Source organism: Abramis brama, assembly GCF_963993115.1.
Source record: "Abramis brama genome assembly, chromosome: 9".
Lineage (NCBI taxonomy): Eukaryota > Metazoa > Chordata > Actinopteri > Cypriniformes > Leuciscidae > Abramis > Abramis brama.
The window spans coordinates 7,760,928-7,833,016 of record NC_139971.1 but is presented as its reverse complement, the minus strand read 5'-3'; the positions used below and the strand labels follow the sequence as shown (position 1 = coordinate 7,833,016).

The window sequence follows — 72,089 nt, the reverse complement described above, 5'->3', positions numbered from 1 at the left end:
CCAACACCTTCCCCTTAATAAAGTTTTACTTGCATGTTGTTAAGTGTACTTGGTTACCAAGAAGGCAACATTGTTTTTAAATACATTATTCCAAAAATATTTAACATTTTATTTCCACCACAGAATGAATGGTGATTTGAAATGTGGTACAAATGTAAATTTACTTGTATCATGACCAGTATTTAGGTGGAATGGTATTTTCCATTTGTTTTTTTTATCACCCATGCATGCCATCTACAATATCATGTCACTATGTGGGTTAATTAACCAGAATGGGACAGTTTAGGCTTATGCAAATAATTGTCTTTGAAATTATTCAAAGCAAATTGCATCGTAATTAGCAAAGTGTGTCATCATCAAACTGTAACAAACTCTAAAAGTATGAAGTTATTCAGCTTCAGACTGAACTTGCGAAAATCATAATATCACTCTGACTGCATTTTTATCTCTGTTATTGTTATAGCCATATATAGATTGTACAGATACCCCACTGTCCATCACATCCAGACCGACTTGAGGTGAGTCCAGGATCAATGCAGGCGATGAGGATAAGGAGCCCTTAACAGCCTTAATATGATTGAATCCATACTGCAGCACTTTCCATACAGCACCAATAGTGAATTTAGCTGTTCTTGCTCTGCAAACTGATTGTTGTATTGATTGTGAATATCTAAATGTCCCATCTGTGTTGATCCTCTGCCTCTTGAGATGGATATTAATGAGGAGACACTCCAGATATCTCATGCATCATCACAATCCAGGTTGCCACTGACTGGTGTAAGTGAAGGTAGATATTTTGCACTTCATAAATGCTGATACTTGCAGAGGATTCTTGCTGCATCTGCCATTATTATTCATTATCCCAGCTAACAAACATTTGTTTTAACAATGTTCTGCTAACATTCCCATTAAGTTATGAAAATGTAATTTCTGAATGACCTCTGATCTCTTTTTAAATGTTTTAAAAGCATTTTTTCTTGTTTATTCAGACATTAATTGAACAATCTATTTTATGTTGCAAACATTAGGGAAACATTACTTTTGAGTGTTCTCTGAACATTTTGAAACAAATAGTAACATAAAAAAAAAAGAATAAAAAAAGATAGACAAACGTCCAACAAAAAATTTTCAGAAAAAAACATTCCATGAACAATGTATAAATAATGTGTTTATGTTAACGTTTTGAGAACATTCACCAGATAACTTCTATTAACCTTACTGGAGGTAGTATAATTTGAGATTGGCCGAGCGATGTCTAAAAAAAATTTTTTTTGGAGTGTTAGGCCTTCTTGATTCAGCATAGAAATATGATTTTCAAGGATAAGTGAACATTAGAGAAGAAATAGCCCACTTTACACTATATTCATAAAATCAAACACTGTTTTGTTGTGTATGAATGATATTGAGATGTGATGTAAGATATGTGGAGGAGGTTTGATTTTTCCACATTTAGACATACAATGCCAAACAACACCTCAGATTCGGGCAATGATCAGCTCACAGCATGGAGGTGTGTGACTACACCATTAAGAGCTAATGCGTGGGATGACCTGGCACCACGCATGACTGTTATTTAACGCATGCTCCTCATTAAGAAAACATTGTTTTATATTTGTATAAAATGATTTTAGGGGAAAAATCCATTGGTTTTCACACATCAAAAAGCATCTTCCTGAAGAAGCTGCATTTTTGTGTTCCCTGGAAAAATGCTTATGACAAGCAAAAATAAATTACAATGTCATTTGAATTTATTGTGTGCTGCCATATATATATATATATATATATATATATATATATATATATATATATATATATATATATATATAAAAAAAACAAAAAAAAACACCAACCCTGTGAGGATTTTCATCAACAACTGAATTTGCATATACAGTACAACCCAATTAAAACATGTTTCCTGGAATCTGGATGAAACCAGGAAAACATGCTTAGAAAATTGTGATATTTCCCCATCCTGCAACTGCATCCACATTGTGATACCAATGAAAATATTGTCCTTTTTCAGATTATAAGGAAGTACATTGGTTTCTAAAAACAGGTCGTTGGGAAAGGTGAATACAATCTCTTCCAGGTGTGGCTCAGACCACTTTAAATTAAGGTAACCTCTGGTCTCGCTCTCCTGCCTTTAACTATTGGTATACACAGGGTTTTTTCACCTCTCCATGGCCTAATCAGAATGAAAGAAATTGCATCTTGGAAGCACAGAACAATATGGACCAAGTTCACAAAACTACTACAAAACTACAGCCATTTTTAAGTATTTGAAGTTAAATGTAGCTTGAAATTGAAGTACTTTTTCAGTGGGAACAAGTGTTTGTCCACAGGCAACCATAAAAAGAGCCATTCCAACACATTTGGTTGCTTTAACCCAAAATGTTATATGGATTTTAACATAGCTGTGAGATCATAGCAAATAAACTAGATCAAAAAAGTTTATAGACAAACTTTAAGTTGGTTTAAAAAATCCTAGCCCAAAAGTTTGAAGTTGTTTTAAAAGCTTGAAGTTTGAAGGTTTTCAGTTTGAAATTGTCAACATTTTAATTTGAAGTTTTAGAAGCTATCTACGGTAGCTAAGCATAGATAGATAGATCAGATCTTTACTCCATTTTAAACTGGTTAGATTTATGGGTTTTACTTTATTTTGATGGTCCCTTTAACTCATTCTGTGACTAAGTAACGCTGCACCTACATGTCAACTAGCTCTCATTAGAGTGTTACTGGAGTGTTAATTTACTGGTAGGGTTAGAATAAGTGGACATGTAGTTGCAAAGTTACTTATAGTCAGTAGAATGTCTGTTGGAGGATCATCACAATAAAGAGTTAGCAGATATTAAGTAGACAGTCTACTAATACTCAAATGAGAGTTAGTTGATAAGTAGTTGCAAAATTACTTATAGTCAACTGAATGTTCAAAAGGGACCATCAAAATAAAGTGTTACCGATTTATGCCTATGCCTATACCGATTTATAAGTTTTGTGGATTTTATATGTTGGCCTCATGACCTGTTTACACCAAGGATGATAACTATAACGATAATGATAAAGTTATAAAAATTGCTCTAAATTTAAAAGAATAGCAGAGTCCAAACCAGAACTATAACGATAACAGTACAGAGAAACGATTTCGTTGGAATCACTTTCATAACAATTTTTTTTTTTTTTTTTGCAGCTGATGAATGATAAAAACACTGACAGCCAATCAGAATTCATCCTGTTTTTAGAGCTTGTGTAGTCAAAGTGGCAAACAACAAAACTGCAGAGAACGATATTGTCCGATGGTGTGGACGCTAAGATAGTTATAGTTATAGTTATAGTTATAGTTGTCTTTATACAGTAGTTCTTGATGTGAACATGCCTTTAATATTATTGAGGGCTAAGGTGTCAGTTTTATCCCTTTTTGTACATAATCTCACAGGTTATTACTTTGCTATGGGACTTTCAGATGAAGCATTAAAAAAGGCCGCTGGAGAGTTATGGTACTCCACATGGACAGGAAGTCAATAGGAAGCCATTAGCACTCTGAGGGAAGCTACTGTATAAGGACATTATGGTGATGGCATTTCACATCCTTTCCTGTCACTTCCTGATTATTTGTACACAGCCATCTACCTCTAAAAGCAAAGGTCACTTACAGTAAAAAGCTTTTTACACTATTCCTTTCTATTTAAAGCTGAATTTCTGATGCAGTAATCCGTTTCATTTCTATACTTACATTTACATTTATGCATTTGGCAGACACTTTTATCCAAAGCGACTTACATTGCATAGGTACACATTTACATTCTTATCAATTCTTGCTTTCTGAACCCATGACCTTAACGTTGCAAGCGCCAACGCTCTACTGTTTGAGCTACAGGAAAAAGACTTAATTTTTTTGCCATTATTAAAGTCTGTGGAGTGTAATTTCAAGATACATCTTTTAATATTTCATACACGCATCTTATTAGTATTCAACCAATACAGTGTTTCCAGAACACTAGACAGTGTTCTAGTACACATACTGTACATTTTTTTTACATTCAGACACACAATAAAGCATTAATCTAAAAAAATATATATATATATTAATGTTTCATTTGTTATCATTATAACTAACATTAGTTAACATGAACTAACAATGAAAAATACTTCTAAAGCAGTCATTTAATTAACATTTAGTAATACATTATTAAAATTAAAAAGATGCATCTGTTAATATTAATTAATGGACCTGAGCTAAAATTAACAGTTGTATTTTTATTAACTAATGTTAACAATGATTAATAAATACTGTTGGTTAATACATTAACTAACAATAACTAATAGAACCTTATTGTAAAGTTAGAAATGCAAATTTAGAAATGGGTTCAATAGGTTGATATGTTATGTATTAATGTCCATTCAAACACCTTCTGTACAATTTCATTAAATTAGTACTATATGCAGTGTGTATTGCATTTAAAAAAAGTAGTAAATAGATTTTTAGGTTTTACAAAACCACTTTTTTCATCTATTGCAGTAAAAAAAAAAAAAAAAAAGTTGTGATGTTTCGCTTAAACATACATGGCAATAGCAACATCAAAGCCATAAAAGAATAATCGTTTATTTTGTGCACATTTGAAACAGAGACCAGACTCCAGCAAAACACAAGAGACTATCATGACAGCATGCAAATTATATTTCAAACCACTGTTTCTTTTCCATCTGACAGGGAAGAAATCTGAGTTAGAAACAGGCAATAATTCATCCATCCCAAAGGACTGGAATCGCATTGGCCGTGCATCGGAAATGTTGAAGTAATCCATACAAATATAATTTATAGAGATAAGGTATGCACATGAAAGGCTTTTGGGGCCACAGAGGAGACGAAGGGAAATGATATGCCCTCTAAGATATCTTATTTTTATACAGACAGCACAGTAACTTACTGTGTGCTGTGATTAACCAAGCTAGTGAAAATCTGTTAAAGATTATACCTTATTAACAAAGCCCATATAGGGGATTTAAGGTATTTGCAATTCATTGTTAGTTTTTACATTTGTACTGGTAAGATGGGCCTCTTTTGTGGGCGATGCATGTGCTTATATGTCATGTATATGTATACAAAGAATCTACACAAGAGAAACAGTTAGTGCAAAAAAAGAAAAAAAGCCTAAGGAGATTAGAAGCCAGTGCTTAGATTCAAGAGTCGAGGTTTCAGACATTCAAGGTCTTTATTTTGTGGAAGAGATGTGAATTGCAGCACATTTGAAAGAACAAAGTGTGAACATTGTCTAGTCTTAAACATGACACAACATGATGCTAAGAGTGAGTTTAGGTATATAATTTGAACACAATTATTTATAAAGCATATAAAGCATCACGCTACAGTAAACACTGTTACAGCCTCATGTGGCTTGTTTTTATGATAGATAGATAGATACATAGATAGATAGATAGATAGATAGATAGATAGATAGATAGATAGATAGATAGATAGATAGATAACGTCCTCCAAAAATGTACACACCTTATCAATATAAAATAAATAAATAAATAAAACATACTGAAGCTGTTGCCATTTAAAGTTTGCATGAAGCCAGTCAAGTAAAATAAGTTAAAACTTTCATAAAATTACAATTTAACTGTATTCGACATATTACAGCACATTGTTAGCTAACACCTTAGCTTGAACTGCAGATTAATAATAAGCTGTTTTTTTTTTTAAAAATAGCAGTATTTTCTATAGTGTAAATAGTGTTAGATGCTATTTATACTTAATGCAATTAGTGGCAGATACTATTTGCACCTCTATTTATTGTGAAACAGTATGCAATGACATATTCATTGTATATCATTATATTTATTAAAATTATAAATGGATTCTGCCTTATTGGGACATTACTACTGTCCTTATCCTTAAGCCCTCCCCTACAACGACGCCTAACCCTACCATATTGAACCTGCTGATCAGTAAAGGTGTTCTTGAAGGTCCATGAAGGGAGCCATGGGGTGCGTCTCAATCAGATCCCTAGCTCCAGAGCTCATGAATCCACTTTACTCCACTTTACTCCTGAACTTCCTGTTTCGAATGCGCATGCGTCGCGTCTGAACGCGTTGTTGTCTTTGGAGCTCCATCGATTGATTTATAATTCTTGATTTCTCTTTAAACTCACTTACAACGAACATTTTCTATTTTTCCTCACCTCATAGTTACAACGCGGACTGTTGAGCAGACGTGTCTCAAGCCTAGTGATCCAACGCTGGATACTCTTACAGGTTACGTCCGTGGATCACGGCTGAACGCGTCTTCTCCGCACTCATTTATAAACAAACATTTTTTTTCGCCTATCGTGCGTCTACTCCACACCCGTACCACTAAAAAGACGGATTATATCCAAGACTTAAGCCATAAATTAGTATTAATATTGATAGCATCACTGGTAGCGTCGTTGCTAACTTAACTTACTGTCCATCTGTTAAAATGGCGAATATATCAGATGTAAGTAATCTACCTTTTGGTGCAGGTGAGGACACATTTGAGCAACACACGGTACAGTCTGAGCTGGAAGCTGTTGAGAAACAGATCCACGACCTTTTAGTGAGACAGGCCGAGCTGATAGATCGGCGGTTAGCTCTTGAAACATCACGCGCCGATGCACACAAATCAGTGATTAACGTTACTAACCCGCTGACTCCGACCTCGTCTACTCCGTGCGTTACTCAGCATCGGTCACGAGCGTCGAGGCCGCGATCAGCTATGGTCTCGTTTACGCCGGCTCCAACATGCCACCACGAAGCCTGGATATTTCCGCAGCGGAAGACGCGAGTCAGGTCTAGACCAAGAAAACTCTCTCCGACCCTCCCGGTTTTCGAGATATCCACACAAAACCGCTTCTCCCCTCTTCGCGAAACAGAACGCGATGCTGTGATCATCGGTGATTCCATCGTTCGACACGTACACGCTACGTTAAATAAAAGTAAGGTGCATAGTCACTGCTTTCCTGGTGCTCGTGTTTCTGAAATCGCTGCTCACGTTCCCGAGATTCTGAACGAGCGCGTCGGAACTGTGGTCCTGCACGCGGGAGGGGCCGACATCAGGCTGCGACAGACAGAGGTTCTGAAGAAAGACTTCAGGAATCTGATCGATACGGTACGCAGCACATCGCCTGATATAACGATCATTGTGTCAGGACCGCTTCCCACGTACCGACTAGGTCATGAAAAGTTTAGTAGATTATTTGCGCTAAATGAATGGTTAATATCATGGTGCAATGAGCAGAAACTGCTCTTTGTAAATAATTGGAATCTGTTTTGGGAGCGTCCTAGGCTTTACCGTGCTGATGGCTTACACCCAAGCAGATTCGGATCGGATCTTCTGTCAGATAACATCTCCAAAATGTTAAATACCTTTTGACTAGTAACCAAAAGTCCAAATCATAGTCTCTGCTGCACCAAATTAACTGATATAAATAGTGTAGAACATTGCATAGAAACTGTGTCTATTCCTCGTTTAGTGAGATCAAATAATAAATCTACTGCAGGATCTAGAAAAAATCTAATTGTTATTAAACCAGAAAATGTTGCTATTAGTAATCAAAAACAATTTCTAAAGCTAGGTCTTCTAAACATTAGATCACTCACACCTAAGGCAGTTATTGTAAATGAAATAGTCACAGATAATAGCTTCGATGTACTTTGCCTTACTGAAACTTGGCTTAAACCTAATGATTATTTCGGTCTAAATGAGTCTACTCCATCAGGATACTCCTATAAGCACGAACCCCGTCTGATTGGTCGTGGCGGCGGTGTTGCAGCGGTCTATAGAGATATTCTCAATGTTACTCAGAAAACGGGTTATAAGTTTATTTCGTTTGAAATACTTGTACTAAATGTTACGCTCTTAGATGTTAGAAAAAAATCCATATTATCTCTAGCCTTGGCTACCGTATATAGACCGCCTGGGCCTTACGCTGATTTCCTAAAAGAGTTTGCAGATTTTCTCTCAGATCTATTGGTCAATGTAGATAAAGCATTAATTGTTGGAGATTTTAACATACACGTAGATAATTCAAATGATGCGTTAGGGGCTGCGTTTATAGATTTATTAAATTCATTTGGGGTCAAGCAAAACGTCACCGGACCAACTCATCGTCTTAATCACACACTCGATTTAATTATATCATATGGAACCGATCCAACCGATATAGATATCATTCCACAAAGTGATGATGTCACTGACCATTACTTGGTAACTTGCATATTACGTACTGCTGTAATTTGTCATGCGGCGCCGCGTTATCGACCAGGCAGAACAATCCTTCCATCCACCATAGATAATTTCTCAAATTGCTTATCTAATCTGTCTCAGCTGCTGCCTGAACCCAAACAAACAGATGAACTAGAAGAACTAACTAGCACTATGAGCACCATTCTCTCTAGAACATTGGATGTTGTTGCACCCATTAGATTAAAAAAGGTCAGAGAGAAAATTAAAGCACCATGGTACAATAATACTACGCATGTTCTAAAGAGAGAAACCCGTAATTTAGAGCGTAAATGGAAACAAACTAATTTAGAGGTCTTTAGAATCGCGTGGAAAGACAGTATGTCACGTTATAAAAAGGCCCTAAAAGCGGCCAGGGCTGAGCACCTCCGCAAACTAATAGAAAACAACCAAAACAATCCTAGGTTTTTATTTAACACCGTGGCTAGACTAACAAATAAACAGACGTCACCCGAACAAAATATCCCGTTACAGTTTAGTAGTAATGATTTCATGAACTTCTTCACTGAGAAAATAGAAAACATCAGAACCACAATTGTAAACGTTCAATCCTCAATCGCACCTTATAATTCAGCCTCAATTATCCCCCCGCAAGAACAATTACAGTGCTTTACAACTATAGAACAAAAAGAGTTAAATAAACTTATCACTTCATCTAAAACAACAACATGTTTATTAGATCCTATACCAACTAAACTACTGAAGGAAGTGTTACCTGTAGTGGAAGAGCCTCTCCTCAATATTATTAACTCGTCTTTATCTTTAGGTCATGTTCCAAGAACATTTAAACTGGCAGTTATAAAACCTCTCATTAAGAAACCACAATTAGATCATAATAATCTAGCAAATTATAGACCCATTTCAAATCTACCTTTTATGTCTAAAATACTAGAAAAAGTTGTGTCCACTCAACTGGGCTCTTTCTTGCAAGAAAATGATATCTATGAAAAGTTTCAGTCAGGATTCAGACCGCATCATAGCACTGAAACTGCGCTCGTTAAAATCACAAATGATTTACTCTTAGCTTCTGATCAAGGCTGCATCTCAATACTAGTTTTACTTGATCTAAGTGCTGCGTTCGATACTATAGATCATACAATACTCTTAGATCGACTACAAAATTATACTGGTGTTCAAGGACAAGCATTAAGCTGGTTTAGATCATACTTATCAGACCGCTACCATTTTGTCTATTTAAATGGAGAAAAATCTATCATAATTCCAGTAAACTATGGAGTGCCGCAGGGATCTGTGTTGGGCCCTCTGTTATTCTCAATATATATGATGCCACTTGGAAATATTATAAGGAAACATGGAATTAGTTTCCATTGTTATGCTGATGACACTGAAATATATATTTCATCACGGCCGGATGAAAACGCTAAATTATCCAAATTGACAGAGTGTGTTAAAGATATAAAAGATTGGATGACGCGTAATTTTCTTTTATTAAATCCAGACAAGACAGAGGTAATACTTATCGGTTCAAAAAACTGCCCACAGAACCTCTCACAATACAACTTTGACATCGTAGGATGTCCTGTTACTTTATCCTCTACAGTAAAAGACCTGGGTGTTATACTCGATTGTAACCTGTCTTTTGAAAATCATATTTCGTATGTTACAAAAACAGCCTTTTTCCACCTTAGAAACATTGCTAAGCTACGTAATATGCTATCAGTTTCTGATGCAGAAAAGTTAGTTGCATTCATGACCTCGAGACTAGATTACTGTAATGCTTTATTAGCTGGTTGTCCTGCATCCTCAATAAACAAGCTACAGTTAGTCCAAAATGCCGCTGCTAGAGTTCTTACTAGATCAAGAAAATATGATCATATAACACCGATTTTATCATCACTACATTGGCTACCTATAAAGTTCCGTATTAATTATAAGGTATTGCTACTGACTTATAAAGCCCTAAACGGCTTAGCTCCAGTCTATTTAACGGATCTTCTATCACCCTATAATCCATCGCGCTCTTTAAGATCAATAAATTCAAGGCTTTTGGTCATACCTAGGATATCCTGAACATCTGCGAGAACCCCAGTCTGTGGACTCTTTCAAAAAAGAGCTTAAAACTTTCTTGTTCAGGCAGGCGTTTTTAAGCTGTCCTTAGGCTTTACTAATTTTGCCCTGCTATATTTTAGTAGTTTTCAGCCTTTATATTTTAGCACTAGTTATTTTATTTTGTTTTTGATTTTAATTAGTTTAATATGGTCTCTGTAGCACTTTGAGATTCTTTTATGAAAAGTGCTTTATAAATAAAATTTATTATTATTATTATTATTATCCAGATCAACCAAAGGAGGGAGAGCATTTTCACATTTGGCTCCAAAACTCTGGAATAGCCTTCCTGATACTGTTCGTTGCTCGGACTCACTCTCCCAGTTTAAAACTAGATTAAAGACGCATCTTTTCAGACAGGCATTCACATAATATTGTTAATCTCACAGTTTCAAACTACAATCCGGCCTCTAGTTCATAAATGCCAGAGGAGAACTGGCCCCCGACTGAGCCTGGGTTCTCCCAAGGTTTTTTTTTCTCCATTAGGTCACCTGATGGAGTTTTAGGACACCATTAGGTCACTTGATGGAGTTTTTCGGTTCCTTGCCACTGTTGCCTTTGGCTTGCTCAGTTGGGGATATTTTGGGGATATTTAATTTTATTCTATCAATCAATAAATTCCACTAGAAACAAATTTTGTTGTATTATTTTATTTTAATACTGTGAAGCTGCTTTGATACAATCTGTATTGTGAAAAGCGCTATACAAATATACTTGATTTGATTTTGATTTGATGAATCAATATATCGAGTACATGAATCCGGGCACTGGTAAAGACCATTGTTCCCTACACATCGAGACAGTGATTACTCAATTTCCAGTGACATGATACATACAATGTAAATGTACAACATTGTTGAATGTCACCACTGGTATTAATCAACAACAGGCAGGACCTATATCTTTCTTATATAATTTGTTTAGGTGTTTAAACAAATTGTTCTGTTCCATATCCTTACAAAATTTCAGCCGAATGTTAATTAAAAAGGTTAGATTGGTTCACTACGTCTCTAGCAATATGTGATTATATTGACATACATTTGACTTTTCAAATCTTCTATTGCGTGTCATTATATTTATTGAGTTTGCTCATTTTTTAAAGGTCCCGTTCTTCGTGATCCCATGTTTCAAACTTTAGTTAGTGTGTAATGTTGTTGTTATAGTATAAATAATATCTGTAAAATTATAAAGCTCAAAGTTCAATGCCAAGCGAGATATTTTATTTAACAGAAGTCGCCTACATCGAACGGCCCGTTTGGACTACATCCCTCTACTTCCTTCTTTAAAGGGACACTCCACCCATTTGCACTAAGCTTTGCATTGTTAGAAACCCAGTCATACTATTGAATGGTCGTGCAACACTCTCTCATTTTCCCCTGAGACGGGAGAAATCCGTTATCTTACTGTCACAGTGTTGGTTTGTGTTCCCTGGGTAACCAGTAGATGTCCTCCTTCCCCACGGTGTCTGTCACTTTCTGAACTACATTCCCCACGATCCTTGTTTCTTCATTGCACTCAGCTGTCCCTTGTCATTAATCATTGCACTCAGCCAATTCCCCATTAGCATTGTCATTTCCCTGTGTATATAACCCTGTCCATGTGTCACGGAGTCCTTGTAATTATCACGCCACTTCTGAGGTCTGTTATTGCCTGTTGTTTTGTTCCTGTTTATGTCTGATTGCTATCTTGGTTTTGACCCCTGCTTGGACTGGATTACGATTACGGAATACCCCATTAAAATACTTACTGCTATTGGATCTTCTCCCTGTTTCTTGTGTGTGGATCGTGACACTTACACTTCCTCCCACAATGACGCAAAAATCGTCATTTTGCGTCATTGTCGGAGGAAGTGTAAGAGGGGGGGATTTCTGTTGAGACTACAAGCACTAGTTCCTCATCTCTCCAATCTTTCCCAGGGGCGGGACCCACTCACGCTACAGACCTATTACAGATCAGTGGGTGGGACTTTACGCTCTGAAACTGAAAGCAATATCCTCCATCTTGTTTGAAGCTAAGCTAACAGGCGCTGTGGAGACAGATGTAAAGTTATGACAATAGCGGAGGAGAGTACTCAATATGATATAGAAGAAGAAGATTTCGGAAGTCTGATGCTTGAATCAGGTGTTTGTGGCTACCTTTACAAGCCGCATTATAGCGAAGAGCAGCCGAGGCAGAAGACCTGCCTGCCGCGGACGAGGAGCTCAGACTGGCTCGAGTTAGGGCGGACTGGTGGTGCCGGTGATCTCACTATGCAACTACGAACACAGAGATAGAGTCCGTCTGCGGCAAAGAATTTCAACGATGACAATTTCGCCTGGACGAAATCTCTGAATCAGACGAGGACACGGACGTTTGTGTTGTGAACTATCCTAGTTTCGCACCGCATATGTTCTGACTGAACACCTTTTCGAAAGAAATAAAAACGAGGAGTAATGCACTAATGAGTTCGCCAACTAACTAGACATTTTGTGTGAAATGAATTTCAAGCTCTGGTGGTAGCTAGCCTTGTAGACGGAAGAGTGATTTCTCTTATATGCAGATATGCGCTGTTCTGGATTAGTGGGAGTGGCTTGCGGAGCTGTGCAATGTGGTGCATTGTGGGAGTTGTTGTCTTTCATACAAATGCGTCCTGAAGTTATTTTTTGTCTTTCCTCGGTCACGAAGGCACCAAATTCAAAATTTATTTTACATTTCGACTACATATATGACCCACTTTCAATAAAAAACAATGTTCCTATGGGTGGAATGCCCCTTTAATGACGTCACTAGAACAGTTTTTTGACTAACCTCCGCCCACAGGAATGCTCCCTCAACTCTACCGAAATTCGTTTATGTACTTGCGCACTTCTTATAACTTACTGTGTTTACTCAGCTCTTACAGTGATTTTCTGAAGTAAAACTGACGCTTCATCTTTTGTGTGATGTACAATAAACTTTATTAAACTCATCAGTATATGTTTGATCATCATTCGGACCTGGTCCGAAACAGCAGACTTGTAGGCTATTAATAAATAATGGATACATACAAGCAGATGACAAATACGTTATAATAACCATAATTAAACTACTAAACTATACCTGTTCCATCTCTATACAGCACTCTGACTCTGTAGGCATTATTGTCTATTGTCTGAAACTCCGTTACTGAGAGTTTCTGATATTATCATCATTCCGTGAGATGAAATTGTCCTGAGAGACTGAGCGTGAGCTCATGAAGCTCCGCCCCCTGGGTCGTCCAGCAGCAGCTTATTTGCATTTAAAGGGCACACACTAAAACAGCGCGTTTTTCTGAGCCCCAAAAAATGACAATTTAAACATGCTGTAAAAAATGATCTGTTGGGTATTTTGAGCTGAAACTTCACATACACACTATGGGGACATCAGAGACTTATTTTACATCTTGTGAAAAGGGGCATAATACGGGACCTTTAAATATGTTTCGCACTTCAGAAATGTGACGTGATTTCCGGTCAGGGAGCATATAAGCATTGTGCAATTTTTCAGGGAACGTTCCAGTACACTGGAAGGATTTTGTGACTGAGTAAGCTCTTATAATTGCAGACTCCCTGATGGAGTTAGTCTAGTCTTTGCCAACAACATTGGCTATTTGCACTTAGTGCAAACAGACACTCTGATAAAGGCAATATACAAATTGATTTATGTTTTGAACTATTGCTATGTTTCCATCCACCTATTTTTATGCACATTTTGGGATATTGCATTAAAAAAAATGCTAGATGGAAATCTGCTTTCAAAAGCAAGTTTCAAAGTGATTCATTATATATAAAAAAATACCAACAGTGGCTTTTCCTACCATAGCAACTTTTATTTTCCTGAAAATAAGGCAATGTTCATAAAAAAAAAAAAAAAAAAAAAAAAAAAACTTTATGACAGCACACTCAAATTCAAACTTACTGATGGACTGTCTAAGAATCAGCTCGTGGTTTGATGCCTTTACAGACTCTGTAAATCAGCATGATAGGAATCAATAGTAAAGACTACCACCTGCACAGAGGAGTAAGTTTGAGTGTGTGTACATGAAGAGACAGTGAGCAGGAGGAAGTTAAGACAGAATTACAACAATAAGAAAAGGTATATTTGTGACTAGTGATGTATGTGACAGCCATATGTGTTTTAAAACCAATATTTCAAGAAGGAAATGTTAAGCTTCAATCACAAAAATAATAAGTTCCTGAAGTGAATCCTTCCTTGAATCATTATTTGCTCAGACTGCCAAATGCTAAGACAATATCACACAAAATTGAATATGGAGAAAAAAAAAAGAGCTTTTTAGAGCTGGATGGCACTCAATAAGTATGATGAGGTCATGCAAAATGGAAGAAACAATAAATTATTTGAGTTCAAGATGAACACTGCAGATTAATAAATAATAGTATTGCAATCCAAGTTTTTCCCCCCTGTGGACCTTTGTTGTTTGTTGCTCTAACTTGGGATTTATGAGCAAATTTTACATACAAAATAAAAAAATAAAAAAATATGTTCTGTAATTTCAATTGTACTCCTTCAAATATTATCCAATATGATTCAAAAATGTTAATATTGTCTTCGGCTTTTTAATTATTATTGTGCTATTTTAGAACTATTTTTAAATTAGAACTGAACTGCTATTCAGTTTTAAACAAATCTGCTCAATGCAACAATCATCCAATCAGAATTAAGCATTCTAGATAGCCATATAATAATGTGCATTTTTATGTAATATCTAATATCTTTTAAAATTGATATGTAATATATTTATATAATAACTATGTAATAACTAATGAATAACATTTTACATAGTTTTTATTTTTATATTTTCTGTTTTGTTAGTAATTTTGTTGTGTGTTTTTGTCATTTGTATTATTTTTGACGTATTACATTGACATATTACCATATGTCTATGGTTTTACAAATTTTTATTTCAGATTAAGTTTTAGTTATTTAGTTATAAATTGCAACTAGCTATATCTTATTTCACATTTATTTTATTTCAAGTATTTTTTTTATTTTGTTTTAATGGTTACATTTATAGTTGAACTAATTCTGTTCCATCCTAAGGACAGCACCTGAGAGTCAAGATAAAACTTGTGTTAGCAACTGAGGTAATCTCAAATATTTCAACATAAAAACACAGACACACTATTTGTGTTTAAATAATACATATTGACATTAATAGGCTTGATGCTGTGGGCTGTACGTGCTGAAGTCTAGTCTCGACTCTCTTCTCGTGTTATCTAGGGAGTCCTCTACAGACCAATGCCACTCTCAAGAGCACGTGAAGAGCAGATGCCGCCCACAGCATGTATAATGACCCCCATCAAAGTCATCAATAACCGTAATGGCCAAACAGACAGTTACGTTACATTTACCAGAATGAAGAATGAGGCTTTTGTGGCCCTGGACAGCCTTTTACACACTCAGTTTAACTTCCTGTTTATGTCTGCTCTTGTGGGCAGAACTGCATTTCCTTAGAAGTGCCTTAGACACTGTGAATATAGTCACTTGTAGGATTCGCCACTGTTAGGCAGCTTGCAGACTGATTATGAGCAAATATGTGCACTTAATTATATTTTAATATCAAGTTAGTACCCTCGTAGAGACTGTCGCAGTAGCACCCTCACAGTGTCAGTCAAGGTAGCGATAATAGTAGATATATTTAACGTTCAGTGTGAAAGGTGCTGCCAGAGGTTAACTGTAATGAAAGGCTTTTATAACATAAAGCTAATCCATCGCATACATTTCATAATTGCACATCAGACCTCATTAGTCAACTTCTTTATTTATCGTTAAAGGTTTCCAAGGAAACTGTGCTAAGCTTCACACAAGACAAATAACAAGTTCCTAGCCAAGAATTTCTGAAAGACTTTTTCATTTTTTTTATAATAAGTTTGTGATATTTTCTATTTTCCACCCTCTAAACCTAACACTCTGTCTCCATTTTTTTTAATATTAATTAAAATAGTATTTTCAGCCATACTCCTCTCTCCGGCTTCTGCTCATTTGGTAGGTGATTTTAGATTTTACTAGGTAACACATTATTTTGATGGTCCACTTTAGACGTTATACTAACTAACATTGCAACTACATGTCAACACATTAGAGTATTAGTAGAATGTCTGTTTAATATCTGCTAATAACACTTTATTTTGATGTTCCCCAACAGACATACTGACTATAAGTAACTTTGCAAGTATGTCAACTTATTCTACTAACCCTAACCAAAACAGTCAACTATTACTCTAATGAGAGTTAGTTGACATATAGTTGCAAAGTTACATATAGTTAGTAGAATGTATAAAGTGGCCTGTCGGAACCGTATAACCATTTTCCCCCAATTGAATATGGTTTGCCAGATTTATTTTAAAATATAGCTATAGGCAAATACACACAGTTGGTTTGTTTATTTGTTATAAATAAATAATTTCAACTGCCTGATTTTCTATTTTATTACATGAGAATATTAAAGGAGCTGTATGTAAGAAATGTATTTCAATTAATCATAAAATGGCCCTGATATGTCACTAGACATTAAGAAATCATGTTCATTTCAAATACTTATATCACTGACAACAGTAGTACGGCCAGGATATTGTCATTTAAAAAGTGATAGTTGCAGCCCTCAACTGATGTTGATGTTGTCATCTTGTGTTTTGGCCTGAAGCGCCACCCTCCACCTATCTACCAATCACGAAGTCAGTAGTGTTTCGGCAGCCGGGTTGCCAGCTCTGCTCTAGTTTAAAGCTCCTTGTAGCAGCCTACGTTCCTGCTGGATCATGCAGCCTATCTGGCAACCTCGAGTCAGGGGGGAGGGGGAGGGGATACACCGCTCTACAGTAATTTGAAAGTGATTGCAGTACCAGTTTTGGCCACAATCTTACATACGGCTCCTTTAAGATATTAAAGCTGCAGTCCGTAACTTTTGGCACTCTAGCGGTTAATAAACAGAACTACATGCGTCTTGCGGAAGAACATTGTAGCCGGAGCTACTTCTCTTTGTTTATGTCTATGAAGAGTCACACAGATACTGGGCTATACTCCGCAGTGGTATGACCTGAACCAGTCTAAAATAGTCAGAATATAAACACTTATTATAGGTGTACCGTAGTGATTCAGGATAAGACAAAAACACTCAATTATTATATACATTTTGTACATTTTTAACACAAAAAAGTTACGGACTGCAGCTTTAATAATAGGATATAAACATTAACAATGATAATCTGTAAAGCTGTTTTGAAATACGGTGTATTGTAAAAAGCGCTATAAAAATTTACTTGACTTGGAAAAAAAGACAAAGTATTTAAACCTGCCCTATTAAAATAAATCTTTTTGGATTTTTAGGGCCAGATTTACTAAACAGGGCAAATTAGAGTGAGAGCACATTCCCAAAAAAGCAGCGGTGGGAGTGTAAAGTTCTGTGCGTGATCTACTGACGACGTGCAAATTAAAGAACACAGACACACTCGGATCATTTCCACAGTGACCAACGCAATCTACTAAGAGCAGTGCAAATTAGCGTCTGGTTTAAGACATGCCTTTTTGGGTGTTAAATAATGGCGCAAACAGTAAATTGATGGACGGAAACCTTGGTAAATCACCTTGCGTGATTCATTTAAATACTCTTCTCCCATAAATGTTGTCTGAAAGGGAAACTCCTACAAATGCATGCAATAAGGTCAGCCACAAAAATAACTGTCTATGCCTTTTCAGCACTAATTTCTCACTGCATGTCTTTAGTAAATCCTGACAGTAGTTTTTTAACGCCAAAAGAGGGTTTGTGCTGGAACATGCTGTTGGTAATTCTGGCCCATAGTGTTAAAATATGTATTATTATTATTATTATTATTATTATTTGTTCATTCTTTTTCATTCATATATTTATGTATTAATTTATTATCATCATTGTTGTATTTTTGTTTGTTTTAATGAGAACGTCTTGCCAGATTATTTTGTCCTAGTACAGCTATAGGCCAATCGATACACACACACACACACACACACTGAACTTTCCTTGGATCAAGCTGTGCTATAAGTAAGTTCTCTTAGAAGTTGATTAATGAACACATCACCAGCTTAACCTCATTTGAAAGGTGCACTTTGGACAGCAGTTTTGACCCTCTGCCCTCTTTGAACAGCCTGGGAGTTTTTGCGTGTATGTGGGCCCATATGTCCACAGCATCCATCTATCTATCTCTCTGTATCTGCACGTGTGTGTAATTGTGAAGGGGTCATTCAGATGTGGGAGCAGGTGAGCAGCTCGTGGGCCGACAGCAGGGCCTCTGGAGGAGTCGTGTGAGATCGGTCTTAACTCTGCCTGCTCAGGGTGATGGATGTATCCAGACTCAACTCTCACACCAACATCCGCACCTGCTGCCCCGGCACTGCTTATTGGGCCCATGAATCAATTTAATGAGAGATGGAAAGGTTCAGGACTTCAATAAACACCCAGTTGAATCCCGTCCAATACATGTCCCATAAACTGAGTTTGGGCGCAGACACAACTGGGGCAAATTAGATCACTCCCTTTTTTGTCAACAGAGCGCTGTCGCTCATTCTATTGTCGTCTTGCACTCTGGGCCAAATGGCATTTAGTGTTTATGTCAGCATACTGTCACAATTAAATGTTTTTTCTTTCTTTCTCGTTTTTAATGGCTTTGCACAAAAAGGTTTGTGTTAAATATTCTTGTGCTTAGCACACACTGCTGGCCAAAAGTTTGGAATAATTAAGATTTCTTAATGTTTTTGTAAGAGGTCTCTTCTGCTCAGCAAGTCTGCGTTTATTTAATAAAAAATACAGTAAAAACAGTACCATTGTGAAATATTATTACAATTTAAAATAACAATTTTCTATTTTTATATATTTAAAATGTAAATGTTAAAAACAGTTTGTGTTGCTTAATATTTTGTTTTGTATAAACCATGATACACTACATGATACACTTACTTAACTATTCAAGTTAAGTAAGATTAAAAACTACTCAAAATGTTACAAAAGATTATATTTCAAATAAATGCTGTTCTTGTGAACTTTCTATTCAATGAAAATCCTGGAAAAAAAAAAGTATCATGGTTTCCATAAGTAATAGACTTCGAAAACTGTTTTCAACATTGATAATAATAATAACAATTATTAATAATTGAGCACCAATAATAATTGATAATAACTGACCTCCAAATCAGCATATTAGATTGATTTCTAAAGGATCATGTGACACTGAAGACTGGAGTAATGGCTGCTGAATTTTTTATTTTTATTTTCATTACAGGAATAAGTTACAATTTAAATTTTATTACAATAGAATTTTTTTCACTGTATTATTGATCAAATAAATGCAGCCTTGGTGAACATAAGTGACTCCTTTCAAAAACATTTTACATATCCCAAACTTTTGACCAGTTCTGTACAGTTTCATGAATGCTTTTATGTATTTTGAAAGATTTTGCATTATTTATTTGCATGGCCTTCCTTTGCATGGCATGTGATTTTAAATACCTGTCCTGGTAATTGCTACTTATACAGACATTGTTGAAAGCATCTGGGTTAAGGCCCGTTCAAACCAAGAACGATAACTATAAAAATAACAGCGGGCGATATCATTTTGTTTATTCTAAGCACATGCTTGTCTGTCACTTTAAATGTTAAAGCTCGTTACAGCAGGATGGATTCTGATTGGCTGTCAATGTTTTTATCATTAATCAGCTGGATAAAATAATTCTGAAAGTGATTTCTGATGATATCGTTTCACTGTGACATTATTGTTAGAGCCAGTGGCGTAGCGTCTGGGCATGCAGGGTATGCACGTGCAAATGGGCCCGGGCCAATAGGGGGCCCGCCAGTGGGGAACTTTTAATTAAAACGAGGGAATTCATTTTTAATTCATGGCCACTATAAATATATTTTTGTATATATGTCATGTGTTTTAATTTCTTGCTTCTCCGTAATGTCTAATTTAACACTGCATTGCCGCACCAAATTAAAAAAGAAAACACAGCGACTACTCTCTACTAGGTTACTAGCGACTAGCTAATTGAACATTAAAGGATGGACAAATACAAACATAAAAGTTGGGCCTTAAAGAAAAAAGAGAGGGTGGAGAAGTTAGTCGAGTATGAGAGGGAAGTTTTGTCAGCTAATATTAAGAGTGCACGTCTTTGGATGAGAACAACAATGCAGCTGACAGCTTGATGAGGTGCCAAGTGCCGGGGAGTGAAGAAACAGTCGCAGACGAGCCAAAAGCTGGATATTCGGCGGGAAATATGTCATCGGGTTACCCAACAGATCAAAGAAACTATCCAGACACACTAACAGATGGGCAAGTAAAGCATTTTATTGTGTCGCAAGGTTCATGCAAACCCCCCGATCCATTTCCTCGAGATCCATTGCAAGGAGACAGGTGCAACGAGTTTTTACTCCACCACAACAAAAGCTGGTAATCAGCTACCGAGATCTTGGCTGTGTTACTCGCCTAAGCTTGACGCTGCATATTGTGAACCATGCTGGTTATTTGCAGACCGCAGTCACAAAAGCTACAACATGGCATGGACACAAGGAATAAGAACATGACAGACCCTATCAAATACAATTTCAAAGCATGAAGGCACAGAGTGCATGTAGCAGCTTGCAGTGTTTATCAGAACAGCAAATCCTTTAACAAGTTAATTTTTGGAGGCAGGTTCTAGACCGGATCATTAATGTCACTTTAACTCTGGCATCAAACAACCTTGCATTTCGGGGACACTTCGAAAACACTGAAAGTGTCAACAAAGGTAATTTTCTCTCCATCATCGACCTACTGTCCGAGTTTGATCCATATTTGAAGGAGCTGATGGGATTCCAGCAAATGCCTGACTCGTCCGCTGACACAATAGCCAATGAAATTATATGTTCGGTTGAGGAAAAAGGGCTCTATTTCAAAATGCCGTGGCCAGGGATTTGATGGGGCTGCGAACATGAGTGGCATATACACAGGAGTTTAGGAAAGGATACAGGAGAAACAACCAAATGCCACAAATGTACACTGGGCTGCCCATAACTTAAATCTGGTCCTCAATGATTCAGTTAAGTCAATTACAGAGCTGACAAAGTTTTACAACACCATGGAAAAATTGTATGTGTTTTTTTGCGCACAGTATAAAGAGGTGGAATGTATTGGTTGAGATTACTGAAAAACCCACTCCGGGTGTCACGCTGAAAAAAACTGTCCGCTACTAAGTGGGCATCGCGCAATGATGCCGTGTCTGCAATCAAATACAGATATGTTGACGTGTTGAAGACCCTGACTAAAATTTTACTTACCACCCTTACGAAAAAAGAAGTTTATACTTTCAGTCTACTTTTAATGTACTTCTCAGAAATATACTTTATGTACTTCTCAGAAATATACTTCAAATTCCACTTAAGTATACTTGACTTATACTGACAGAAAAGTCTAAGTATATTTAGCCTATACTTGTTGATCGAGATATACTTAAAAGTATAATTAAGTATTCTAAGTATTCTTGGCTTGTACTTGTGTTTACTATTTTGATTGAGTAGCTTATTAAATACTTTTTTTTTTTAAACATAATAGTACACACTGTCTTATAAACTAACATGTTCAAGTTTATATAGTAACAAGCTTCCGGGTAGAATAGCTTCGAGAGTAAATAAAATAAGCATGGAACTGAACCTGATCTTGTACACAGCGATAATAATTCCCTTATGAAAAATAAGTTTATTCAAATCTTCTATTAGTATACTTCTTTTCAACTAAAAAGAAGAAAACATACTTTCAGTCTACATTTTATATACTTCTCAGAAACATACTTAATTACACTTAAGTGTACTTGACTTATACTGAGAGGAAAGTCCAAGAATATTTGGCCTGTACTTGTACTCAATCTTTTGATCGTGATATACTTAAGTTTAATTATTCAAAGTATACTTGGCTTGTAGTTGTGTTAACTCTTTTGATCGGGTATCCTATTAAATATACTTTTTTTACATAGTTTTTCATATACAGTCTTATGCAACTTACATTGTTTGAAAATATTGATTTAAAATATTGATATAAAACAGATATGTTTCTAATTCTGCGCATCAGAATTTTTGGGTAGGCTAGTCCACTGGTGGTGCACATAGGAATTTACTTTAATTCTACTTTACTCTTTCCCCACCATTGACTGAATTTTCCAGCTATCCATGTTTTCACTGTTTTACTGTAGGGGGCGCTATGACACATCTTCTAGTACAGAATCTCCTGATCAAAACACAGGAGAATAAGAAGCTGAAACAAGTGATAGAAGATTGCTCACTCAAATGTAAAATAATGTGATCATCAAACATTAAACAGCTTGTAAATCAAAACTGCTTAATGTTTCCAAATGAAATGAAGCGTAACCCATGAAGAGAAAACAACTGTGAAGCTTTGGGGGTGTTGGACTCGATCTACACCATCTGTGTTCTACACCATCTGTGATCATCGTTCTGAATCTGATCAAGGCGTAGTCTTTGACAAAAATTCGATTTTCTCATCTTTTTTTGTTTAAAATGTTGCCTTTAATTATGAAACTTACCAACATTTAAGTGTTGAATAAAAAAGGATGCATGAAGCTAATAAAATGTTTTTAAATTAAAGTACAGTTAAAGGTATTTTTCAAGTATAAAAAATAACATTTGAACATAGTAGTATAGGCCTACTGCAAGTGCAAAAATTATATATAAATAGTAAACTATAAGTATAATGTTATGTTCACTTAAAGAAAACTTGTAGTATAAAACTACTAAACTAGTAGTTTACTGAGAGTATACTTCAAAGTTTTGTTAAAATAGTAAACTACTAGTATACCCATAAGTTCACTTGCAGTACAAATGAGAAACGTAATTATGAACTAGTTGTGCACTTAAAGTTTACTACTGTTACACTTATAGTACACTTAAACATATACTATACTAAAAGTGGGCCAATTTAGTCCCAAGCAGTATTAAAATAGTACACTTACAAGTTTACTACTAGTACATATTGACATTAGTATACTTACTACATAATATATACTTAAAAATATACTTGAACATTAAGTTTACTTCATAAAATGAACTTGAAGTATACTTCTTTTACGTAAGGGCAGTAAAAAGACAGATGAGTGCAACGAGTCCATGGCTTTGATAAAGCTGATGGAAAGATTTTACTTAGTTTTTATTATACTTCTTCAAAGTGAAGTCTTGGAACAGATCAATGTCATTTTAAAAATGCTACAGGCAAAGGATGCTGATCTTATTAAAACTACAGAATTACTTGACGCTGCCATCGCGGAGTTGACAAGGTTCAGGGAAAATTTAGTGTTGCGTTACGTTACGTTAGGCAAGTGCTCAGCTGCTGGCGCGTTGATCGAAAATGCGAAAATGACTAAACCCTCTGGTGCACAGGGATGAAAACGGAGAAAGGAAGAAGTTAAAAAGAAAGCCCAGAGGTAAGTCTTCTCATGTCAGCCATTAAGGTGTCAAATGAAATAAATTTACTTTTGGACGTTTCATTGCTGCCACTAAGCTATCACTAGCTAGCTAGTTACTTTGCTAGTTTGCTACGTATTACTAGCAAAGGTAACTTCACTGATAACCTACATGGATGAAAATGTCAAAAGACCAGAATCTGGATAATATATGAGTTGTAATATATTGAGAATGATTCTTAGAACTATATGTTTATCGTTATCTAGTTCTCTTCCTTGGTGTGAATGGGCCTTTAGAATGTAAATGTAAAAACAGAAGCAAAAGTTCTGTCAGCTCAGCAGCTCAAATTGTGTCAACATCAGTAGCTTTACCCAGTGCCAGAAAAACATATTATTTATACAGCACTCTTTGACATCTCTGTCAACTCTTTTGGTTAGATATTTCTTCGCTCCATACTTTTGTGGTTTTGAATCAATCTAAACTGCCAGTCAGGATGTCATTCTCCCATACCAGGCTGGGTCAAAGTAGAGTTGATGCCTAAGGCTATACTATTATACAAAATCTGTAATAGAACTGTCGTTATATTGTGATACCACTTTTATACCGTACTTGTTACCCGTGCTGGGCACTAATATAATGTTATTTATAATGTAAACACTGGGCCATCAACTAGCATTAGATACTATTTACACTATTTACACTTTTTATTCTCTTGCATTTGAGTAATATTGTGTATGTATTTTAAAATAACTCTGTGTTCTACGTTATGTATGTACTGTATGTATATACACTGAATGGTTTTGATACTTGATTTTATCTCTCTCTCTCTTTTTTTTCTTTTTTTTTTCTACTACTACTTTTTCTCTTATTTTGTTTTTATTCTATTTTTTGTATTATACTGTAAAGCACTTTGGATCAACTACGGTTGTGTTAAACTTGTGCTATATAAATAAACCTTGACTTGACTTGACTTGACTTGATGTGTAACTAGCAACAGAAAGTATTTCTTTGCACTAAGTGCAAATAATATTAAATTAAATTAATTAAATTATATGAACACTAAGTGAAAATTGCAGTTGGATTTATACTTAATGCAAATAGTGGCAGATACTATTTGCACCTCGGTGTGTTGTAGTACACATTGTATTTATTAAAATCAATACTAAAAAGGGATGCTGCCTTATTGTGACATTACTTGTTCCTGCCTCTAAAGCCCCCATCTCCTACCCGATAAACACTTTTATCCTACTATTAATTCCTGTTTGGAGCTTTATTTACACTTTTCATATATTTTCTTCTTTATATATATATATATATATATATATATATATATATATATATATATATATATATATATATATATAAATGCTTCTCCGAGCTGATATGCAATGGAAAAAGGCAGAAGAATAACTGTTCTACAGTGTACACTTACAGTATTACCCTTACGAAAAATAAGTATACTTCAAGTTAATTTTATGAAGTATACTTAAATAATGTTCAAGTATATTTTTAAGTATACTTTATGTAGTAAGTATACTAATATCAATGTGTACTTGTAGTAAACTTGTAAGTATACTATTTCAATACTGCTTGGGACTAAATTGGCCCATTTTTAATATATAAAAGTATACATTTAAGTGTACTATAAGTGTAAGAGTAGTACACTAAGTTTACTATTTTAATACAAGTAGAACATTTTTTAGTTGATGAAAGTACACACTTAAGTGTACTCTCAGTAAACTACTAGTTTAGTAGTTTATACTGCAAGTATACTTGTAAGTTTTCTTAAAGTGAACATAACATTATACTTATAGTTTACTATTTATATATATTGTTTTTATACTACTATGTTCAAATATAGATATTATTTTTTATATTTGAAAAATACCTTTAACTGTACTTTAATTTTAAAAACATTTTATTAGCTTCATGCATTCTTTTTTATCAACACTTGAATGTCAGTACGCTTCATTTCATTTGGAAACATTAAGCAGTTTTGATTTACACGCTGTTTAATCTTTGATGATCACGCTATTTTACATTTGCGTGAGCAATCTTCTATCACTTGTTTCAGCTTCTTCTCCTGTGTTTTGATCCGGAGATTTTGTACTAGAAGATGTGTCATAGCGCCCCCTACCGTATAACAGTGAAAACATGGATAGCTGGAAAATTCAGTCAATGGTGGGGAAAGTAGAATAAGAGTAAATTCCTATACACTAACAGTGGACTAGCCTACACAAAAATTCAGTTACGCAGAATTAGAAACATATCTGTTTTATATCAATATTCTAATCAATATTTTCAAACAATGTAAGTTACATAAGACTGTATATGAAAAACTATGTAAAAAAAAAAAAAAGTATATTTAATAGGCTACTTGATCAAAAGAGTTAACACAACTACAAGCCAAGTACACTTGAATACTTAATTCAAATATATCTCGATCAAAAGATTGAGTACAAGTACAGGCCAAATATACTTGGACTTTTCTCTCAGTATAAGTCAAGTACACTTAAGTGTAATTTTAAGTATATTTATGAGAAGTACATAAAGTATATTTTTGAGAAGTATATACAATGTAGACTGAAAGTACACTTTCTTATTTTTAGATTAAAAGAAGTATACTAATAGAACACTTGAATAAACTTCTTTTTCGTATGGGTACCCATGAATTTACATTTCACTTTTCTAATAATGTTTGATTACAAGGTTTTTAAAATATTTGTTTTAAACACAAAAAAACAGTTTCTACCCAATCGAATTTTAGAATGATTCTTAATTAAAAATGTCAGTGGTTAAAGTCCACCCAAAAATTAAAAATCTGTAATCATTTCTCACCCTCATGTCATTCCAAATTTTGAAGAAAGTTCATAGCAAACAGTTTCAGTTCCCATTGACTTTCTTACTTTTCTTAATTTTTTTCTCCATACAATGGAAGTCAATGGGAACTGAAACGGTTAACAACAATCAGCAAAATATCTTCTTTTGTGTTCCACAGAAGAAAGAAAGTCATTCAGGTTTGGAATGACATGCGGTAAGCAATATGATTTCAGCTTACATCCTGATTTTTAGTTAGTTTAGTTTAACCTTTTTAAGCCATCTTGCGGCTCCATTGGAAGTGTGCTTAGGCCCCCACAGTGGGTCCAGACCCGCTCGTTGAGAGCTAGTGCACTAGAAGCTACGGTCTTTAGTTTTCTTGTTAGCATGCCTGCTTACCATGTTGACTCTTGCTGGCTAAACCCCCACTGACAGCAAACTAATTGCATTGATGCCGTGACTCAGACTGGAGTGAGATTTAGGTGGGTGAGTGTAACGGAGGCTAGCTGGAAAAAGGTAACAAGGCAGGTAAAACATCAGTCCCATGGCCTCATTCAGCCACCGTGTTAGCATACCTGCTTCTCATCCCGGCAGTTGGCAGTTAAATACCTGTTTTTCATCCAAATCTCCCTAATTGACTATCGCTGACTAGTTGATTACTCATATTATCTCATAATAATCCCATACTTGTTTTTGTCATTAAACCCTTTTATGCAGAAATAGGTACTATTGTAATCTTACGCAAGCAGAAATTTTTGAACTAGTACTTTTAATTGAGTAATATTTTATCAGGTACAGGGTTTGTGTTATTCATCCAGCACTGCTTGTCACAGTTGCCTCTCTCTGTCAAAACACACCATATTTTTAAGACCAAGCTTCACTTCACGGAAAACTGACACCACAATGCATCTTCAGTCCAAAGGATCCAATTCTGCTTATTGTCAAAGCCCGACTTAACAAGTGACTCAAAACAAACATTCGTTCTTGTGCACTTTTTGACGTCTCATCCTCGGTTTGTTTTTTGTTCGTCTGCATTGTGTCTAAGGAGAAGTTATGAGGGCAAACCAGGAAGAGGTGAGAGTGATGGAGAGAGTGTTTTGCGAAAGAGAGGGCAGGAGAAAGAGATAGAGGTTGAGACCGATAGCGGGGTGCAATAGGTAATCAATACCACAGCGGTGACCTAAGTGTTTGCTCCCTCGTTTATCTCATTTGGAGCTGCAGGTTCAGACCGTCTGACCGGGTAAACAAGAGCATCACTTCATAATTTTACCCTTCTGTAGTAGGGCTTTTCTTCAACTACAGGTCGATTTGACCCTGCATAGACCCTGCCCAGAAATTAAACCAATTTAAAACATTATGTTTGTTTTTGCCTTGTTTGATATTTTTCTAAAACAACATTATAAAAACATTATTTTATGCTTGCTGAATAAAATTACAGCTTGATTGTAAATGGAGCACACAATTATTGTGATTATATATATATATATATATATATATATATATATATATATATATATATATATATATATATATATATATATATATATATATATATCATACTTTAGTGTTAAATATGTAAACTGTATATAATGTATGTACAAATCAATATAAATAATTTCCACACAAATATTGATTTGAACATATATATGAATTGAATATATATATATATATATATATATATATATATATATATATATATATATATATATAATTCCTCCTGTCCCTCACCTGCACTCACTTGGCTATCACCTCACCCTCACTCATTGTCTAGTCTCGTCTTTGAATAGAAACACAGACCCGTATACCTGAGAAACTTACTTGTGAATCTCCAGCAATTCCCTATTGTGTCTCCAATGTTGCCTGCACCAGAGAATATCACACAGGTCAATATACTTGCAAGTACCCAATATCCACTTACCTAGTGATGGGAGAAACAAAGCTTTTCAAAGTTTGCTTTACAAAATATTTCACTTTTTCGAAGCATTCGAAACGCCACACACAGTGACGCCTTCTGGTCAGAACAGTGGAAATGCAACAGAAACTCAAGCCAAACATACATAAAAACTCCTTTTACAAAGACATTGCAAATGTTTTATTGACAGTAAAATCTATTAAATGCTATTTATTAATAATCTAATAATAAGATTACCTATCAAGTGTATGCAATATGTGTTATTTTGTACATTTTCAAGGGGTTGTTTTGTTTGTTCCATAATGGCTCAGCTAAACAGGCCAATAAAAGACTATTACTTCCATTATTCCTTTTAATTATATTAAAGGTCCCGTATTATGCCCCTTTTCACAAGATGTAAAATAAGTCTCTGATGTCCCCAGAGTGTGTATGTGAAGTTTCAGCTCAAAATACCCAACAGATCATTTTTTACAGCATGTTTAAATTGTCATTTTTTGGGGCTCAGAAAAACGCGCTGTTTTAGTGTGTGCCCTTTAAATGCAAATAAGCTGCTGCTGGACGACCCAGGGGGCGGAGCTTCATGAGCTCGCGCTCAGTCTCTCAGGACAATTTCATCTCACGGAATGATGATAATATCAGAAACTCTCAGTAACGATGTTCATTTCGAGTCGGACAATAATGCCTACAGAGTCAGAGTGCTGTATAGAGATGAAACAGGTATAGTTTAGTAGTTTAATTACGGTTATTATAACGTATTTGTCATCTGCTTGTATGTAGGCTATCCATTATTTATTAATAGCCTACAAGTCTGCTGTCTGAATGATGATCAAACATATACTGATGAGTTTAATAAAGTTTATTGTACATCACACAAAAGATGAAGCGTCAGTTTTACTTCAGAAAATCACTGTAAGAGCTGAGTAAACACAGTTATAAGAAGTACGCAAGTACATAAACGAATTTCGGTAGAGTTGAGGGAGCATTCCTGTGGGCGGAGGTTAGTCAAAAAACTGTTCTAGTGAAGTCATTAAAGAATGAAGTAGAGGGTTGTAGTCCAAACGGGCCGTTCGATGTAGGCGACTTCTGTTAAATAAAATATCTCGCTTGGCATTGAACTTTGAGCTTTATAATTTTACAGATATTATTTATGCTCTAACAGCAACATTACACACTAACTAAAGTTTGAAACATGGGATCACGAAGAACGGGACCTTTAATGTCTAATTAAAACATCTACAAATGTATAAAACTGATCAGAGATCAGGCAAAACCAATATAAACTTGTTTAATGGGGGGTGATCTCAGTGAATCCTCATGATTCATAGGTTCACAGAGATCATCGCCCCCCCAGCGGTGAACCATGGAAATTTCGAAAGGTTTCAAAACAGTTATGACGTAACGAAGCCTCCTTTACTGAAATCACATGACTTTGGCAGTTCCACTGCTACGAACCACTGATTTGAAACCAATGATTCGCAAAGGTTTCAAAGCTTCATGAAGCAGAGTTTCGAAATCGCCCATCACTACACTTACCTGCTTCCCATTGAGGTGTTGTGATTCCTGGATTCTACCATTTACTCCATGCTACATGCTACAGACAAGACTGTTTATTCATGACAAGTCAAGTTATTCACTCCATCTACTCCAGTCAAGTATCATTTATCTTCTCTATACTCACCTTTATTGCCATTTCTACCAGAAAGACTCAAGAGATAAAATGGTATAACAAAAGCATATATTTATTAACAGCCCAGCAAGCAAATATTTGTAAAGTTCTTTGGCGGACGCCCGATCCGTAGCGCACAATCCGAGGGTAGCGGAAACTGCATTTCCTGCTTGAAGATGAAGGCAGGGGCACAGCCGACCCCCCCCCCCCCGGAGGTATAGGAAGGGACCATCCTGGTGTAGGTGGGGAGGATGGAGGTAATTGCATGGAGGTAATAGCATCTGTAAACTCAGACATATGTAAGTACCAATCTTTTATACTATTAGCACATGATTGGTTAGATGTGAAGGTAATAAGTGACGTAACGATTGAGTCTTCCTAGCAGAACTTACGCTAAAGCTTTCATTTCCCATCTCTAGTTTAATAAATACCTGTTTGGTTCAATAATCCTGTCTCTAGTCTGGTTTTTAGGTCAGCAGGATTTTGCCAAGTAAGATATGTTACTTGTCTAAATCTAAATCTTGGCTTAATCTAAAACAACATTCCTGTCTGAAAATGTTGTCGTTGTTGATACTTTATTGATCCTTTACAGGAAATTACATCATTGTAGACGTTTTACCACTGACCGATTATCTTAGGAGTGCACTTGCCAACTTCAACATGAAATAATAAGATACATATAACAATATATTTATAACGATATAAACAATTTCCCTGTAGCTCCAAAATACAAGCAAAGCTGGTAGAATGTGGATCAGGTACTTCAAGGGAATGCTAACAGATACTGTAGCTCTCTTCAGGTATTATAAACCATATTGGTGCATACCCAGACATGCTGAATGAACAGCCATCACAGCCGCCACAGTTATGTTTCGGAGTATTTTATGTGCTTCGCTCTGTTCAGATTGAAGTAACGCTCTTGGCCCGTGGCGCTTACAATTTCCTATTTTCTGTTTCAATGTGTGCTGTGGAACTGTGTTTGTGGGCTCCACAGTCACTTTTTGCTAGTTTCTAACTTGAGATGACTTTGAAATAGTTGATTTTAGAATAAAATAACCTACAGCTGAGCCCAAAAGGGCTCAATGCCTCACAGCACTGGAGTGCAATCCCCTTTATCTATAGCAACTCAAGAGTTCCTATTTTAAAACACATCTAAATTCAAGGAAACCGATGCAAGGTGAAACACAGCTCATTTGAATTGTGGATGCGTCACTTTCAATATGCCTCTCCAGGTCTGGTTTAGCTGTATTTTGCGGGAAGATCAGCAAACCAGGAAACCATTTGTGTCAGTCTGATAAAGTGTCACAGGCACTTATGCTGAGGGTGGCTGATGTAGGCTGTGTACTTGCTCATTATTGTGGCGGATGCCCTTGGACCGCAGGTTGTTGAAATTAAGCATGGCATCCCATAGAACCCCAGGTAAAATCTATCTTGCAGAGACCCGCATATCTCTTCTGCCATCTGAGGTGAACCCAAACTTGCAGACTCCTGACCGGTAGATCCTGCTCCACGCAGCTGAAGGTGCAACAGGGAATTGAAGCAGCTTCCATGCTGAGGCTGCTCAGTGAATACGTTTCTCTTCATTGCGGGAGACTTTGAGAGTAATGGGGCATGGTGGAGTCACGGCCCCATGGTGCCACAGTGGAGGGGGGTCTTCAACTTAGAAGTGGAAACGTGGGTCTTCTGCTACTAAAGAAAAAGAATTACCTTAGTAAGCCACCTTGCTAGTGTCTTTATCCACATCTATCTTTTTAGACAGCATCTTAATACAAATGCTGAAACATCCATCTTAGAATTCCCAGGATGTTTTATGCTGGTATTAGTTGATAGCTAAGTAAGTCTGACCAGCATTGTCTTTCTGGTGAAGCTGGTTAACCAATAAAGCTTTGCGTATTAAAGGGATAGGTCACCCAAAAATGAAAATTCTGTCATAAATTAGAACTTTCATAAAGAAGAAGACTTTCATTAATCTTCTAATTACAAATTAAGATATTTTTTAATGAAATCTGAAAGATGTCCCTCCTTTGAAAGTCCATTCAATCAAAACTATGGCACTTCAAAGATCATAAATAATTTAAATGTAGCTAATCCATATAAATTGAGCAGATTAATTTTCCGAAGATTTGATCGCTTTATAGATTTAGGCCTTTATTCACATATAAACATAGATCAATACACTTTTACATAGAGCCAATCAAATATGGCAAATATAAGTTCAACTGTACTTGCTTAACACGCAAGAACAAACCTCAAATCTAAACTGAGTAGTTTGATGTTAGCTTGACAAAGCCTTATTGTAGTTTGAAAGTTTTACTACTAAAAGTCATAGAAAGTCAATAAAATGTTAACGTTTTGACACATAGCTAGCTAGATTCAGCATGTTTAGCATGTTGCCAACATGATTTGACACATTGTTAACATGATTTACATTTTGTTATTATGTTTTTACATGTTGTTAGCATGTTGCCAGCATCTGGCATTTCTAGAATGGTTTAGCACTACATTGATTTAGCCTGATGCTATCATGATTTAACATGAGGTTAACATGATGTTGCTAGCATGATTTAGCACATTGAAAAAGTTTATAGCATGTTTAACATGTTTCTAACATATTTTTAACAAGCTTCTATAACATTTTAGTACATTACTAGTAGCCTGTGATTTAGCTTATTGCATGTTACCATGTTTTAGCACATTGCTACCATGATTTAGCTTGATGATAGCATGTATTAGTCTGTTTCAACATGGTACTAGCATGATTTAGCATATCACTAGCCTGTTTTAGGACATCTCTAACATGTTTCTAGCATGTTTTAAGACAGCATGATAAGTCAAAACTCTTGTCAGATGTATCTTGAACAGCCTACTCAATACTCACATGTCTCTTCGGAAGTTATGTTGGATTAAACCACTTTATTCATATGGTTTTATGATTTTTTTAATTAACTTTTTATGAAACATTAAAATTTTGGTCGAATGGACTTTCAAGGGAGGAACAGAAATCTCTCAGGTTTCATTAAATATATCTCCATTTGAAATGACTTGAGGGTGAGTAATTGACATGATTTTCACCTTTCACAGAACTAACCTTTAACCTACAGCATCCTAAACTCAACAAATGTATCTTTATACTGTACTTAACATATGACTGTGTACTGTATCTCCCAAAAAGGTTCAACACATGTAATTATTGGGTGAAATGGTCCATTTTCAGTTAAATAAACTGTTTCAAGGATACTTCAGTCCTGAATAAAATTTTGTTCTAATGAACCTTTCCCTCGAACATGTTGTAAGGCATTCTGGGATAACCTAATCACAACATAACATGATACTGCATACAAGACAGAGTTGTTTTGGGCAGTACAACTAAAGCTCAAAAATGTTTTGTTCATGATTGCTTAACAGTAGAATAAATGCAGATGCTTCCACAGTTTACAATAATGCAGACAATACTGCATATGGACTGTCATATATATATATATATATATATATATATATATATATATATATATATATATATATATGTATATACATGCATCATATATATCCATGCATTATTTTTTATCATTGCAAATAAAATACAAATGTACCGGAATGAATTGCTTCTTTCAAATCTACAAAAAGGTTTTTATTATTCTGGCTTTAACAAAACATCACACAAGACCAATGAAATTCCTCAAAAAACACATGGGAAACAAACACCTTTGATGATCTCATATCACAGAGGCTAAAAAGGACTGGAAGCCGTATATTCGGCTCTTTGAGGTTCTTATGTGGAAAGAAAATCACTCTCTGTTCACTTCATAGCTGGTGTGATTGTGCGAACAGAGAGCTTGTAAATTGTGTGTGTATTTGAGTGTGTGTCGGCTCTTAAAACAGAGCTGTTTTTATGTTTTACGCACTGGATTCTATGTGTGAATTCATATTATTTTCTGGATTTATTAATTTATTTCAAAATGCATTAATGCGCCGTGACTTGAAATAAACCTCTTCTATAATAGGCTAAATGTCCTGAATTAAAATTTGTTTAAAAAAATATCAAGGTAGTGTAACTGTCCTGAGACAAAAAAAAAAAAAAAAAAAAAAAAAAAAGTATCATTAAAAGGCTGAAAAAAAAAATCCTAAAGTTGTCATATATGTGTAACATCAGCAGTGAGAATGCCCGGGATAACCATCAGAGGGCACTCCAACCCGGACAATCACCATACATCCACAAACTACATTTCCCATAATCCTTTGCCCAGACTAATCAGCCATGATCACATACACCTTTAAGTCAGGGTTCACCAATCTCGGTCCTGGAGGGCCGCTGTCCCTGCAGAGTTTAGCTCCAACCAGCTCCAACACACCTGTTTGAAAGTTTCTAGTATGCCTAGTGAGACCTTGATTAGCTGGTTCAGGTGTGTTTAATTGGGGTTGGAGCTAAACTCTGCAGGACAGCGGCCCTCCAGGACCGAGATTGGTGAACCCTGCTTTAAGTCATTACCTTGTTTAGCTCACCCCATAAGCCTGGTTTTCACATTAATTCCCTGCGAAGTCTTGTTTAGTGTCTCTACTGCAATTCTTAGCATTCTCTCTGTTCTTCCCGTGTTCTTGGTTTTTGATCTTTGCCTGTTTCTTGAATTCCCCTTTTTGCCTGTGTCCCCTGCCTTTTTGTTTGTTTGTTTGTTTGTTTGTTTGTTTGGACTGCTTACTTTGTGTTTATGACCTGTTATCTCGATTGCGTTTTTGGATTACCCTTTCAAAATAAACACTTCATTTGAATTCTCAATCTTCGTGTCTTGGAGCAGTTTGTGACAATATGGCATGATCTTATATATAAATGTGACCCTGGATCACAAAAACAGTCACATGTTGCACGGGTATAGTTGTGGCAATAGCCAACAATACATTGTATGGGTCAAAATTATCGATTTTTCTTTAATGCCAAAAATCATTAGGATATTAAGTAAAGATCATGTTCCATGAGGATATTTTGTAAATTTCCTACCGTAAATATATAAAACATTTATTTTTGTGAGTGAATGAAGCACAATCGCGAACATAAATGGACAACTTTAAAGGCAATTTTCTAAATGTTTCGATTTTTTTGCACCCTCAGATTCCAGATGTTCAAATAGTTGTATCTCGGCCAAATATTGTCCTATCATAACAAACCATACATCAATGGGACGCTTATTTATTCAACTTTCATATGATGTATAAATCTCACAAAGAATTTACTAGGGGTGACCCCAAATAGTCGAAGATTCGATGCTTCGATTGGAGGAACCTGATTCGACTACCGATCTCACGGTTGAATCTTCGCAGAAGTGTTATGAAACAAGGATCATTTTGGGTGAACTAACCCTTTAATGCATGTACACAGTACACACTTTATTAAGAAACCATACTACGTTCAGATAAGCAAATGAACCTAGAATATGAACGCAATGCATTCCTCCTAGTAAAGCGTTTTCTTTACATAATTTGATATTTTAATTGAACTATTTTAGGAGATTAAGTCGTTAAACGTTTTTCACGTTAAGTGTTTTAGAATGTATTTTATCCGCGCGCACAATTTGAAAAGACTCCAACGGACACAGACAGAGTGAAAGACTGGATTTGTTCTCTCGATCAGGTAGGGTACAAGTGATTTCAAAACTTTTCAGCCGGTTCTAATTAGATTTTTGAATGCTGTGAACATTTTTAGCTAAAAAGACTGCCACTCCAGTTTAGAATTTATTGTTGTTTCTGCAGTTAAAAAGACAAAGTTGAAAATTCTGGCTACTATCGTTATTTTAATAATTTCTTTATTTTTATTTTATTTATTGATCTGTCAGGGTTATCTAATCTAACTATTTGTGGCTTGTGTTTTGAATATATGTTCCCCTGCACTTTAGGCATTTTGCACACATTTGCTCCTCATCTTGTCACTTGATTCTGATTTATTTCGTTTTGTATTTTTATTTGTTAGAAAGGTATATTCTGTTCTAATTTAATTTTGTAAATTAATTGTTTATTTTTTCGGTGCATCGATGTTGTGCTGTACTTAGAGCCTGCTCGCACAGGTAATTTAGCCGATTTAATTTGATTTGCATGTGAAATGCAAATCCTGTCTGCAGTGTGGCCTTTCTGGAGTTATGTTATTTCTTAGTTTTATTGATCCAAAATGTTTTTATACATTTTCTTCTATATCTTTGTGTGATTTTCTGTACATCACGGCTTTGAAATGTTAAAGCCCAGCCCCCAGCCCCACCCTCATACACATGATTCGACTATTAGTCGACTATAGGCAAGACTTGACAATTCTGATTTGACTATGAAAATTCATAGTCGGGGACACCCCTAGAATTTACCCATGTGACTGGTTTTGTTGTCCAGAGTCACATATATATATATATATATATATATATATATATATATATATATATATATATATATATATATATATATATATATATATATATATTTTATTTTACAGTGTCCTTGTTACACGTTACATGTAGTTTCTATAGTAATTACTATAAATGATGCATAATTACATGCAACTTACCCTAAACCAAACCTAATCCTTACACTATAGTAAATACATGTAGTTAATTAATATCACTCAGTACTTAAAGTGTATAATTACACTGTTACAAGGATACCTTAAAATGTAAGGGACTTTTTTTTTTTTTTTTTTACATTATGGTTACACAACTTAATGTCTTTTTAAATTAAATAATTTAGAAAGTAAATCAAAACATGTTTTGTTTTTTGTTTTTGTTTTCAAAATTGTATAAAACCATCATGTTCAACGTAAATCTGAGTTCTCAACAAACATGCTTCTGAAAGAAAAAGAACTCAGATCCTGTCAAACTCAAATTCCATCCAGTTTAAGTGTGAGAGCAGAAGAGTTTACTCACTGTAGCCATCTGGATGCTGGTGTGCCCTTCTGTGCTAACTGCTGACAAACTACCCTCAAGATCCCGGAGCAGACACCAGACACCATACACCCACAAAACACCCTGCAGATTCAAGACCAGACACAATCACAGAAATGACAGCTCTTTGCTCTTGTCAGAAGGATTTGACACATGAAAAGTATTTAGAAAGATAAAGGTTAACACTCTACTGCATACTTGAACTCAAAATGAGAGATGCATTGCCAGTGGTGGAGCCAGAATATCTGCATAGGGTATGGCCAAGCAGGGGCCAGCAACCAGTCTGGGCTGCCACAGAAATCTTCATTATTCAAACATTTAAAAAAATTAGTTACCCCAGATTTCCACCAACTGTGGAACGAGATCTCGCGAATTCATGTATGATCGCACGATATATGTAGTTTCTATAAACAGAACCACAAAACCAGCAACAGTTTCCATCCAGATGAGTAGACCTTCTACTTTAATAGAATCTGAGATATTTCTGTTCCTCCATTGACAGTCCATGCAACTACCAGTTTGACACTTCAAAAAGTTCATAAAGAGATTGTAAAACTAATCCATATGAATCGAGCAGTTTAGTCCAAATTTTCTGAAGAGACTTGATCGCTTTATATGATGATACTGATGATGGTTGAGGAGAGATCCCCTGATATGACTGTAAATCGCTTTGGGTGTACAGTAGTACATATGAAAAGCACTATATAAATGCCTCATTCATTCATTCATGAACAGATTTAATTTAGGCTTTTATTTATGTATAAACATTTATCAGCTTAACCGTCCCTGCTTGATGTGCAAAAACAAACCTCATTGGTTCTTGAAGCTCAGACATGCTGAGTAACACGGAAATGAACCTCATTCCCTTTACCATATCTGATGCTTTGATGAATGTTTATGCAAGTAAAAGCCTACATTCAATCTGTTTATTAGGCTATATAAAGCGATCAGAAAATGTGGACTAAACCACTCATTATATTAGTTTAACCATCCCCTTATGAACGTTTTGAAACGTCAAAGTGCTAGTTACGTAGATTGTCAATGGAGGGACAGACATCTGGAACGACATTAGGGTGAGTAAATGATGACTTGAAATGATTTTAATTTTTGGCTGAACTAACCCTTTAAAATAATTTAGAAACTCATACAAAATATTTGTTGTATAATGCTGTAATATTGTTGTAAAATTGTGTGTAAAACACACAAACTTGAAAACAGCAAAATACTGTATATATATTTCAAGATCAAAAAGCAGATGAAGCACAGTAGTCTGTAGGAGTTGCTTTCTTTATCTGGAGACATAATTTAAAGATACAGTCGCCCACATATTAGCTTTTTTCAATTACTGTAGGTTAGATATCATAAGATCTATAGCCTGTGATGTTAAGGGTAAATGAGAATACTTTCCACAGAAAGTGAGAACATTATTCTGCATGGTTGCAATCGCTTTTAATAAAAGTGTATTTTATAAACTATATTTGAGGGATTTTTATTTTTACAATTTATTTAGACAGAGTTAACTTTATAATGATGTATACAAATAAAATGAACTCAACACTTCTACAAGCACATCTTACACATGGCTGTTTTACTGTTACTAGATTCATCCCAGAGATTTTTTTCTGAACAAACTCCAGAATGATACCTTTTGCTTTTTGTTACTTTTGGTTGGCCAGACTCATTAGTCTGGCTATCACCAGACCAAGCTCAATCTCTTAAGATTGAACATTAGTCTGGGGAGTCTGCTCTGTATTTTGTACTGCACAAGGGGCGTGATCAACGGGCATAGTTCAAATGACTCTGTACTTAATTGGATAGTCCTTTAACCAATCAGACCAACGATCCGGGACGTACTTTGCAGCGAAAACTCCAGGCAGGAAACGTGTCAACAAACGTGTTGGTTTGTAGCATTGATCAGCGGTTTGCAGAAACAGCAATGGCATCGAGCGATTTTGCAGGTTGTGCAAAAAAAAAAAAACATGAAAGTGAGTGGTATTTACACCCACTCGAGCGTTTTGTTTGTTAAACTAAAGAAGCCTGATTGAGCATCGTCGAGAGGTTAAAAGGAATTTTACTGACTGTCATGTGAGAGCCAATAGTGCGCCAGGTGGATAAGCCAGTTTGTGATTGGTTCCCGCAGATTTGTAATGGAAGCAGGATAGAAGAATGTACAGGTTTCCAGCCTGAGCTGCAGGGTGAAATCAAATCGCCGGGCTGGGTTTACCCAGTCTACAGACTCATGCCAGAACTCAGCCAAATGCTGTTTGACACAAGACAGCCAGAAGTAGCTGAAATTAACATTAGTGGCAGTAAACACCAACAACATTTATTCTTCTACAATCAAACAGGGGCAGTTTATCAAATAATAAAGACTTATTATCATGTTGCACAATATTACCTCAATAGCGCAAAATTTGTAGACTAATACATTTAGACCTTTGCATCACGTAGCCAACTCCACATTTATGTATTTTCTGACGTAGTGAAACCAAGACTCGTGAAACATAAGTCCCGATAAAATAGTTTAAAGACTCAAGTAAAATGGCATTGCTGCTTCAGCTTGGTTTTGTGGACACTATCGGTTAGGTTTAGGGTATGGTTTAGTATAGGCTACGTGGCTATTTTCAAAAGAAATAGAGCATTTTAGCGGCACTCACCGAATATTTCCAAACTGCCGATATACGCACAACATATTGACGTTCATCTGACTGAATGCGCTTTTATCGCCACTCCCTGGATATTTCAGTTTGAATGTGGCGCGCAATGTCTAAGAAGCATATTATTTTGCAGAAATGTCGCCACAGGCAAGTTTTTTTCTTTATTTTTTTTCTTCAATGGGCTGCATTTAGGTTCTTGCTGTGTGGTAGCAGCAAGGCCATTCCTCTCAGAACGTTAGTCTAACTGGGGAGAGAATTGAAATTCTGTATTTTGCAAGAGACTTCAAGCAAATATCAATTATTCAGGCTTTGACATCTAATGCAAGAAATGTCAGGGCTCTTTTTAAATTGTGAGTATAGGAAGTGCTTTATTAAGAGACATGGTTACTGCTCACAGTTTGCCATCAGAAGCAATACAGTCACTCGCTGCGAAATGAAGTGATATTTTAGTCTGTTGTTAACAAAAGTTCACTCATTTCACATAATTTACTTAATTTTATAGTTGTTATTGATGTTTTCTAGCAATATGGTTCCGCTGTAAGGAGAGCATTGTTAACATCAACCAATAAAATAAATAAAAATAAAATATGCCTAAATCTATTTTTGTGTTTCAATTTGAAATGAGTTGAGGCATCCACATATTTGCTATTGTAAGTCATCAAAAGGCTTCATGGCATGTAAAAGCTGACCATAGATGAAAAGGTGAATTTGGCTTTGAGTTCTTTGCAATGTTGTGCGTCCTTGTGAAGTGTCATCATACCTTTCAAATTCAATGCGTTCGGGTCCACAAATCAAGGATGCAAAGAGAATAAACAGATGAAGCCATCCTTCCACACCTTTCAAAACATACAAACACTATAATTCATTCCAAACAAGAAAAGATTACCAAGGTGCACTGCTGCTACTGGCATAAAGCCGAAGGTGAAATATGGAGCAAGGATAAATGGGGTGTGTTAAATAGACCATGTTTCCATCAGTCGGCCAAAGTGAACCGCGTGTGCCATCTCCCAGAATTCTGTTCAGTTCTCTTATCAGGAACAGGCCTCTTATCTCATAGCTCCATAACAGCAAACACACTCGCACAAGAACAAGCGTACACACACACACACACACACACACACACACACACACACACACACACACACACTGTTCTAGCACCAATGCTGATGCTGAATTATCTTCATCAGTTTGTAGCTAGGTGACATTTGGTTGCTTTTTTGTCAATCAGAGATATAAACATGAATCTCATTGGCAGTATGAAAGCAAAGGCAAAAAGCGATGCGTCTGGTTTTATTAGTAAAAGTGTAAGTTGCAAATGTTCCATTGTTTAAATTTGACTTTTCCATACAAGCCTGATTATCCACCTAAAAAAAGAAGATTTTTAAAGGTCAAAAAGGATACCATATGGCTGCACCCAAGGAGCTCTAATAAACCTGGAGAAAGCGGTTGGATTTCCATTAATCTCAAATGGCAGTTGAAAGGCTATCATTCCTGAAAGCACGAGAGCTGGATGTTCCCTGAATGCTTTGAAGCAATTACTGTAATATAATGGATTTCTTGGGACACATGTTGTATCCATATTTTTTTATTCCAAAGCTATCAATGACCATCTAAGCAGAAAGATAATTTTTGCCAATTTAATATGACATTGGGTCAAAACAAACTGACCCCATGAGTGCATCATTGTCAGAATGTTACAAGAAGAGGTATCTCAAATCTGCAATTTCTGTTAAACTCATCTTTCATTGAGCTGCATGTGAAAGAGAGCTCTGACATTCAGCGCATACCCAATTTTAATGGGTTGATGCTTTTCCATTTGATGCGCTGACCTGCGGTCACGTCTTCCTCTTGCGACTGTAGCTGGTGCTCTAATCTGTTATTAGTCTGTCTAGTTGTAAAAACAGCTTTACTAATAACGCCTCATTTTCAATTTTACTCATTTTGTCCTGATTAAAACTTTCTTCATTAATGTAGCAAAATTAGACAAAGTTTTATGTCCCGGGGGAACCTATAAAATCCCTTTCCTCATTAAGTAGTATTAGCAGTTAAGACATCATTGCAAGGTGGCTTTAATTACTTTTTGACATTAATAACTTGAGACTGGATGCAGATTTGTTGTTGATGGGCTAAATTTATATGATCGTAAACACCTGCATACATGGGCCTTGTTTTCTTCTTCAGGTTGAATGAAAGTGAGAAACTCATCGACCAAAATTTTCATTGAGGCATCAGCAGTTTTAATTTTATTGAGTGACTTCACTTCAGATCCGACATCTGATTAATTCGTTTTTATACTCCAAGGATGCTAATAAGGTCATTGTTGTTTTGTAGACACAACTAGTTTTTGGACATAATATTTAAAAAGCACTGAAATTATAAATCAAATAAAACCAAATTTTGAGGGGAAAAAAAATCATTAAATAAATAAATAAATAAATAAAACTAATTAGTGTGAGTTAAGGAATGTGAGTTAAATACATACTAATATGGTCAGATATATGTTCCTTGCATTCTAATGCTTTGTGCTCATTTCTATATCAGTTCATAAGTATTAACACAACACAAGCAATATCTTCAGGCTAAAAATGCACACTGTGATATTCCATAGTCTACATCATAGGGCTGTACTGACACCTAGTGGACAGTATGTTTAATATGATCATTATTTTGTGTTTTATAATTCAGCAACATATTGCTCAGAAGAGTGTATACAGTTATTGCAAAGGCATTGATTTTATTTTTCTTTGAATATATTTGCTATTTATGGATACTAACCTCCTGTTATCAATTCACTCATATTTACTCACCAATCCAAAACTCAATTGTTAAATAAACAACTATTGTCCTCATTGTTATGTGGTAATTCAGAGCTATTGATCATTCTTGACAATCAGTTTGCCCAATATACAAATGTGTGATTGTGTGTGATGTAATGTACCTATGTTTCTCAAATGCGTCCTACTTGCCTCTTTGTCTATTTATAACAGCTGAACACAGGAGAGGTATTTACAAGTGAACACACACACACTGAAGTGAACACACACACACACGGAGCAGTGGGCAGCCAGTGTGGCACCCGGGGAGCGACTGGGGGTTAGGTGCCTTGCTCAAGGACACCTCAGTCATGTCCTGTCGGTATTGAGAATCGAACCCGCAACCTTCAGGTTATCAGACTGACCCTCTAACCATTAGGGCCACGACTTTAAAGAAACACAAGTTGTGCCAGCTTCATCAGGGGAGCCAGGGGTAAGTGAGGCTGACCTGTATTTATGCTTGACACCCTTAACAATGACAAATACGTCTATGAGTGTTACTGCTCTCTCTCAGTGAAGAATAATTGTGCACATGTATTGTCATAACAATGGGTAAAACTGTTTACTGTTTTAAATTCAAAGGTTGTCTGATGCAGTGTTTGAAGGTGCATGGTTATTCTAAACAGTTTTCTTAGGCGTTCTGCTATTGTTTTATGGTCAAATAGCTCAAATGTTTAGGTTGTGCCCACTCTTCTGGAAAGCGTCTGATATGTAAATATTTATTTGGTATTGTCTAAGAATTGTTTTTTCATGTGGTCTTATGTTGTGTCTAGTCTTGAAAGACAAGTCAATAATAGTCTAGACAGTAGCAACACTGGAACATTTCAGAAACTTGTTTACTTTCAGCGTCTATTCCCTTGTCTCATTTCAGAGTCTTATTTTCAAACACAAGAATGGTAAGCTTCAAGTTTTAAAGTTGTCATACACTGTGTTATGCCATGTTATGTATTAAACAATGCAAGTACAATAATGTGGTTATCTTGTTGGCCACAAATACATGTTTTGGATTGTCACCTCCAGGGCAAGAATAGGACCACCAGCTCTGGTCTTCATGCACACTGTGAAAAATGTCATAACCAGCACTGCACGATTCCTTTAGACATCTCAACGTCATGTGTCTTCATTTCCTGCCGGCTGAAATGCGGTGCAGCCTTCCATCTTTGTAAAGAGGATGAGCATCGTCTTCTCTGCCCTATGGAAATTGTACACTGCCTCAACTCTGGCTATGGCTGTCCCATGACCATGACTCGTCAAAAAATTGCCCATCACCTAGAAGTGTGTCCTGCCAGTGTGATCACTTGTACCCTGGAATGGAACCGGTGGCCTGTGAACGAGACCGATACCACCTTCTACAGAAATGCCGTCCAGGATCCAAACTGCATGAGTCAGTTAGACCTTGCTATGGCCCTTAGAGATCAGAAGCTTTTGTTTAGCTCAATTCAGATGAAGACACTCTTCCCTGAGTTGATAGACAAGATGGAGGAGCCTGAAGTTCAACTGGATGGAGCTGTTGGAGGTGTTGATCCAGAGCACTGGGAGTCTCCGAACTTACACCCGGAGGAAATGTTGGAGAATAGTCTTAATGGGGAAGAAGGACAAGAACTAACCCAAGAGGAGAGGCTGGCCCTTGCTAAGAGTAAAGATGTGGCCTGCTTGGATAATTATGGGATGTGGGAGAGAATGTTTGAGAAGGAGAAGGAAGGATGCAAGCAAACTGTGAAGAATTTAGATGATAAAAGTTGTCCGATTAAGGATAAGGAAGACCCAAAAGTGACCCCTCAGAATTCCCACGATGACATTTCCAGAACAGGTTTAGCTCCTTGGCAAGATGGCGTTCTTGAGAGACTCGGTAAAGAAGTCAACGTGGCCGAGTATAACATGTATCTGGTGCACAACGGAAGCATGCTTATCAACTTTGGTCAGCTGGCTGCTTGCACACCTAAAGAGAAAGATTTTGTTTATGGTAATTTAGAGCCCATTGAAGTTCAAACCATACACTCTTTCAACTTTCCAACCAGCTACAGAGCCAAGCGTAGCCACCTCAAGGATCCATCAAAGATGGTTAAGAAGACACACCAGAATGTGGACACATCTGATTTAGGCATTGGTATTGAAGAGCTCCCAAAGGCGAATGAGATAGAGGCAACACTGCTGTGTGCACTAGAAAGAGAATTAAAAGGCCATCAGATATGCGAGTCTGTTGGAATTGATGGGCTATATGTTGACTATGGCACCCAGACCTATGACTTTCATTCTGCTCCATTCAAAAGTGATGCATCTTTAGCCGATGTTGTTGAGGACCAGCCGCAAAACCTACATGTGCAGATTCAGACCGAATGTGTGACTAGGAGACACAACAAATCCTGCTCAGCCTTTACGTACCTGTGCTGTCATGCCTTCAGGCGTGATGAATACCCCTGGCATTTTAAGAACGTGCATGGAGACATTCAGTCATGTCTTACAGGCTGGTTTTTACAGCGGTGCCCACTGGCTTACCTTGGTTGCACCTTCAGCCAGAAGAAATTTCGACCATCTAAATATCAGGCTACAGTGAGCTATGACACAGATCTTAGCACTTTCATCTTACAACCAGAGGTGACACCGTCACTTTACAAAGGAGTAAGAATCGCTAACAGTGAACGCAAACGAGCAAGGAATTTAGATTCTCTGAGCAGACTTCCTTTTGAGCTTTTACAACACATTGTGAGTTACCTGGATAGTGTGTCTTTGGGTCGTCTATCTCAAGTTTCCGAGTTAATGAGGGAGGTGTGCAGCACTGTACTTCAGCAAAAGGGTATGGTGTGCCTCAAATGGGAGAAAAAGACATACTCTCATGGTGGATTCACCTGGAGGGCCCGGAAAAAGGTAAATGCCTTGCTCATATCATCAGTCAAAACTCTTCAACTAATTCCTTGAAGAGTTCAAAAGCATAAAAAAAATCTTTAAGCTGCTTTACACCCAAATAAACCCAGCAAACAAAGAACGTTCCCCAAACATTAGTGCATGGTTCCGCTTTGGTTATTTCTTCCAAAACTTCCAAGTTCCAAACTTTCTAGGAATGTTCATTTTAGATTTTATTTTATAACCTCAAACTAAAGCATTGCTGGTATTGTGTGTGTGTGTGTGTGTGTAATAACCTAATAAGAACATATACACAACATTCTCTAATGGATATATTAAGGTTTTATTTATGATTCATGCACTGCATTCCAGTTCATGTGAGTTATAGCTTATTATGAAGTCATATTATTATCAATATTGTTTAATTTTGTATTATACATTCAATTATTCATAAAAAAGATTCCCATAAGTCTCAAAATCATGTGCACAGTCACAAACCAATATGAAAAAAAAAGAAAAAAATCTTTCCATCCCTGTCTAATTTTATTCCTGGAACATTAGCGGTGTTGCAGGGCACGATAAACATTCTAAGTACGTTGGTGCTCTGTTATCTATTCTCTGAAGCATGTGGGTCAGAGAGGGCGTACATGGGTCATTTTACTCTCTCTGGCTCCATGTCAGTCAGCTATACACTGGTAAAGGTTTGATTTTGGATGACAGGTGGTCACTCTCTCTCTCTTAGCTCATTGTTTTGGAAGCAATTGATCTCAGTGTTTAACCAGTAGGGGGTGTAACCTGCACTGTGGAAAGCCAATGAGAATAGCACTGTGGAATACTGATCACCAAATTGATACGTTCATAAAAGGCACTGGATAGATATATTTAGCCCTTGTAATTTCAATAAAAAAACAACATTACTTAAAGTGACAAACATTAATTTTTTTTACAGTACCATAGTTGTATCATTTAACATCTTTTGTGTGTGGGGAATGTTTTGCGTGAAAAGTATATATATAAAAATGCTAAAGTGTCGAAATATTTTTAAGACCATAGTTTTCAGTCATTACAAAGCCTTACTGAAATTGCACTGATTTATATGGGACCCTTCTCATCTCCATGTAGGTATGGGAGTTTAGCAGTGTGTTCTCTCCAGTGGATAAATGGTGCTTTGAAGACATGCCCTCTATGGCAGAGCACCTGAAGGTCTGTCCTTTCTATCAGAAGGAGATTCGAAGTGAACCTGTGGCATTACCCAGCATGACAGATCTCCAGGAGAGAAGAGGAGAGTTTCAGACTCTAGTCAATAGTGTCCTCACTACTGTCAAGGCACACAGAGAATAAGAGACGGCTGTGTGGCGCAAGCTGTGGATGTATAATATAAAAGCATGCTGCATGCACTGACCTAAAAAAAAAAATTCTAGATAAAATTGTTATAGTCAATTGTTATAGTCAAAGGGACAGTTCACACAAAAAAATCATTTTTTTTTTTTTTTTTTTAGTGGACTATCCAGACAGATCTTTGCTGACCTCTACTGGCAAAAAAAATAAATACACTGTCATAAAGGCTACAAAATAACCGTAATACTACAAATGCATTTACAGTGGGATAGTGAAAAAAGAATGTCTTTGGTTTGTCCTACATTCGTTTTAATGACAGGAGCACTCGAGTGTGTGTAAAATTAGATGTTAACATTTTACAAAAAGGTCTCATTTGTTAATATATCAACTAACATGAACTGACTATAAGCAATATAATTTTACAGCATGTATTAATCTTTGTTAATGTTGGTTAATAAAAATACAACTGGTCACTGTTTGTTCACAGTGCATTAACTAACATAAACAAATACAATTTTTGATTTAACAAATGCTGTAAAAGTACTATTTACTAGTAGTTCATGTAAACTAATGTAGTTGACTAACATTAACAAATGTGCTATTGTAAAGCTTAACCAATCTGATCATCTTTTTTTTTAGCATGATTTGAGAATCAGTAGAAAGGAATCACTTATTTGATTAGTGATCTTAAATATTTCTTCATTTTATGTTATAACTGTTTTTATTTATTTTTAGATACGTTTATTTTCATTATAAAGACATAAATTCCCATCATAAAGTTTATTCATCTCTTCCTCCATGCAGTGCTCTCATAATTTTAGGTGTTTTTCTCATTAGTCATATATGCTGTATTTTAGACACAGAAATATTTATATTTTTTTGCATTCCCCACATCCCCCAAAGTGACAGTCACATGAAAAAGCTTTGACTTGATTCACTTATGAAAACCAGTTAAAATACAAAGTTAATAAACAAATGTCTTTGTTTCAATACAATGAATATACAGTATTTATGAGTATGTTGCTAAATCTCTATTGCATGTCTGACACTTCCGGGTTGCGTAGTTTATTGATGACCTCTGACAGCATGCGGTTACATAGGGCAGCGTAGGGGTTCAGGATCACAGCCTGCTGCTTGGCAAACTCACTTCCTAGAGCCGCTGCTCTCTCAAAGTCCACCCGAGCCTCCTCATCACGACCAGACAACCTGAGAAGAAGCCCGTGCTGGACTAGAGCCTGGCAGGCCGATCGCCCAACGCCGCCGCTGAGAGTGATGGCACGCTCCAGATCTTCAACTGCACCTGAGATAGATTATAGATCAGTTAAGTGAGATTTCTTGCATGAAACCCCAAATTACCCCCTGGTTTCACAGACAAGGCTTAAGGCTAGTCCCAGACTAAAATGTTTGAGCTGTTTTAACTGAAAGCAACTTGCACTGACATATCTTAAAATATGTCAGTGCCATAGTTTTGTCTCAAGATGCACACCAGTAATGTTTTTTTCTAAGGCACGTTTATTAAAGCTACTTAAATGTCTCAAATGAATTAAGGCCTAATCCTGAATTAATCCAAAGCTATCTCACGACCAATTCATACGAGTGAGTAAAAGGTGGCTAATTCGTACAAATTTGTACGATATGTCTAAACCCCAGTGATGGGTAGGTTTAGTGGCGGGGTCAGGGGTAGGTCATTCGTACGAATTCATACAAATTGGGCAACTCGTAAAATATGTACGATTTAGAAAAAATTGTACGAGTGAGGTCGTATGAATGTTGTTCCAGACTTCTATGGCAGTGTACTATGAATTCGTACGACCTCATTCGTACGAAATTGTATGATATGTCTAAACCCCAGTGATGGGTAGGTTTAGGGGCGGGGTCATGGGTAGATCATTCGTACGAATTGGGCTACTCGTAAAATATGTACGATTTAGAAAAAATCGTACGAGTGAGGTCGTATGAATTTGTACGAATTAGCCACCTCGTAAAATTTGTACGAATTGCAATGAGATCAGGTTGGCTTAATCTAAGCCTTGTCTGTGAAACCAGGCCTAGATCTTTAATATGGAAGCTTACTTTTGCTTACTTCTGCCACAGAATAATTAATTAATAAAAAAGACAATTTACTTTTTATCTCACAATTCTGACTTTTTCCCCCTTGCAATTCTAAGTTTATATCATGCAAATCTGACTTTTACCCTCCATATTGTGAGATAAAAACAGAGAATTGCAAGATGTTAACCCCCATTTTATAAATAAAAGTCAAAATTGTGAAGGTAATTGTTGCAATTACTTTTTTATTACATGATGGAAATAAGCTTAAACATTTAAAAACCTTGGTCTTATTGGTGGGATTAGTATGCTAACACGTGAAACAATGTGTATCTGGCAATGTTTTATTATGTTGAAAGTTGTATGTATGGCTGCAGTTCTGAAACAAAATGTCTGGTTAGTGGTACTAAAAGGTCAAAAATAAAGGTTCCTAAAGGTTGTTATCGCAGCAATGCCATAGAAGAGCCATTTTTGGTTCCCCAAAGAACCTTTTAGTGAACAGTTCTTAAAAGAACCATTTTTTTCTTAGTGTGAAGAACATTTTAAAAATTTAAAGAACCTTTTGTGGAATGGAAAGTTTCCATGGATGTTAAATGATCTTTACAGATCCATCAATATCAATAAAGAACCTTTATTTTTAAGAGTGACTAAACATGATATAAACACATTTGGTGAAGCAACCAAGCCATTTTAGCTGTTTTTTACAAGTCTTTGAACTCTCATGACTCGCTTTTCACAAGACTCGAGCAAGTTTACTATGTCAGAAAAGCTATATGGATTTAGTTATGTGATGTGAATGTCATGATGTATTAGTTTACCAATCATGCACTGTACTATGAAAAGTGCTTTGAGGTCATAACATTGTCAAGTATTGTGCAAGTAATTGCATGAAAATAAGTCTTAATTCATTGATGCCTCTGTATGCTATTAATTATTTGTGTGAACAGCAATAAAAGTTGTTGTTTTACTGCCACTAGTGTACTGTACTTAAAATGTATTTCCTTGATGGTCTCTGAGTTTTTAAAGAAATGTAGAAATTAAAGTTGGAAAACTTTCCAGCCAATTCTGGGTGAGAGAGGAAGAGGCGTATCACCTTTCGTGTCTCCCTGCAGGCGTTTTGTCTGGGCTCGGTTGTTGTAGGCAGAAGCCCTTTGAGGAAGGATTCTGATGGCCTGGTTAAAATGCTGAAGAGAAGCGAGCAGGTCTCCAGACTCGGCAGCCGAAACTCCCTGCAGTTCCAGATCTTTCACCTGTCTCACTAGCTCTGGCTCAAAAGCACTGTCTATAGATAGAAATGAAAGAAATGCATAGAAGTGTTCACATTCAAACACATCTTTGTAGCATTTTGAAAGTGATTTATGTCTAAAAGTAAATCTATCTATCTATCTATCTATCTATCTATCTATCTAAATGTAACATTAAGTGAGAGACTTTTGTTTATCATTATTAGTCATTTATCCTCTGATTATGGATCTTCATCTTACCATCATCTATTAGATCATCTTCTTGATTTAATCCAGGAATATCTCCAAAAGGGCTGGTAGGGTTAAAGATGGCCTGTAAAACGGCTCTGTCATGAGCTGATGCCATTTCCTCCCAGTGAGTGGACCAAGATCCAAAATGAGAGGATTTTTATAGAAAAAGAGGAGTTCCCTGCAAAACACTTTCCAGCACTCCGCACTAGCCAATCAGAAGAGGGGGTGGAAGCAGGACTTTGAAATGGTCTGTGTTTGATTAAGTCTGTGGGATGTTAAGAATATAAAAGCCTGACATACATACTGCTCTGTCTAAGTCATTGTGTGTAGCACCTTCAGACTTTTCTACAAACTGGCAAGCTAAGAAAATTCTTTGTAAAACTGCATAGCCTACGACTTAAAGGGATAGTTCATCCAAAAATTAAAATTTGTCATCATTTATCTCTATTTATCAGTGGTCTTTAAAATCAAACTGATTATTTGCCGAGTTAATAAACACATTTATCCTATCCAGCAATATATTTTCTAAAACTTTAGAGAGAATACTGGCTAGAGCTAAACTACCTAAATTTCCAGCTTTGTCCTTAATAACTGGCTAACAAAAAAGACAACATCAAATCTGGTAACAAACCATGAATCATAAAACCAGTAAAACAGACAGCTATAGAACCTCTTACTTCCATATTTAAGATGTTCAGCACAGATACAGTATGTTCTAGGCCACTTGCTTTGTTCTCAGATAGCTTGCTTATAGCTTGATACACCTCATGTGACAATCACTATTGGATCATTACCCTACATATTGCCCACCTCATACAGATTATCTTATACACGATTGAATAGATTACTCCAAAACTCTGTTCCAGATAGTCCATCTAATATGGAAGATAGATTCTGCAGCTGTTAAAAGTTCTCACTTCTTTCACTTCTTTCTTGCCCTATTATTTAACAACTTCTGTGCCATGGAATCAGCCCACAAGTTTTGCTCTCTTTTTTGTGAATGAAAAGCAAACCAAAGTAAAAATCAAGTACATATTGAACATTGTTACGAACCTCCAGTGGAAAGTCCAGGGGAGGAGGAGGTTGGTGACAATAATAAAACCATTTCGGGTTGAAGGAACAAAGGAGACCGATTGATCAGTAAGTATGGCGTTTATTTACAACATTAATTAACCAAAAGGTACAACAGATACAACAAAGCCAATCTCAAAACAAAAAAACAACTACAACTACAAAAGGAAAACAAACATTAATATTTACCACCCTCTCTCCACCGAGAGAGTAAACCCCCAGCACAAGGGTCAGACTTGATACACACTATACTGCAGGAGCTCCACGAACGCCACTGCAGTATCACCCAGCTCTGGTAAGCCGTATAGACGTCTGCTCTCCACACGCCTCAACATCAGTCTGCCTGTTCTCTTCCCTTTTTACCAGCTCCCGCTCTCCTGCTGATTGCCAACAGGTGTGCACAGTAATTGATTGCCAACTGGAGACAGGTGTGCACACAGGACCTGCAGAGGACAGACAAGCAGCAGTACACCTGGCATACATACACACACACGGCCTTAGGGCCGTAACAAACATGTTTGCACAATTGATGACACTGAGGACCTAAATTCAGTCTAAAAATCATTCAGTTAATCAATAGACAACAGCATCCAACGGTTTGGAAAATAGATGAATAGTTGAATTACTGTATATAGTTGCCTCCTGTTAAATGCCTATACCAATATATTTTTATTGTGTTCTCTAAAATATGATATTAAGACCTTAGTTTGAAGCACAAGTTTTTAGCCTTTCACAAGTTGTGGGGAACAGGCCTCCCATCAAAAAGTGTACCATCATGTATCATGTACCTTTTACATGAACGATAGAAGACATTTGTACGGTGGCCAAGAGAGCTCAACGCACTGCAACTGAAGAAAACACATGCAAATAGAAAAACACCTGCATGTTCATCTGTTTTACAACACATGTGTGCTCCAAATACTCACAACACAACCAAATACAGAAACGCACTGCAAAAGTTCACAACACAACCAAATACAGAAACGCGCTGCAAATAACACAGACCACAACGGAAACGTTTCCAGGGGAACCCAATAAGTGACAAACCGGGCTGGGACGTGCTTATTGCTCGTGAGCATCCCTATGCCCTACTCCCTTCAAAGGGCAGACGGCAGAGCCCTTGAAGTGGGGACTTTGGAGTGAGCAGGGACTTGTGTGCCATTTTGTAGCCGTTTGGAACGCACTTGATGAAGGGAGCAACAAGCAACAAGAAGACCAAAGGATTATGGTCCGTATAAATGATAATCGGTGCAGCAATTGACCCTAGATATATCTCAAAATGTTGTACGGCCAACACTAGGGCAAGAGTTTCTTTCTCAATGGTGGAATATACCTGTTGATGTCGATTAAATTTCTTAGAAAAGTAACTTACAGGATGTTGAACCTGGTTCGAATCCTCCTGCAAGAGAACAGCGCCCGCACCGCAAGCACTCGCATCAGTTGCAAGACTAAAAGACTTTTCAAAATTCGGAGCTGTCAAAACAGGGGCACATGCCAGCAAAGCCTTACAATTTTCAAAAGCCTGATGACATGTCTCAGACCACCAAAAAGGCATTTTCGGACTCAATAAATCAGTAAGAGGTGAGACTACACTGGCAAAATTCTCGCAAAAACTCTGATAATATCCCACCATGCCGAGAAATCGTCGCAAAGTTACAAATGGCTTCTACCTTAGTCTCAATGGGCTTTACACAACCATTTCCCACTACCTTACCCAAATAGGTAACGGTTGCCTTCGCGAATTCAGACTTAACTGTAAGATTAGCCGAGATTAACTGTAAGATTAGCCTTTGCTAAACGAGAAAAAAGTTCTTTAATCTGGTTAAGATGCTCAGACCAGGAGGAACTATACAGCACGACGTCATCAAGATATGCCTCACATCCTGACATTCCATACAGTATACGGTTTACGAGTCGCTGGAAAGTTGCGGGTGCATTTCGAACCCCGAAAGGCATTACCGTATACTGCAGGAAAGCATCAGGCGTAACGAAGGCAGATAATTCCTTCGCACGACTAGTCAAAGGCACCTGCCAATACCCCTTTAAGAGGTCGAATTTACTGACGTAACGGGCAGAGCCAACATGATCGACGCAGTCATCAACTCGAGGTAAAGGGAAACAGTCCGGCTTTGTCACAGAGTTAAGTTTTCGATAATCTGTGCAGAATCGATATGAGCCATCAGGTTTATTGACTAAAACACAAGGAGAACTCCACGAATTGAAACTAGATTCAGCCAGATTATGAGCAAGCAGATAGTTCACCTCTTGTTTTCTTTAAAATGCCTTAAAATAGTTTGAATATAACTCTACACCCTTGACTCATTTAGTATAGGCGGTTCTATGAATATGCAAATTAGCCCCGCCCCCACTCAATCACAGCAGAGATCCACTCATTGACCTGATTGGTTACAATTTTGTGACGTCAGAAACACCAGCGAATTCAAACTGTGTTTTTGAGACTGTCTTTGGTTCACTGCAGTTTTAAGGAGAAAATACTCAGCAATAGTGTCGACTAATTCATTTGTACATGGTTTGTCTCAAAGCATATTAACCCTTTCACGCATAGTGGTCACTACAGTGGACAGCTATTAAAAAAGCATTTTCTGTTTGATCATGATCACCCACCTGAAACTCTCTTAACCCTCTGAGGTCGGCAATCACGCCGGCGTGATCTGCTCGCTTTTTTCCTTATCAGTTGAATTGAGACCCGAAATACTCTTTTGACTTTGATTTTACAAACAAGTTTCATACATCAATCGATTCTGTTAAATGTGTATTATTTTTGTGTATACTCACAATAAAAACAAAGTGTTGTGCTTTTTGCCAAATAAAGAAAAATAAACACAAAGCGAGTTCTGCCTTCTCTCTGTCAGTGTAGTCCATTCTGAAACGCGTCCGAAAATGAACAATAACTCAGCGAATACTCAGTCAATCAGGCATACAGACACACAGGCATGAAGCTTGAATTCTCTTCTTTTAAATGAAGTAATTTATATAAAAAACAAATATTCTCAGTTCATGTAATCTGTAAAAAAAGAGCGAGATGTCAGTCGTTCTCATCTCATCTAATTACTTGTAATGTGACCGATAGTTGATTGGTGGAACTATCGTTATCGGCAAAAATACATACCGATAGTTTTTCCTGGTTGCGTCCGTTGCTGGAGCGGCTGAGAAGCGCGCACTGTCATTCATTACACAGTAAGAGAGAGCTGAGAAGGGTCTGCTGGCATCATGCAGTACAAGAGCAGCCTCTAGAGGTGTGATTAAAAACTATCGCTGATGCCTCGTGTTGTTTATTTCGACACGTGATTCTGCGTGCTGCACTGAGAGCACACGCTGCGTGGAGAGCGCTGACATCAGATGCGCGTTTAAAGCACCGACAGCAGATGCGCGTTTAAAGCACCGACAGCTAAAAGGTAGCCTATGTATACAGTACATTTTGTCATATCATTATAAAGTGATTAATTTGTTGACTAAATGACTAAAGAACAGCACAACAGTATGTTTGTTTGCCTTCAAGGCTGAGAGGACGCTAACATTAGTAGTACCTCAAGCGGTTAAAACACTGACAAAACTAAACGTAAGTCCGACCCGAATGTTTAATGTCACAATTGTTACCTCTATTTGCATTAGTTTATATCCAACTGGTCACTTTTATGCATTTAATATGCAGAGAAGTTGCATATTTAAAGCTAGAGACAGCAAGATAGCAAACTGATATGTTCATACAGCTGACAGAAACATAAACAAATCAGAAAAGCATTCGATTTCGGTTATTTTTTCATCATCACTTTAATACATGTTTTGTTATTTTGATTAGATAATCACCAAGTGTTTATAAAATAGAAGCAAAAGTGTGAGACTATACATTTAATATTTATGTCATTTCAATGCTCTGGCGTTGTAGATATTTAAGCATGACTGTTTGGATTTATATGAAATGATAACACTTACAATAAAATTCCATATGTAACATTAACTAAGGTTAGGCTAATAACTTCTGTATAAGGATTGTTCATTATTTGTTAATTAACATGTACTAATACATTTTTAAATTAAGGTTTTTATTTGTTAACTAGGCATAGATTAATGCACTATCAAACTAACATGATCAAGGTGCAATTGTATTGCTCAAATATTATACTGATCAAATTTTGTTACTTTTTTATTCATTAAGTTGGCTTGAAAAAGAACAGTTTAACAGTTACATTTTGAATGTAACTGGTTTTATTTGTTATTTAGAGTATTACTTTTTGTTTCAGTTTGAATGAATGTCTTTTATTGACTTCAATATTTATTCATATTATATATTTATTTCATTTAGCATGCTTTCATGGTTCAATACAGTTTTATTATTTTTATAATAAAGTTCAGCACTGTTTTACTTGGAGTGTTATGTTTGTTTTTATCCAGTATCAATTTTACTATCGGTTGATTAATCGGTTATCGGCAAGTATGGCCCAACCTAGCTATCGTTATCGGTAAAATCCACTATCGGTCGACCTCTAATAAAAACAACGTTACAGTCAGGCGAAATATGAAAGACAACATTTTGTTGACTAGATTTGGGTACAGTTTTTACTGTAGAATATACTGCCACATCAAATAAGCTTTTGTTTAGCAATTTCTGCTCATATGTTATATACTGTGTGTATATATATATATATACACACATGTACATATGTATGTATGTATGTATATAGGCATATATATATATATATATATATATATATATATATATAAATACTATTTTTGTCAAAAATAAAGTCATCAACTAAGATGTTAGCTGTTCCAATGTTGGCTATATTCAAACTAATGAATACATAATAAAATGTAGGCCTATAATCATTTTTTTACAAAGAAAGAGTACACTTGAAATATTGTTGAAATTGTAATTATTGTTGTAATTGTAACCTTTTTAATAAAATAGCAAAATATATTTACAAGATAGATGTAAGCAAAATCTTAAATGGTCAATATAAGTCTTCTTCTAAATATATCTTTTGTCCTTGCATTGTGGCTCAGTCAGTGTCACACCTGAATGAATGGCTCATTATGCAGAGTGGGTGGGACATTGTATTCTAAGGTGTAAACCACTCCTCGTTCACGCCCCCCTCGCATATTGGCTTTCCAAGCAAAACCTGTCTTATCCAATTTAAATCAATGTATTGTTTTATGTGAACGATAAAGCAAGACTATTCTCACATAATTTTGAAGCCAGAACTCGTAGCAACAACATCCATTAGTCAAAAGTCTTATTGACACATATTTAGTATGAGTTTTGTGGTCTTAATAACCACGCATAAACATTATTCTCTTAAAAATACAAACATCCACATACACAATGCTTACATATTATGGTAGCCATGTTTGTGCTATATAGAGTGAATTTACACCTTTGCCATTATCATGTTTATAAATAACTGAAAAAAGCACAAATGTCAGGGCATGTCAAAACATCCCAAGGGCCCCAAAAACACCCTAGACCCCAGAGGGTTAACTTAGCTTTTCTGTCAAAATGTTGTTGCATTTTTATTTGAGACTTACTCAACTTCTTTTTAGCGAGAGCTCGTGCCTCATACAATCTACGCCGGAATCCACTCACATAATCTGAAATGTTTTCAGAAGGTTTAGACGTCCGCCACTCCTCAGCTAACACAGCCGTAGGTCCTCGCACTACATGTCCGAACACTAATTCATTTGGGCTAAACCCAAGGCTTTCTTGGATTACCTCACGTATCGCCAATAACATCCACGGCAGACCTTCTTCCCAATCCGCATCGAGTTCCACACAATATGACCTCAAAAGGGACTTCAGGGTTTGATGAAACCTCTCAAGAACTCCTTGACTCTGTGGATGATAGGCACTAGAAATATTGTGGTTTACTCGAAGTTGACGCAGGGCTTTTGAGAACTGTTTTGACATGAAGTTCGAACCCTGATCGGATTGAATAACTTTGGGAATTCCAAAGGTCGACATAAAATTAGTGAGGGCCTTCAAGACAGATTTAGTAGTGATGGACCTTAACAAATAAGCAGCAGGATAACGAGTAGTCTGGCACATAACAGTTAAAAGGTATTGGTGACCAGTCTTAGACCGGGGCAAAGGACCAACACAGTCAACTATCAAATGCTCGAAAGGAGTGGAAATGACGGAAATAGGCTGCAACGGAGCAACAGGCACTTTTTGATTTGGCTTACCGGTGATCTGGCATGTATGACAAGATCGAATATGTTTTGCCACATCTCGTTTTACCTTAGGCCAATAGAACTGTCGCAAGACACGATCATACGTTTTACGAACTCCGGTATGACCAGCAAGTCCTTGATGAGCCAAATGCAACACAGAGTCTCTCACTGTAAAAGGAACCACAATCTGAGTTTTAGGCTCTAGAGAAACATCTTTATGCAGGACCACTGTCCGACAAAGCAGACCATCATCAAGAAAGTACCAAGAGGACAGAGGATCAGAACACTTCTTAGACCCTGCTGCAGAAAATAAAGGTTTAAGAGTGTCATCGCTCTGTTGAGCTCTAATTAAATCCTCTTGAGAGATCTGTAACAAAGAAGTCAAAGAACAGTCATCAGAGAGATCAACATTGGTTTTCTCAGGAGTGGACAGAACCTCAGATGTATCAGCAGATTCACTTTGCAGCACTGTTGAATCTTTCTGGTCAGAAGACAACGAAGAGCAGGACTTCAGGTCTCTTTGCTCAGGACATTTAGACACATCAGATCCTGGCTCACCTGTATTAACAGTATAAAAGAAGGTGTCATGCAGTGGAACTTCAACTTGATTTTCAGATAATGGTTTAGCCATTGATCGAGTAACTGCACAAGCTGGAAACAAATCAGGAAATTCTCTACAATTTTCAACATCAGATTTCCTAGGTATAGATGCTATTATGGGCGGAGCTGCCACACCACTCCGTCCCCAAACATTCCCACCAGCTAAATCATTTCCCAGAATAAATGTAATCCCAGGGACTGGAAGTGCAGAACGAACACCAACTACTACATCACCAGATACAATGGCAGAGGAAAGATGGATTCGATGCAAAGGCACTTCAACAAACCCCATCTCAAAACCTCACACTAATACATGAGTTCCAGTTGTGGTTTTCGAAGTTAAAGGCAAAATTCCTTCTAAAAGAAATGACTGCGCAGCTCCCGTATCTCGAAGAAGACGTACTGGCACCGTTTCGTTTGAACCAGGCAATGACACATTTCCCTCAGTGATAAAGGGTGTATAATCAACGGAGGAAGTTATACACTGATCAACAGATTTATCACCAGAACTAGATAAATGACAGTCTTTCTCATCACGAGTATCAACAGTGAATGGTGAGGTAGAAACCAAAGCAACAGGTTTCGACGATCTCTCTTTCTTCTTGAGAATAAGACAGTCAGATATTTTATGACCAGGCTTTTTACAATAAAAGCAAACCATGTCTCGTGAGAGTACAGGTTTACTAGAATGTTCAGCAACTGTCGCCTTAATATTCCTACTCATCACAGGAGACTTTGCCTTGGGTTGAAAGCAAAACTTAGACTTACTCATATCGTTGGTTTTAAGACCGACCGAACTGAATGACCCACGATGGGTTAACACAAATTCATCAGCCATGATAGCAGCTTCAGAAAGTGTATTCACCTTGTGTTCAGTGAGATGCGTAGCTACAGCATGAGGAACACAATGTTTAAACTCCACTAAGAGCACTAATTCTCTTAACTGCTCTTTAGTTTTAACTTTCATTGAAATGCACCAACGATCAAATAAGTTCTCTTTTTCTCTTGCAAATTCAACATGAGTACATTCATCAGCTTTACTCAAATTCCTAAATTTTTGACGATATGCCTCAGGCACGAGTTCATATGCATGTAACACAGCAGATTTCACCACATCATACTCACCACTCTGTTCCAGTGAGAGTGCAGAATAAACTTCCTGAGCTTTACCTGTTGTAGCAGTATGAGTTTAACTCATAACTACTCTGCGTTCTTTTGGCCAATTAGTGCCATAGCCCCCCCTATAAATACAGGTAGTAGTCCTTCTGACTGCCCTCTTGCTCGCTGGTGACGGAAGTGCGTCATACTTCCGGGTCACTCACTCTGTGTTTTGCTGCTGCACGTCTACAGATCTCCGGTTGATCTACAGACCTTCACTCCGTCGTTCAACGCATTCAAAAGCGGATGTTACTGAAAGCTGCCTGTACTGTTTGTACCCTTTGAGCTGCCTCCTCTTGGGTGATACAAAACGCTGCTTGATCGGAACCGGGCTGGTTCAACTGGAGATTGACGTCAACCGCAGAGCATTTATTCACTAGCTGCTGTTTTGCCTGGATTGCTGTTTGTTCAACGTACATTTTGAATATTGTACCATCAACCTTAACGTTATCTGATTGCTGCACGTCCGTCCTGGAGTGTTGCTTGTCTAACGTGTATATTTTGAACATTGTATCAGCAACTCTACTCGATCGCGCTGCCTGTTCGTCCTGGACAGCTGTTTCCTCATGTGTGTTTTGAACATTACGTACCAGCAACTCTAACGTTACTCGATCACTGTACAGCTGTCTCTTTAATGCAGATTTTGAACACTGTATCACTAACTCTACTCGATCGCTGCATGCCTGCCCTGGACAGCTGTTAATGTGTCACGGCCACTGGGCAATCACGGCCATACGGTCGAATGTGTGAGCCTCCAGTTTTACGGGGGTCCGTATTTTAAACTGTTTGAATGCAACTAAAGGGGTTGGCTCTCTATAGTTATAATTTGGTTAAGTGTTTATATTTCCTTTTTATTATTTTGTTTTCAATTTAGTTAAAATTTGCATTTTTGTTTGTTTCTTTATCAGTGACTTTAGTTTCTCATTTAGATAAAACTTCTCATTTAGATAAACTAATCTAGTTAATGCGTTTATATTTTGTCTTATTCTGTCTTATTACTGAATTTGTTTTCCTTGGCCAAGGTTTCATTGTACTTTAATCCATGTTTATTTTGTTTTTTTTAGAAGTGTCTTAGGATTGATATCTTATATTTTTTTAGTGTACTGCCTTCTGGAACCATTGTTGGTTCTGGCAGTTTGGTTATTTTGTAATTAAGATTATTTCAATTTGTTTTCTTCATTTAAATATTACATTGATTTTTTTTCTTTCTGTTGAGTGAATCCCCTTTGATCGTGTGTGTTTGTCCGTTTCAGTCGCTGAGAGCCGAAGCTGGTGGTGTTGGTGTCCGGGTGGTGGGGTCCCCTTCCTGCGTGCTGTGTTGTCTACCCCGTTTTCTTTGCTGTGTTCACTGTTGTGTTTTTCAGTGTTTGTGTGTTCACGTGGTGACCTTTCCTGGGATTCCATCGTGCCTTTGTGACCTCTTTCTCTTCCACCGGTAAGCCTCAGCAGCAAGTATGAATGTGTTCTGAATTGTGTTTTAAATGATTGAATAAAATTTGTTATTTTTTAAAAAATTGAACCTTGTCTCTGGCTGAATTGTTTACTTACCTGTGCCCTTAAATGAATCAATAGTATTGCAATTAGGAAATAAAGAAAATCATTCTCTGGGTGAAAGTCCCAGGGTGGCGTAGTCGGTGTTTTTGGGGCAGGTTCCACCTAGACTATAACCTCCTCAGTACTGTTTGGCTCTCTGCATTGCCACACTGTGAACACACACTGTAACAAAGTCCAAAAGCTTTTCGGCCATTTCATGGACAAAGCAACACGTTCAAAGTGATAGAAATATTTGTCCACTTCTTTTTCAGAAAATGGCAGAACTAATCTCATATTTCTGTGAACATCAAACACAGGTTCACCTGCATTCGCATGCTGTTGTGAAACAGGCGGCACATTCGCTTGTGAAACTTCAGCTGTCTTTGCCGCTAATTCTAACTCTAACCTTTTTATCTGAAACGCTCTCTCTTCTCGTTCCTTCTGAAACGCTCTCTCGTCACGTTCCCTCTCTAACTCAAGCTCCAATCTTCGCATAGCTAACTGATGATCCAATTTTCTCTCTTCAAATTCTCTTTTTACCGCTTGCTCTTTCATAGCGCGATCGTCACGTTCAGCACGAATTTTCGCGGCATCTAAACACAATTGCTTCTCTTGCAAAGACAATTCTGGAAATTTTGTCTCACTTTCACTATAAACCTCAGCAGGAGTAGACACAAACGATTCACTGGGAGTAATTAACTCAGTGCTTACCTCTATAACTCCTCTATCAACAAGTGACCGTTTCAAAGTAGTCAATAGTTTCTTCCAGCCTCTTTTCCTTATAAGTAAGATCGACACTGAAGTGTTCGGCGATTTGCACTAACTGCTCCTTTGTACAACTCTCAAGCAAAGCTTCTGACGGACACGCAAAGAAATCTTCGATCACCGAAGACATTTTGTTCGTATATGTATACGCAAAATAACACAGACGAAACTACTACACGTGAGACGCGGTTTACCCGAAATACAACTCCCATAAGCCACTGCTTCAAAAAGGAACTACGTCACCGTATTACGCAACCTACCCAGATAGCAATTACATTTGGCCCGGATCCGTTTTAAGCCCCTTGCCTCCGTTTCTATCTTAGAGACGTTTTCTGATTGTGAACCAGATCCGTGCCAGATAGAGGTTTCAGCTTAAACATTCTAACTGCCATCAGTTCAGTATTTATATCATTTTACAGATCTGGCCCAGATCACTTTTCCCATAGGTAACCGAAAGACATTAGCTGTGTCTGACACTGATTTGGTCCAGATCTGCAATATGAATCTGAGCCGATACTGTTTTCACATAGGCTACACTGGTGTGGCCCGAATCTGTGATACATATCTGAGCCGACTGCATTTAAAAAAGGGCTAAAAACTGCTCTGGCCCATATCTGCAAAACGGATTTGAGCCAACACTGTTTTGACAGAGACTACCTGATGTGGACCACATCCGAAATACTTTTCTCAAACTGTGTGAAGAACTCCGTGGAATAAACATTTTCAAAACAACATGGTTACCTGTCTGCATATTTTTTTTTCTATCTAGAGCACGAGATAGGCTAAATGCATTGTCATTAAGCTGAGCAATATTATCAGTGTTTAAAAACTATACAGCAACATTTTGTGATGCTATAAGGTCCGTTACAGCACACACTGTAAAAAAAAGGTGTAATTTTACAGGTAATTGTCTGTATTTGTTTACAGATTTTTACCGTTTTGTCATTATTACAGCAAATATCTGTAAAATAAAAGGCTGTAATTTAAAGGTCCACTGTTAAATTTGCAGGTAATTGCTTGTATTTTGGTTTTACATCAATTTTACGTTTTTTTAAAAGGAACTTAAGTTATGTGTAATTTTACAGAAATTATTAGGTAATATTTTACAGATTTTTTTTCTGTGAAATTAGAAAACAAAGTAAAGAAGGTATAACTGCGGAAATCAGCATCTATTCAATATGTTTTCCTTACAGAATATTAAGCATGTGGGGGTTAAAGTGAGTTTTTTTAAGGTTAAATAATAGTATTTGTACATTCAGTACCCTACATAGGCTACAGTAGGCCTGTATTGAATTATTTTTTATTTCACATTTTATTTTATACTCATTTTGATCATTATTTCATTGTCTTATTCTCCCATAATTTCATGTATATTTTATGAATATTTTTCCAAATCTCCGTTGCTGCACATTCAGGGCTTTGTGAGTGTGAGTGCGCGCGCGCGCGATGACGCAGATTCAAATTCGCCGCCATTACTTTTCCGCTGTTTACTCCCGCCCACAACGGTTAACGTTAGCTGATCAGTCGAGTTTGGGCAAGCGGGAGATTTGAATTCAGTCTACTCTCGTGAAGTGGATTGTGAGATCAACAGTGGTTCAAAGCAATCGTATTCGTCAAGAGGCGAGCAGCCGTGAGCAGGAGTTCTGTTGTTAGTCAGTCCGTTTGGATTCTTTGGAAATAACGCCCTTTTCTGTGAGCCTTGTTCGTCACAGCGGACATCATGCCAACCGGTCACCGGCTGAGGTAAGAGTCTCATTATCCTAAGTTACATGTGAACGATATTTTATATTACATTTGTGTTACGTTTACAGTTTTCAAGCTAACGTTAGCATTCTTAAATGATGTTCTGTCATAACTGGCGAGAGCTGGAGGGCAAAACACTGAAAATGTAGCATCATGCGTCTTTACATTTTCCATCTGTTTTAAGAAAGATCAGTTGAACACACACCTCAAAAGACCTAAAACAAGCTTTCGTAGACTTGTTATACACATCAAAGTCCGTTTAATTGTGTATAAAATCGTGGTTAATACGCGATAGTATCTGTCAGTAAATCAATCTCTTAAATGGCGGGACATTTTGAAACACAGCCTGGAAGCTGAAAACTATTCTCTTAAAAAATATCCTCGGTTTTAATTATAGTAACCACGTTTTTGGCGGATTTTTATTACCATTTTTAATAACCACAGTTATACTACAAATACAATTTTTTTTTTTTTTTTTTTTTTTTTTTGTGGTTAAACCATAGTTAATTTTCGTAAGGGTTAACATGGCTATCTCAAGACTGGTAAGAAAACGAATTCAGTAAATACTGTACTTGATACAGGAAAGCACATGAGACTAGAATATGAACACAACATGATAAATTGCATATTCTGGCTGCATCTGCTTGCCAACACCCAGCTATAGAATGCATATATGTGCATATATTAGGCTTATAAAATAAAAGTTGATAGAATGTTTGTGTTCTGATGAAGGAATTAACGTATCTACATTTTGGATGGCCTGGGGTCATCATAGTAGCCTTTTTCATAGGATACTTTTGATCATTGGTTATGAAAATTGCATTGATCCAGATGAACAGACAGTTACACCCCTAACCTTAGGTGTCTCGTCTCAGCTCAAAACTTCACAGTTAGCCTTTCCTGCTCAGCTTCCAGATCATAGTCAGGTTTTGCATTGTCTCAGTGGAACATATTCTTACATGTGTAAATGTAATACTGAGTTGTTAATTTTTTTTTTTTTTGTGATTTCAGGTCAAGTGGAAAGCAGAATGATCATGGCAAACAAGGTATGGGAAGTAGTAATTTAAAATATTGTAATGGCCGAGTCTTCTGATTCCATATGATTGCACTAAAAGTGGCAGAAAATTTAATTTGTTTTATACTATATTTTCCCATGTGAATATTCATTTGATCCTTGTGAGGCCACTGTAGCTGCACAAGGTTTGTTTTTACTACAGTAAGACCACGATTGTGTTAGATTCCACCCATCTATTTATTTTTTTTATTTATTTTTTGTAGCATAACTAGGCTTTGTCATTTAGAAACATGACTTTTCCTATCACTTAATGACACATATCTCTACTTTTAATTCCAGCCAGAGGATCTGACGGTTGCTGCTTGCATCTCAGCCTACCTGATGGAAAATTCTTGCTGGATGAATGACCTTCACCTTCAACTCAACCTTGCCAAGACAGAACTGCTTATGGTTTCACTTTCAGCTAAACCATCCTTGCTGTGTGATCCTGCTGATTTGCCTTCTACAACATCAGAAAGATCCGGCCCTTCCTATCGGAGCCACACAACTCCTTGTCTAAGCTCTTGTTCTATCCAGACTGGACTATTGTAATGCTCTCCTGGCAGGCCTTCCAGCATCAGTCAAACCTCTGCAACTGATCCAGATGCTGCAGCAAGACCTAAACTCACTGCTTCAGATCTATGTGTCTCCAGAAGCTTGTGTTCTGCAAGTGAACGGCGCCTTGTGGTGCCATCATCCCAAAGAGACACAAAATCACTTTCACTGACCTTTCCCTGGACTGTTCCCTGCTGGTGGAATGACCGGCGCAACTCAACACATTTTCAAGAAACTGTTAAAGATCCATCTTTTCATAAACACTTGAACCAATAATACTAAATCTTTGTTTTAATAAAAAAAAATAAAAAATTGTGCACTGTGCTACACTAACTGGGACTTGTCACTGCACTTGTTGCTTCTATTGTTCTCTTAATTTTAAGTCACTTTGGATAAAATGTAATTGTAAATGTTTAAAATAAGTTATATTAGAGTATAAAGGTAAGCCAAGGTATACAGCAATTGTCTTTTAATGTGGATATTTTTACATGTTCTAAATTATATACTAAGCTTGTATTTCCTATCATTCACGTATCTTGATGTTCAGAGTTTGTTTAATGAGTAATACTGTAAATGTGCAGGTATTCCGTACTTGTATTTAACAGAAATTGACTATATTTGCTATTATTAAGTACTTAATTAGAGATTGGTCAAAGTTGTGAAACTGGATCTGCAAAAATTAAAACTGTAAATATACAAACCTTGTATTTGAATGTATGTACTTATTGCATTTTTATACATAACTTCTTAGTTATTTTACACAGAAAAACTATATATTAAAAGATAATTACTGTAGATAGACAGAGCATTATTATAAAATAACTTTATGTATGCCTAGGTAGCATAGGTTACTATGATAACCTAACTGACAAAAATGCCGAAAATAAGGCAAAAGGACAATCCAGTGGTGATTTAAGTGGAATCGTAACACATCCGGCACAGCTCCGGTAGGCGGAATCGTTTCACGCACCCGTTACGCATCTGTAACGGGATGATCAGGCGGTGCTGGATCGGCGCTGTCACATATCCGCAACAACCCCTAAAAACAGGCCAGAAACGGCTTCGGCCCGATGTGCGTTTGGACTCAGGAACGAGTCCGTGAGGCGGATGCGGAACAGACCCGGCTCTATCGTTTTGCGGTTGCGGCCCTGTTCCGTTACAGCGTCCAGTGGCTATCTGGGTATGCTCATTCACAAAAACTTCCGAAGACTTCCCACAAGTCAAAACACAGTGTAAGCGCGAAAATAAACCGCACTATACACAAGAACGCAATGATTTACCTTTATTTATTTTTTTGTAGAATGGATTTACCGTTTACAATATGAGAAAACTCCAGCTCCTATCTCAGAAAACACTAACTAAATCTTACCTGGTCTTCAGAGATGTACCGGGCTCGGGGCGGCATTAAACGCTAAACTCCGCGACAATCAGTCAAACTGAAAGTCCGGAAGCGTACCCCCTACAGAGAGTTAATCTCCACCCAGGATAACCTCCAAAAACAAGAAAGGCAAAATAACAAAACAAAACAACAAACAGTGCTCCGTCGGAAGGATTGTCACAATCCAGCTGGAAACACTCTAACTGTACGTTCACACCGCCGCCGGCGAGAGCGGCAAAATTCGCTCTCGCCGCCCTGCCACCGACGCCGTAGAAAGATTCGGGGACGCTCTGACGTAGATTAGAATGCGTGAATTTTTTCCTCTCAGGCGGAGGACTTCTACATTCCGATTGGTTGCCGCTGGTTGCCGCCGAACCGCGTCATAGCTTATTACTATAAAGTTAACTTGATTTTAGGCTTGTTCGACTTCATGCAGCTCTGCGCAGACCGATCGGCGGCTGACTTGAAGCAGTGCATGCCGGTTAGAAATTTTGTCCGACTTGATACAGCGCCGACGCCACGTGACTGTGACGTATGCCATCAAAGTACCGCGAGAGCGATTCGAGAGTAGCCGGGGAACTCAGCCAGCGCAGCTTCTCAAGAGCGGCTGCACTGGGCTGCACGAGGGCTGATGACGACACAGCTGTTCCACGATTGGCCGGATTCACCGCATGACAACGATCATGTGTGTTTCGTGTTTATTTGAACAGCTTTAGTTCCTCTAAAGCTCACAAATCATTTTTTTATAACAGTAAATAGCCTACTCTTTTCATGTTGTTGCGATGTTATATTGTGTCATGTTTATCAAATTAAAACTGATTAAAAAACGTAGACTCCACTTCATTGATAGTAGGTAGTTTATGTTGAACTTTATTCTTGTTCAAACAGACGCTGTATGAAGCAGTAGCTAAAGTATGAATGAAAATGTCTCTGAAACATCTGTGTATTATTTGGCAAATATTGCATTTATTTCACTTCAGCTTCAGCATAAAGTATGCAAACACCACGTGAGCGGTCACTACGGGAACCAGAATGTGTCCGACTTCACGTCTCCGTTTGCAGCTCCTCCCCGCCTGCACGCGGCTACTCTCGCCGATCGGTTACATCCAGCCGCAGGCGATGTCGAACACACCTTTCAACTCCTCTCGCCGTCCAAGACGCGCCGCGCCACCCTCGCCGCCGGCTCTCATTGAAAATGAATGGCTTCCGGCCACTTTGACGCTCTCGCCACCGGCGGTGTGAACGCACAGTAACTCACCAGAGTTCTCATTTATAAAGGTAACCATTCACAAAAACATACACACATACAACCCATACTTACCAACGTTTCCTACCCCCATAGGATCGCGGACTGCTACTGCCAATTTATGTTACGGCCAGCTCGTTTCGACCGTACATAAAGTATACAAGTACACTGATGTAATGACTTGCAAGATTTTATTAGTCTTCAAAAATACAAATAACGAAGTCTAGGGATCAAAATCAAAGGGGAAAAATCCAGATAGAGAGGAGAGAAGGTTGGTATGGGCTGTAAAATAAAGGTTAACAAAACAAGTGACTTCTCCAGAGGCTGTCAATCCCCTGGACGAAGTGAAGAGGAGTGGTGGAGGCCAATATTTTATCTTCTGTGTAATCAAGTAGTGAACAGGTAACAGCAAGTGGAACGCAGGGTCGTAACACCTGCATTATTATGAAACTTATTTAAACATAGCATGACAAAATTTGTACAATGTAACTGATATATAGATTAGTATCTTACCCTCATGTTCTTTTTCTCTATCTTATTTATTTATTTTAGTTTTCAGGTCATTGTTAACTCTTCTCATTTGTGAAACATATTGGTAATACATTTTGTATATTGTATACAAAGTTATATGTCATTAACAAGTCATCTCTGTATGTTTTGCACAAATTTAAAAAAAAAAAAAAAAGTATACTTTGAGCTATAAGCATGTCCCAACCGGGTTCGTCACTTATTGGGGTCCCCTGGAAACATTTCCGTTGTGGTCTGTGCTATTTGCAATGCGTTTCTGTATTTGGTTGTGTTGTGAAACTTTGCAACGCGTTTCTGTATTTGGTTGTGTTGTGAGTATTTGGAGCACACATGTGTTGTAAAACTGATGAAGATGTTTTCTTAATTTGCGGGTGTTTTTTCTATTTGCATGTGTTTTCTTCAGTTGCAGCTATCTCGGCCACCGTACATTTGCGTGTTTTGATTCATTCAATGGATTGTAGGTTAATATTCAGTGCTATTTCTGTCTAATAAAGTATCCCCTTTTCAGACTGTTTAAAATCTTTTTGCAATTAATAGTGATTAATTTGCAAATCCCTTCTGATTCTAAATCGCTAATGGTAACAAACATGATTGCTAAAATATTATAAGGGGGAATGAATATGGAGTCAGTATATGGAAATCTCCATTTAGATTAAGGCAACAATTTATCAGTAATATTTTACTGTGGCACAGCGGTACTTTATATTGTTTCCAGGTAAACAAAAAAAAAAAAAAGAAACAAAAAAGAAAAGAAAAAAAGCATCTAGCATTGGCCCTATAGTTTGGACGACAGCATTTAAAAAAAAATATATAAAAAAATAAAAAAAAACTTTGTGCAACTGCAAAACATTGTAGTTAATGTAATATAGATATAGTCCTTGTGACTGCTTCCACATATGACAACTAGCCCCAGCATCCCTTATATTTCGGTTTCTTATAATTATTAAAATTTTATGTTACTAACAATCTTCAAAATTATATGTGCCTTCACCTGAAGTGGATGGTGGGAAGTGGTTGCGTTTTCTCTCAAAGCCACATGAGGGCGGCAGACACCTTTTCATATTTGGACTGGACTGTACATTCCCACAGGAGTCTGGTAGGAGTGCCTGATCACCATTAGTTCTCATTTAAATGGATATATTTTTTATTAGATAAAGGTTTTTACTGTTTCACTGATTAATATAGACTAATAAGACAAATAGTAAACCTCAAGAAAAAGGGGAACATTTATGTAAACAATGCTGTATAGTGTCTTACCTTCTGTCCTTACATAGGACTCTAATTGCCCATTGCTTAAATTGCTGATAAGGGCATTTGTCAGTGTTTTTCTGAACAAACCCTATAGCCATGTGTTTAAAAAAACATGAACACGTATTGCAGGATTACACAAGGCACACTTAAGTTTAGTCATCAGTTTAAAAAATAAATAAATAATAATTATCCTGTTTATGTAAATGCATCTTTACAAAAGGCCAGAGTTTCCGAACCATTTGCTGCATCCTACAAATGACTAATATGAAATAGCTGAGGTAATAAGTCAAGCACAAAATGCAACCATCAGCAAAAAAGCCATGCTAATCTGAACACATTTGTATTATGGACATTAAATCATCATGACTTTTTCTGTATTTATACTCTCCATACAGGTATATAGTCATAAATCTTCGATTAACAACAACCAAATTAGGACTTACACCGGAGGACACAAACTGCGATTCCTCGAGTGTAGTTCAATGGAATTTTTTGAGCTCAGCGTGTACAGTATGTTAGCTGTTATACCGCTATTCTCTTTCAGAGGGATCGTTGGATCAGATCACTCCCTGGCCACCTTGTGAAAAACACTGATGAAGACAAATGAACATGGAACAGAAATCACGTCCCTTTGCCCCTCTACATCTGATCTGCCCAACATCTGCACATCACTCACGCATAAATTAGCATGCATTTACATAGCAAAGCCTGGCAGATTCAATCTCTTATTCAAAGTAGACCAGCTTCTGTCTATTAGAAGCAGACTGTCCACGACATGACATGCCTCAGTTTTCAACGGTGGGACACTTACCTATATATATATATATATATATATATATATATATATAAAACCCAATTTAAACTCAATAGAATTATGCAATTGTATATAAAGTTGTAATTAAGTTCTACACTCTAATGTTCAGCGTATTTAATATAAATTTGAAAGCTATAATACATTTATTATAGATATGCAATTCAATTTCTGAAAACATATAGTTCACACCATAAATAGAATTAAATATTTGTTTTAAGTGTATGCTACAGTCAACTTCCTTTTAACTTTATTTTCTCAAAACAAGAGAATTTGAATATCTTGTTGGGACAAGTTGTTGGATATTTTTATTTTGTATTTTTATGTTACCTTTTACATTTTTGAATTCTATAATTGGTTTGCTGTTTAAATTTAGCTGAAAAGCCTAATGGCAGGCTCAAAATGCAATAAATTGTTCCATATATACTAACTGAATAATTGTGGAAATGTTCAATTGCTTTTTGAAGTCAAGACTTTAAAGATATATGCTTATGAAATGCCCACTGGAATAATAAGTGTGATAACTCTGGTCTCCCCTGAACTATATACATAAGTTGTCAGTCTTTTTAATATCCTGCATTTCTCTGCCCAGCATGATAAACTGAAAATACAAAATAGCTCCTGCTAATGACAATGGCAATTAATTTATACATTTGCATAATATTAGAAGCACCAAACATGCAACACAGCTGGTGGCAGGACACTATCTTATTATAGCTGAAAGTAATTACATTAAAGAGAGTGAAATTCACAGTGAAACTGGAAACATCAACTGGTGACTCAAATAGATGGTATTGAAATCAAATATATAACGAGGAGTACTTAAAACTCAAAAACAGTGTATTAACAAGGGATAATTATGTTGTTATATATATAAATAAAACAGGTACACCTGTGTAACCGCACTGGCATTAGTAGTACATTTAACATTAGCTCAAATGAACTATAGGGAATTTTAATAATTAATCATGAATATGATTAATATTTTGCATATTACAGTTACATTAATTTATCGAAACTGAAACTAGATCGATATGTATATATGAATAACCAATCACAACGAATTATAATTCCTCATTCATATATCAATAATCTTATTTCAAATCGAAGTTATGGGATAACTTTCAATGGAATTAATTTAGTTATCAAACAATCTGTTTGTCCAGCAAACATTAATGTAAGATTAACTTATCAAATCTTCAAGTAAAATTATCCTTCTTACAAACGCAAGAAAGAGTATTTTTTTTCTGGCCTTGAAAAAAAAAACAACTCTCTGTGTTTATAAAATTAGGTTACTGAAATCGTAACAAGATAAAGCATGTAGCTTAAGATCAACAAATCATTGACTTCGTAATTATGAGCATTTAAGACAGATGCAATCAAGGATATATGGAATTTTAATAATTGGACTAATACATTGAACTAAGGAATACAAAATACTACAATTTACCCGAGTAAATATGTATGTACAGGACACGTAAACAAATACAAGACTAAACGAATAACAGAGAGAGAGAGAGAGAGAGAGAGAGAGAGAGAGAGAGAGAGAGAGAGAGAGAGAGAGAGAGGATGAAAGAGTGAGCGAGAGAAAGTGAAGGCAAAAGATCATCTGAAATGATCACAGTAAACTAAATCACAGACAGTAACCTTTTGAAAGACAACAAGGAATCAAATCACATTAAAAGTTCAATAAACTTATCTTGCAAAATGGTTCTCTTTGTTGCTGAAGAACGCAGAGTCGTGCGTGCGTCGTTAGGAGCAACGTGCGTGTGTTTCCTTAAGAAAACAGGGCTCGCGCTCTCGTGTCTTCCGGTGAGCGCAGTCGCGGGATTTTCAAAAGAGTATTTTTCTTTGAGTTGAAGTTGCTTGCTGCGTTTGCTTCGCTGAGTCCGAAGACGAAAATAAAGAAAAGACTTAAAGAAAAAGAATTGAGAAACGGAGGAATGCTCCCGAAGGAGCCATGGACCTTGAA

At 36.8% G+C, this 72,089-nt stretch overlaps 2 protein-coding genes across 2 annotated transcripts; one reads left to right on the top strand and one right to left on the bottom strand.

The window, feature by feature from the left end:
• Nucleotides 1-42,741: 42,741 nt before the first annotated feature.
• Nucleotides 42,742-47,699, top strand: LOC311089685 (F-box only protein 40). Its single transcript, XM_084124583.1, has 4 exons — nt 42,742-42,965; nt 43,404-43,428; nt 43,553-45,397; nt 46,496-47,699. The coding sequence occupies exons 2-4, from the start codon at nt 43,426-43,428 to the stop codon at nt 46,712-46,714; spliced, it is 2,067 nt and encodes a 688-aa protein (XP_083980709.1). The 5' UTR covers nt 42,742-42,965; nt 43,404-43,425; the 3' UTR covers nt 46,715-47,699.
• On the bottom strand, nt 47,477-50,392 carry ttc36 (tetratricopeptide repeat domain 36). Its single transcript, XM_084124584.1, has 3 exons — nt 50,245-50,392; nt 49,854-50,042; nt 47,477-48,011 (listed from the first exon to the last, which is right to left on the bottom strand). The coding sequence occupies exons 1-3, from the start codon at nt 50,348-50,350 to the stop codon at nt 47,743-47,745; spliced, it is 564 nt and encodes a 187-aa protein (XP_083980710.1). The 5' UTR covers nt 50,351-50,392; the 3' UTR covers nt 47,477-47,742.
• Nucleotides 50,393-72,089: the final 21,697 nt, after the last annotated feature.

Bases quoted from the DNA above. Each gene is read 5' to 3' on its own strand.
- ttc36 (XM_084124584.1), bottom strand. From the start codon at position 50,350: ATGGCATCAGCTCATGACAGAGCCGTTTTACAGGCCATCTTTAACCCT. The intron at 50,043-50,244 runs GTAAGATGAAGA...TTCTATCTATAG, and splicing joins AGATGATCTAATAGATGATG to ACAGTGCTTTTGAGCCAGAG. The intron at 48,012-49,853 runs GTGATACGCCTC...AATCTATCTCAG, and splicing joins CCTGCAGGGAGACACGAAAG to GTGCAGTTGAAGATCTGGAG.
- LOC311089685 (XM_084124583.1), top strand. The intron at 45,398-46,495 runs GTAAATGCCTTG...ATCTCCATGTAG, and splicing joins CCTGGAGGGCCCGGAAAAAG to GTATGGGAGTTTAGCAGTGT.